The sequence below is a fragment of the Panonychus citri genome, unplaced genomic scaffold (assembly GCF_014898815.1).
Source record: "Panonychus citri isolate SS breed McGregor unplaced genomic scaffold, ASM1489881v1 Contig00134, whole genome shotgun sequence".
In the NCBI taxonomy this organism is placed as follows: domain Eukaryota; kingdom Metazoa; phylum Arthropoda; class Arachnida; order Trombidiformes; family Tetranychidae; genus Panonychus; species Panonychus citri.
In genome coordinates, this window is record NW_026515539.1 from 1,746 (window position 1) to 73,543 (window position 71,798).

The 71,798-nt window shown below is 32.1% G+C and overlaps 9 protein-coding genes across 11 annotated transcripts; 4 read left to right on the forward strand and 5 right to left on the reverse strand.

Moving 5' to 3' along the window:
- The first annotated feature begins 3,647 nt into the window (after window positions 1-3,647).
- LOC128391072 (uncharacterized protein DDB_G0283357-like) lies at window positions 3,648-8,380 on the forward strand. Its single transcript, XM_053350915.1, is given in 2 exon segments — window positions 3,648-5,458; window positions 5,461-8,380. Coding segments are annotated over 2 exon segments (2,706 nt in total). The 5' UTR covers window positions 3,648-4,516; the 3' UTR covers window positions 7,225-8,380.
- Window positions 8,381-22,221: 13,841 nt separating this feature from the next.
- Window positions 22,222-23,618, forward strand: LOC128391300 (replication termination factor 2-like). Of its 2 annotated transcripts, none has more exons than XM_053351157.1 (2): window positions 22,222-22,385; window positions 22,541-23,618. In XM_053351157.1, the coding sequence occupies exon 2, from the start codon at window positions 22,543-22,545 to the stop codon at window positions 23,404-23,406; it is 864 nt and encodes a 287-aa protein (XP_053207132.1). In that variant the 5' UTR covers window positions 22,222-22,385; window positions 22,541-22,542; the 3' UTR covers window positions 23,407-23,618. The 2 variants fall into 2 exon arrangements, with proteins under 2 accessions (XP_053207132.1, XP_053207131.1); XM_053351156.1 differs by having other exon boundaries at window positions 22,223-22,385; window positions 22,538-23,618.
- LOC128391299 (CYFIP-related Rac1 interactor B-like) lies at window positions 23,465-28,293 on the reverse strand. Its single transcript, XM_053351155.1, has 6 exons — window positions 27,392-28,293; window positions 26,611-26,732; window positions 25,992-26,097; window positions 25,083-25,521; window positions 24,630-24,827; window positions 23,465-24,458 (listed from the first exon to the last, which is right to left on the reverse strand). Exons 1-6 carry the CDS (start codon window positions 27,459-27,461, stop codon window positions 24,395-24,397), a joined length of 999 nt encoding a protein of 332 aa, XP_053207130.1. The 5' UTR covers window positions 27,462-28,293; the 3' UTR covers window positions 23,465-24,394.
- Window positions 28,294-29,199: 906 nt separating this feature from the next.
- Window positions 29,200-32,049, reverse strand: LOC128391298 (protein transport protein Sec23A-like). The gene has a single exon (XM_053351154.1). The coding sequence runs from the start codon at window positions 31,844-31,846 to the stop codon at window positions 29,501-29,503; it is 2,346 nt and encodes a 781-aa protein (XP_053207129.1). The 5' UTR covers window positions 31,847-32,049; the 3' UTR covers window positions 29,200-29,500.
- A 111-nt stretch (window positions 32,050-32,160) lies between these two features.
- LOC128391301 (B9 domain-containing protein 1-like) lies at window positions 32,161-35,123 on the reverse strand. Of its 2 annotated transcripts, none has more exons than XM_053351158.1 (3): window positions 33,880-34,305; window positions 33,666-33,711; window positions 32,161-32,996 (listed from the first exon to the last, which is right to left on the reverse strand). In XM_053351158.1, the coding sequence occupies exon 3, from the start codon at window positions 32,951-32,953 to the stop codon at window positions 32,276-32,278; it is 678 nt and encodes a 225-aa protein (XP_053207133.1). In that variant the 5' UTR covers window positions 32,954-32,996; window positions 33,666-33,711; window positions 33,880-34,305; the 3' UTR covers window positions 32,161-32,275. The 2 variants fall into 2 exon arrangements, with proteins under 2 accessions (XP_053207133.1, XP_053207135.1); XM_053351160.1 differs by having other exon boundaries at window positions 32,858-32,996; window positions 33,533-33,711; window positions 33,880-35,123.
- Window positions 35,124-35,257: 134 nt separating this feature from the next.
- Window positions 35,258-41,267, reverse strand: LOC128391297 (vitellogenin-5-like). The gene is made up of 4 exons (XM_053351153.1): window positions 41,108-41,267; window positions 37,445-40,996; window positions 36,461-37,366; window positions 35,258-36,396 (listed from the first exon to the last, which is right to left on the reverse strand). The coding sequence occupies exons 1-4, from the start codon at window positions 41,181-41,183 to the stop codon at window positions 35,375-35,377; spliced, it is 5,556 nt and encodes a 1,851-aa protein (XP_053207128.1). The 5' UTR covers window positions 41,184-41,267; the 3' UTR covers window positions 35,258-35,374.
- Window positions 41,268-42,095: 828 nt separating this feature from the next.
- LOC128391111 (uncharacterized) lies at window positions 42,096-44,135 on the reverse strand. Its single transcript, XM_053350958.1, has 2 exons — window positions 44,083-44,135; window positions 42,096-43,412 (listed from the first exon to the last, which is right to left on the reverse strand). The coding sequence occupies exons 1-2, from the start codon at window positions 44,133-44,135 to the stop codon at window positions 42,692-42,694; spliced, it is 774 nt and encodes a 257-aa protein (XP_053206933.1). The 3' UTR covers window positions 42,096-42,691.
- Window positions 44,136-44,810: 675 nt separating this feature from the next.
- LOC128391302 (protein phosphatase inhibitor 2-like) lies at window positions 44,811-46,429 on the forward strand. Its single transcript, XM_053351161.1, has 2 exons — window positions 44,811-45,023; window positions 45,239-46,429. Exons 1-2 carry the CDS (start codon window positions 44,938-44,940, stop codon window positions 45,789-45,791), a joined length of 639 nt encoding a protein of 212 aa, XP_053207136.1. The 5' UTR covers window positions 44,811-44,937; the 3' UTR covers window positions 45,792-46,429.
- An 87-nt stretch (window positions 46,430-46,516) lies between these two features.
- Window positions 46,517-52,960, forward strand: LOC128391303 (uncharacterized). The gene is made up of 3 exons (XM_053351162.1): window positions 46,517-47,130; window positions 52,446-52,578; window positions 52,673-52,960. The coding sequence occupies exons 1-3, from the start codon at window positions 46,840-46,842 to the stop codon at window positions 52,798-52,800; spliced, it is 552 nt and encodes a 183-aa protein (XP_053207137.1). The 5' UTR covers window positions 46,517-46,839; the 3' UTR covers window positions 52,801-52,960.
- Window positions 52,961-71,798: the final 18,838 nt, after the last annotated feature.

Sequence of the window (71,798 nt, forward strand, 5' to 3'; positions counted from 1 at the left end):
GAGAAGAAGACAAATTGATGAAAGGTAATCAACTTGATGATCAAAGTGAAAGAGTTAATTATTTTATTCCTTGTGAGTTTGGAACGAAAAAAAAGAGTTAATCTTAATCTCTATCCAGAGATTACTTTCTCCCTTTCTTATCCCCGTCATCATTATCATCTTTATCCTCATCTTTATCCTCATCTTTATCCTCATCCTTATCTTCATCTTGATCATGTTATGTTATATTGTCTCTTGGCTAATTGTCTATGTTTCTAATTAAAGAAACTTATTCTTTTTTTTTCTTGTGGTAACAATATAAGAATATCTTCCTCATCCTTTTATCATCATTCTAAGCTAATCAATCTCCCCCTGATCTTCATTTATTTTCCAAAAATCATCTTCTCCCAATCTTCACCTCTCTCCCTCTCCTTTCATGTAAATACAAGAATTCAAAGAATCCATTGAAACAATTTAGATGCTAAACTAATAGTACTTGAAGAGTACAAGAATATAAGAGAAAAAAAAACAAATAATTCAGATAAATTAGCAACAATTAAGCCACCAGATTAACAAGAAGATTAACTTTAATCAACTTTTCGATTGTACAATTTAAAACAATCAATGAGTTATCATCATTACAACATTATAACTGTAAAAAAAATGTTTCCAATCCAATAATCTAATAAGATGGTGATGATAATTACTAAATTGTCCATGATTAAATTGAGAATATTTTTATCATCAGCAGTTAATTACAAGTCAATTAGAGTCGTTAGCATTGATGATTGATGAGGGGTTAACTATGTTGATGGTTATTAAGATCCAATGAGGAGGAAATTGTAACAATCAACTAACAACTAGATTGTAAATCCTTTCAAGCATTTTGATTGTTGTTACACTGACAATAATTAAACGTCTTCCTAATAAACTAATTGCTCCTAAATATGATTAAGATTAAAGAGAGAGAGAGAGAGAGAAGCTAAAACTGATGATGAAGACAATAATGATGACAAAGATGAAGATGAAGACAAAAAGTGAGAAAATTACTTGAATATGTAACTAGTATTACATAGGAAATTGATTGATTGCTCTGATATGTATGAGGATCATTGAGCAAGAAAAAAAATTACCAAAGGAAACCTTAAATATTATCAGCTTATTGTATTCATTGTCTTTCACCATGAATACCCTCCTATTTTATCATCATCATCATCGAGTAAAATAATGTTTAATCTATCAAATCAATTTCCAATAACAATTAACCTATAGAAATGATTAATTATCCAAATTTAGGAATATCAGAGAAAACAATCAATTCTTAGCCAGTTCGATGTTTTCATTCATATCATTTCATGATAATTTCATTGAAACGTTGAAATTTGACTTGGATTTGAAAGTTGAGGTTAACTCACTCATTCATTTGGAACTCTGGAACCTTGAATTCAAGATGAAAGACTATCAAAGTAAAAGTTCAGAAGCTAAAGGTTATCATCATGATGGTTAACATTGAATTTGCTTTTTTCAGTTTATCCATGAAATCCGTGAGATAAACCTAACAAGCCAATAAAGTGGTTGAATGATAATACATAAAGATAAAAAATAATACACAGGTTTCCCTCTCTCTCTCTCAGCTATGGGCAATCAAATTGCCTTGAGGGCATTTTAATATTACAACAATATGAACAACAACGTGACCTTAACATTACGATGAATTGATTATTATCATATGCATATGATATATATTATATTGTATTTATTGATATATATTAGTACATATATATATGTGCTTGATCCACCTCCTCATAACCCACCGGTGGGTTAAATATCAACCATTGACTTTAAATACCTACAAGATTGATGTAATATCATAGATCAACAGAAAACAACATGAACATTCAATTGGAATTCAATATTTCCATTGGAAATGTTATTTTATTATTCTCTTGATAAATTCTGAGATAAAAAAGGAAACTCATATATTCAAATATTGACAATGAAAAAATTGATTTAAACTTTGGTTCAATGTTATTAAAACTAATCCAGCAAAGTTGAAAAGGGATTAGCCAATGGTCAACCCATTTGCAAACCTTTGCTTGATTGTTAACAGTTTTATTTAATCAAATAAACTAACTGATCATTAATCATGTTACACAATTTGAGGAAATGAATGTTGATTTATCTTTACGAATCATTTGCCTTTTCATCAGAACTTTTTTTTAAATCTCAGAATAAAATCTTAATCTAATACTTGAGGAAATATTTTAAGTGTTGGTGGTTAAGGTAAATCAAAGATTATCATGAAGAGAGAGAGAGAAATAAATATCACCATGGTGGTGAATGAATAGAAAAGTGAACAAGTTCAATTCTCGAATGAAAAAAAAAGAAAAAGTGAAATAAAAGAGAGAAAAAAGTTGAACATTTAGAACATTTTTCTTCGACTTTTCCACCCAAAGGAAATCGTTTCACTTCCACCTTCATCTCTCTCACTCTCACCTTTCAGATTTCACCTCAATCTCCCCCTCTTTCTCCCTCGTCTGAAACCTCCTTGAGATCAAATATCATGCAAACTGAAGGAAAACCATTCAGAATTTATCCAAAATGAGCATCAATGAATCATCACCATGAATCATGATAATCATGAATTGACCTGACAAGGTTAAAGTACATGTAATATTATTCAATTGAATTTTCAGCTTTTCCACCAATTGAGATTCATGATAAATTTATCAATCAACAGCTGAGTGAGATTTTCAAGAGAAAAGGAATCATGAAAATTGATTCGATTTTGGTGGAAAAAGTTCAAACAAAGTTTAATTCAAAAACGAGAATAAAAAATTGGAAAGTTCGAACTTGAAAATTTTTCGAAATGTTTATTTCGACTCAAAGTGCCTAAAATCATGTTACTAATTAAATCAGGTAATTAATCAACGTGATTAAAATGTTATGTAATTTAAGTTCAATTCCGTTTTAGTTTCGTCTTCATGGAAATGAAACTCTTACCATGAGCATTTCAAATTCATTTGAATTCATCTCTGTCACTTTACTTTGATGAGTTGATTCTGGAAAAAGTCACATTTTGATATGAATGGAAATGTATTTTAATTAATTGTGATACAGAAAAAAAAATTGTAACAATTAAACAACAACAATCAAAATCTGATCAAAATCTTGACACGAAAGGATAAACAAAAAATTGTATTGAAAATTGAAGATTAACTTTTACAGTTAATCCTTTAGACACTCACAACAACTCATTGCCAATTTCATCTCCCTCTAGCCTCTTATCATCATCATCATCATCATTATCATCTTCACTTTGATCGTAATCGAGGAGAGAGAAAAGAAAGAAAAAGAAACATTCATCTTTCTCTCTTTCTTTTCACCTGTCGAACTCAACAGTTTCTTCTCTGTCTACAAAAACTTTTCTTTTCTTTTCATCCTCATCTAATCTTCATCTTCTTTCCTCTTTGTCTCTCCTCTCTCTCTCTCTCTTCCCACTCCCTCCCAATGTCTATGGCCCCTCATAATCTTCTCCCTCTCCCGCTGCTTCTCTCTCTCTCTCTCTCTCTCTCTCTCTCTCTCTCTCTCTTCTCTTTCCATCCTCATTCTTGTTTCTCTTTCTTTCCTCTTCCCACTTTCTTTTCGCTCTCATTTCTCTCTTTCTCTACCATCCCTATGGCAGTAATTTTTTCATCTTTCTTTTCCTCTTTCTCTTCTCATCATCATCATCTACTCCTCCTTCTCTCAGCTCCCACCCTCTCCCACTCTCTCACTCTCACTCTCACTATGATCTTTCCATGGGTTAAACATATTCCATCGTCTTCTCGTTTCAGATCAACTTTGGCTTTAGAAAAAAAAAGTTTCCATTCACTTTTTCCTCTTGTTACCAAAAAAAAATCTCTTGCAATGTATTTAAGTTAACCTATAATATAATCTAACCTTAAATTCAAAACTAAATTAATTTTAATTGTAAACAATTAAAAAACCATGATAATCACCATTAAAACAACCAATCAATTAAAACAAAAAGTGACCTCAAACTTGTCAATTGCTGTGCAATAAACAAACTAAATACATTAAACAAAAACCTTCAACTTTCATTTGAAATTAATTGTTTAATCATCATCATCATTACTTGTCAACTATTAATTACTTTACTATCTCAACAATTAACGACAATTAAAAAAAAAACCTCTTCAACTAATCAACTAATCAAAAAAAAAAGTGAAACTAAAAAAAAACAAAGTTTTCTCATCTCTAGTCATCTTATTAAGTGTGTGTGTTTGTTTGTGTTAATCAACTTAATCAGTTAATTTAATTGTGTGTGTGTGTAAGTCTAATTGTCTTATTGTAATCAACTTAATCTTAGTGATTTACTAATTGTCAAAAAATTATTGTAGTTTTTACAGTTGCGAAACTTTTTGTTGTCAATTTTTTTTTCTCGCTTTCGCAAATTTTAATTTAACAAGAAAAACGTAATTAGTGTTTGATTGTAGACAATTTAAAAAGTTAATTGTATTTGTTGATTGTGGAAATGGACTCAGATCAAGGAGCAATGTCATCCGAGGATTATGTTAGCGATTTGTTTGATCATCAAATTCAATTCGATCTCGTTAAACAGGAAATGATTGTCGGAAGTCGAGCCAATGGGACAGGAGGAGGAGGAGGAGGCGGTGGAAGTGGTAACAGTGTCAGTGGCAGTGGAGGAGGAGGAGGAGGTGGTAATGGTAATAGCAATAGTAATAATAATAATAATCCTGATAATAGTTCAAATAATAACAGTGGTAATAATGAAAATGCAAATTCAAATGCAAATGCAAGTAACGGGACTGTTGGGGGTGGCGGTGGTAATAACAGTGGTGGTGGTGGAGGAGGAGGTGGTGGTGGTTCATCAAAGCATGGATCATTAAGTGGCTTAAGTACCCTTGGTGTAAACATTGTGACAACTGATTCAAGTACAACGGTAACTTCATCATCAACAAGCTCATCCAGAAACTCAGAATCTACTAATGGTGGTGGTGAAATAGGAAGTGGGTCAAATAATAATAATAATAATAATAGTGCTAATAGTGTTACTCATCATTCACATTCTCACCATCATCCTAATCATCATCATCCCAATCATCCTCATCATCATGCTCAGGCTCATGTTGTTCATCCTCATATTCATCACCATCATCCACATTTAATGAATTCCAGTTCATCTGTTTCATCACCTTCCGCCTCCTCAACCTCATCAACCTCTTCATCAACAGCACCACCACCACCACCACCACCACCTTCATCATCATCATCATCATCCTTACCAATAACTAATCATCATCATGGTAATCTATTAATTGGTTTAAATACACCTCGAAAATTAATTCATCCAAGTCAACTGACCACTCCAGGTACTCCTCCTGATACACCTCCCGGTAATAGTCATTCACTTTCATCGCCTCCAATTTTACCACCCTGCCCATCTCAAATTGCCCTGTGATCTCAACAAGTGATGTGGTGATTGGTATCGGCGGTGGTGGAGGCGGTGGACTCAATAATAATATGCTGGAATCACATAAGACAATTTTCCTTGATGATCCAATTTCATGGGCACCAACAATGCCGAGTCCACTTCGTTATCAAGGGACGATACCCAATGGTGGGATGAATATCGGAGGAGGTGCAAGTTTAAATGGTCTAAGTGTGGTCAATGGAACCAATCAAGAGGGTCCACTTGACCTGAGGGGACAAAATGGTAATGAATATGATAATCCTTGGTTGACAAGTCGTCGAGGTGATTTTATTGATCTTGGCTCAAATGGTATGAGTCCAACACACTGTTTACTTCCGGGTGGTTTTATGACACGACTTTCAAACGGATCACTTTTACCTTCATCACCAACTTCCAACGGCAATGCTAACAATATGCAACAACAACAACAACAACAACAACAACAACAACAGCAACAGCAACAAGGTAACAATCAAAACACCAATAATAATAATATGCATCCGTCCGCTGCTATGGTTACTACTGGTCTTCCTCATCAGTTAACATCCTCTGGACCAACTCATGGTCAACCTCAAGTTCATCACCATGGTCATCACCATTCCCAACTTTCTCAACTTACCAATGTGCGAAACCCTAGTGCCAATAATCATAATCTAAATACCGTTAATCTCCCTTTACACAGTCACCTTCAAGGGAACACCAATCCCAACACAATCACCACAACCACTGGTATCATTAATGGAGTAGGAGGTGGTAACGGTGGTGGTGGTGTTTATACACCATCAAGTGTCCATAACAATGGTAACATTTTAAGTGGAAGTGGATCAACTTCCGGTCGAACTGGTGGAAGTGGTCATCATCACAATAGTCATCATCATCATCATCATCCTCATCGATCACCATCAATCTCATCCTCAAGTAGTCAAAATCATCCACAAAACAATCCATACATCCATTCCAATGGATCCTCAAGTTCACCTGAGATCGGGCTTAATTTGAACGATGAACAGTTGATTCGTTTATCGGTTCGTGAATTGAATAAAAGGCTTCATGGTTTCTCACGTGAAGATATTCAAAGATTAAAACAGAAACGTCGAACCCTCAAGAATCGAGGTTATGCTCAAAATTGTCGAACCAAAAGGCTTCGACATAAGCAAGACCTTGAAGTCCGAAATCGAAGATTTGAAACGGAAGTAGAACGATTTCAATCTGAAATTAATGATCTTCGAAGTCAATTGGCTCGAGCAAGTCACGAGCGAGATTATTTTCGTGAACAATATCTACTAATAAGTCGAGCAACTGGTCAGCAAGGGTCAACACTTTCAATTGTATCAACATCGAGTGCCAATAATAATCCTAGTCAAGATGCTAAATCTAATCAAGAGCAACAACAACTTCAACTTCAACACCAACAACAACAACAGCATCATCACCATCACCAACTCCAACAACAGCAACAGCAACAACAACAACAACACCCAATGGGACTTGGTAATGAGACAAATTGTTTAACAAATGGTTCATCCATCGTCGGGGTTAAAGGTTTAGGTCAAAACAACGGGTTAATAAATCACACGGCCAATGGATTAACAACAACACCAACAACCAATGGTCACAATCACCACAATCATCATAATCACCATCAACCTCAACACCAACACCATGTAGGTGATTCAATGTCATCAACTGGATCAAGTGATTCAAGTGTAGGTGCCAGTAATCCAAGTTCACCGGAATATTATATGTGATCTGAAATAATCCAAATCCCATTGACCCAATTAAAATCTTATTCCAAATCCCCTTCAATCCTAATCCACGAAATAAACAAACAAACAAACAATCAACATGATAATCAAATTACAAATTGAAATGACCAACAATAACAAAATCAAACCACTCAAATGATAATAAGACAGTAACAATTTTTAATCATCACTCTTAAAGTAATAACAAAATGGTAACAATTAATTTCACCAGCAATTAACTTCATCATCTCATAACAATCAAAGATCATCACCTTGATTTACAATCACCACCACCAACGGCAAGAAAACTTGAAAGCAAATCAACCTGACACCCTTAAGAATAAATGATTTCCCTTTAGATTTTGTTTCCACTTCCTCCTCCTCCTATTCCCACTCTCATAATAATCCACCACTCTGACAAAAACCCACCACGAAAACGAGGTAAACATTTATCATCCCGATGATAAGGAAGACAAATCAAAACAACATGAAAATAACTTTTTTTTTGCCCAAAAAAAAACAACAACAACAAAAACAACATTTTCTTGGCATCAGAAAAACATAAACAATCAACAATCAATTGATCATCATCATCATCATCATGAAATATTATCAATTTCAATTCTGAAATGAAAATAAATATAAAAATTGTTTGAATTATCATCATGATGATAATGATGATTGGAGATGTTGATCTTTATAAATTACTTTCCGTTTTTGCCAAATCATTTCAATTGAATACAATTAATTGATTTTACAACAATTGATTGTTAATCACGATAAACAATCATTTATGATGATAATTATTCACCCACTTTTTTGTTTCAAGCCAACAATCAAAACTAATTCATCTAGATGATCAAATTAATTTCATTTAAATTGTTTCCCTTTTTGTTTTATCATCATTACATTTATGATATAATCCGTTAGGGGGCTAGTCTTTTAATCATCAATATGATTTACTAATTGTGGTCAGTTAAATCATTTAAACCAATTACTTTGTAACCTTGATTGTTGATTGATTAATTAACTGATACAATTTTATGTTTCTCTCTCTCTCTCACTCTTGTTACCTTTTAATTTGCTAAATCATCATCATCAAAATCATTGATTTCTGGTGAGAAAAAAAAATTAACAATTAAATTGATTTTCATTCTGATTCCCGTTGTTCTCATGGTTAATTTAATCATGTTAATTTGATACTTGATTGTTTGAGTAGTTAACCAATTGAGATTGTTAATTGTAACAATTATAAATAACAGGTCATTCTTTTAATCATTTTACAACAAATAAACAATCAAACAATTATGTAATAATCATCGTAAGTGATTAATCATTAATTCAATTTAATATCTACTAATTGTATCTTAAATTTGATTAACTCACTGATTCAATTAATTGTAATTGTCACCCAATCGCGAAAACAAAAACTTTCATCACCAATTTAATCATATAATTATATAGCTTTTAAATTGTAAATTAATTATCATTCAATTATAATTAATCATTACTCTTATTGATTAACCATTTCAATTGGTAAATCATAAATTTCATCATCATCATCATCAACTTCCGTTTTGTTGACATCGATTTCGGATGTAACCTTTCAATGGATTATGAAAATTAATCACAATCAACTAATTACAAACAATTAATGTTGATAAAGTTTTCCTTGTCACCGGCATTAAATTAACTTTCATCTTGTAAAATTGTTCAACAGAAATCAGTTAATTATTTAGCTCAATCAACCAACAAATCAAAATAACGACAATTAATACCATGAATGGTTTGTAAATTTGTCAGAAAAAAAACAATTAACTAATTGTTATCAAGTCTTTATTTAAATGGGTGCGGAGAGAGAGAGAGCGGGAAAATACAAAACAATGAGCCCAATGGAGAGAGACAATCAATCAAAACTAAATTACACTTAGAACTAGTTTACAATTAACTGTGACAATCAAATTTAAACATGAATAGGAAAAAAAAGAAATCAAATATCAATAACAATCAACAATAAAGGCGATAAACAGGTTTGACATTTTTATGACCTTCAAACAGGTAAATGGTCAAGAGAGGGAAAGTGATGGACAAAGATGATAGTGGACAAGAAGCAAAAACAACAACAACAAACAGAAGCCAAATGTAGTTTAAGGCCTGAGGCCATTTTATCCTAGGCTTTTGATGGTTGATCGGTTGATCGTCCATCTAAACCAATAGACAAAAAGTAACCATTAACGTGACCACTAACTGACCATAAGTTTAAACGGATGGAAACGTAGGATAGGCTGGAAAAGTGATCTTATTGTTACTATTGATCCTATGGAAACTTGTTAATCTCTGTTACTACTTCGAACCTATAATAGAACAGACAAAAAAAAAGATCGTCTTCCTTTTCATCTTCATCTTTATCATCTTCATTTTCCTCTTTCTTTCTTCTTCCTTCTCTTTCTTCATCTCTTGTTCTCGAAATTCGATTCAATGTCTATTATTCCATCATCATAATGTTAACAGTTTCATCCGATATTCAAATGTATTCTTATATCTTCATGTTCATTTCGATTCGATGGAAAAAAAACTTTTCCCTCGAATTTCAATTTTCTTTCTCGTTCTAATATTCGAATACCTTTGATATTTTGTTTACACCTTAAGTGTTGATATTCTCTATTATTTCTCATATATATTCATTGGTGATGAAATGGAATTCATGAGTTTCAGTCAGAATTTTGTTTTCCATTCACTTTGTTGTTTTAATCTCTACATTAAGTAAAAAGTGTTGATAATTAAGATGATCAATTGAATGATTTGAACATGAATATCGAACACAAAACATCATGAAATTTAATCAGCCCCTTGAGATTATGATTATCCACTTAATCCTGATTATTGATATATTATTATTATTATTATATAAATAGCGAGACATAAACTCACTAATCAAGTCAAGGTGAAAGCAGAAAATAAAAATCAAATGATTTATATCATTTTTTCCCCAAAGTTCTGATAGTTGGAAACACACAATTCTGAATATGAGTTATTTATCTGTTTCTCTCTCTCTCTCTCTCTCATATAATTATCATCATGATAATCATACATCAATCCTGAAGATGCTGATTTGCAAGCTATTAACTTTAACAAGATACAAAGGGTAGATAATGTAGTAATATTAACACAAGAAGATACGAATTAAAGAAAAAGAAAAAGATTAAAAGAAAACACAGAGCAACAGATTAGAAAATGAATGCGACAGATAAACAGAACTTTGAATTACACCCAAAAGATGGTGAAAAAGATGATGATGAAAATTAGTTTATTCTCTTTCGAAATTTACAAGATAAAGAGAGAGAGAGAGAGAGAGAGTATATGTCTCGAATTAACGTAAATTGTGGTTCTAAATGTTGTTCAGTAAATCATGAAATCGAAGAGGATTTTACAAGCTTGTCTGGCTTCCAAATATTTTCATACGTCTCATTGCTCCAGTAAAAAGGATCTCACTCAATCAGACTTGTCTCATGACGATGATGATGATGATAATGAAGACAAACTAACTCCCCAGAGAGAGAGAGAGAGAGAGAGAGAGAGAGAGAGAGAGAGACAAAGGGATAATCTTAATGGGATAAAGAGAGGTGGAGGTGGGAGAGAGGGTAATCATCCCTGTGTGTAAATTATTATGATGATTAACTCATAAGAAGAAGAGTAAATTGTTTAAGGTTAACGTTGCTTGAGGACATTTATCCTCATCCTCATCATCATCTCTGAGTATCATTATCAGAATGGTAAATTTAATCAATGCTTGATTCATAAAAGTCGTAGTAACTATTATTTGCATCTTTTGATTAAATTTAATTGTCAACAATTTACAAGAAGAAAAAAAACTCAATGAATTCTGCAATTCCAACAATAACGTTGTCGTTTTTTTTATACTTGAAATGATATAAAATAAATGATTAACTAAATAGCATCAAGAATTCAATGAATTTATTATTATTTTTTCGGCAAAAATTTTCCTCTTTTCTTATTATTAATACAATAAAGTAGCTTTGTCTTTTTGCATATCCATCCACTAATCCGAATCCTCATCATTGTCGTCATCTTAATCACCTAATGTAATAATATACAAGTCTGAGTATTTAAAACTCATTCAGTTGTTGGTTATTTTTTCATTCAAGTAAAAAAAAAGTTCAACTTGACAGCTTAAAATAACCGACATGATGATGAGGTTGATTTTCAATACCACTTTTGGGCGATATCGCCTTTGAAGATCAGTAAAAAGCGTGTGTTTTTATCCCTCTTCTGTCATGATAATCTTCAGATTATCCCCGATGTATGAACTTCAGGGTGATGTTTTCTTTTCCTGTTTTCATGCCTTGAAAATTCAGTGTCCACACCCATTGAAACTTTCCATGGATTGATAATCAATGTGACACCACACACACACTTAACTCCGATAGTTCAATCGGTTTGTATCATGATCAGTATCGTATATTTATTTTCATCTTGTCAGAATCAGAATCTCATCAGAACTTATTAGCAAAAAAAGTTCATGTTCTGAGCCAAAGTTATTGAAACTTTTTTCCCAACCCAATATTAATAACTTTTAAATCATTAACATGGACTCAAATGATTAATTGATTCAGTTTCAGATCTTTCAGTGTTTCAAATATAATATAACAATCAACAAATGATCAAGCATTAATCAGTTATTCAGATTTCAATCTCAATATCATGATTATTGTTAATCATTACATGATTGTGATTAAAATGTAACTGAGAAAAATTAATTCTTATACAAAATCAGTTCAATTTTTAATTGTATCATTAAAAGTGATACAAAAAAAAAACTCACATTTGAATTATTATATTAATCGTGATGTTGATCAGATTATCATTTGTTTAACTAATAAATGTCCAAGTCGATTGTCAGAAATATAATCAAAAATTGACTTTTCAAGTTCGAAACTTTTCAATTAAAAGGTAATAAACAATTTCGATAAAAATCAACAGCAATTAGTAAAATAATACTCTTGAGAGAGATGGAAAATAATGAGAGATTAGAAAAAGAAATAATTTTTCCCGCATCATAAATGTTCATCAATTGAGAAGATAAGATTTGTTCCTCTTGTCGTCATATTCATATTTGAAGATTTGATGAAAAGTGTTCATCATCATGTTCATCATGATGATGAGATATCGATAGAGAAAGAAAGAAGAAAAAAGAAAGAGAAATTCTCGAGTGGAACTAAGCTGATCTAAGCATCTATCGATCGTAGATTCTTGTTCATTCATAATAATAATATAGAGATGATATTATTACATTAAATGATGAAGGGAGATGAATAAAGAGAGAGAGAGAGAGAAACAAAAGAGAGGAGAGAGAGAAAGAGAGATGATGATGAACAGATGAAATAAGAAAGATACAAGATGATGATAAATGTACGTAAAAGGAAACGGAAAACTCAGTTGACTGGATACTTCAAGTGAAAGGCATAAGTAGGAGGCGGTGTGGGTGTAGGGGATAAGCTTGTTGATTGAGTTTCGATTCATATCATTGTCATTGGAAAAGAGAGTCGATAATAATATTATCTCTCTCTCTCTCTCTCTCTCTCTCTCTCTCTCTCTCTCTTCATATCTTCATCTCCGATTTTTTTCTTTATCATCTTTTTCCGTGTAGATCAGATTTTTCTGAATAAAATTATCTTTTTCTCATATTGTCCATTCTAAAGATGAGAATGACCATTGACGATGAATGAGAACATGAAAAGACAATTTTTATCTCAATGGAAATGAGGATAATCATTTTGAAATTATTATCGAAATGAGAATGTAAGAGATGAGAAGATGATCTTCCTCTTGTCTCTCATCATTTTCATATTCATCTTCCCTTGTTTCCTTTGGAAGAGAAGTTTTTTTTTTCTTGTTTTTTTTTTTGTTCATTTTACAAGTAACTTGTTATTTCATCTTCATCTTTGGCCAAAGTCCAATGAATTAAGAGACTCATCTTCATGATGATTATCATCATCATCATCATCATGATTATGGTTCTTACTATGATGCTAAAATGATTAGCATTTTGTTACATCAATTACTGTGTAAGATGTAAAAACCTTGTAGCAAAATTATCTTGATTGCAATTTAAATCATCATCATTATCATGTTTGCATATATATATTTATACACTTAAACAATTATACAATTTAAATTTCAACTCAATTGGATTAAATTTGCACAAAAATAGTGTCAACTTGATTTACTATGCATTGTTTTTCATTAACGATCATTAACCTGCACGTGGAAACGATTGTTAATTGTAATTTGATTACCAATTTAACCACAATCCCAATGATAATAATCATACAATAGGGATGAAGATTAAGGATTAAGATGAAATTAATATATTAATAAGAGGCCAACAAAAGGTTATTATTATCAACTATCTAACTGTTTAAATGTGTATCACTTTTCATCCCCATCATCATTATTATATAATTATCTTCATCATTATCATGATGATCATGACGATGAACATTTTAATACTTATATTGACTTTCAGATGATTCTCTTTGTATATTGATTATCGGATTATCTGGTTAAGGATTAGGGTGATCAACGGGAGTGGTAGGATGTTGAGATGATGATCAAGATGATATTTGAAGGTAATAAATATTATCATAGACAATAGATTATGTTTTGTAAAAAAAAGTAAAGACACAATGATGATGAGGATGATGAAGATGATGAAGATAAAGATGAAATAAATTTTTCACATTAAAGGTAAGTGTGTGTGTGTAAAAAAATTTTGTCATCAACTGTAGTTATCATCAAGGATCTTGTCACGAAGACAATGTTTATATGTTACATTATGGTTTCCATGTGATCAGAAATTTTAATCACAATCAGTTGATAATAATACTCACTACGAATTATCAAATAGATGATGAAGATGAAGATGATGATGATGATAAGAAAGAGAAACCTTCATATTATTATCATCCATTTGAAAGTGTATCAAATGGCCCAGAGTATAATGTTTGGTATGATGAAGACAATTGTCTTAATTGACCAATAGTAATACTGAAGGACATGATAACTGAAATGGTCAATTGTCACTATTAGGTTATCATTATCATCATGATCATTAATATTATCAAACATTGATACACCTTATCAATGGTCAGTTTGTGTTGTTGTTGTTTTGTCCTGTTGATTTTTTTTTCTTGTTTTGTTTGATACTTGCAAGAGGGATGATGATTAAGGTGATGGTGATGGTGATGAGGATAAAGATAAAGATAAGGATGCGGATGAGAGGGAAATGTGATCAGAATTGTTTATTATCTCAAGTGATGAAGAGGAATGAAACTAATCTATCAATTAGTGGCAACATGAAAACAACAACAGTGTGGCAACAACAACTTAGAATCTTTATCATCTTCATCATCATCATCATCATCATGTTTGATCCCTGAGAGCATCTTACACTTTCTTTATTTTCTTTCTTTTAATTTATCTTGTTTGTTTTTTTGTCGAAATTTTTTCTCTCTCTCTCTAACTGTATCCTCTTCCTTTCCTTCATTGAGACAAAGATGCGGATGATGGTGATGAGGGAAAGTGATGAAGATGAAAGGCAAAGTCAATCCCTTTCCAACATAAACATCATCTTCATCTTCATCTTCAACGTCATCCCCACTCATTCAACCTTATCATCCGCATCTTTTAGTTTCATATTTCTCTCTCTCTCACTCTCTCATTCTCTCTCACTCACTCACTTTATCCTCATCATTTCAGCTTAACTTTTTTCTTCACCAATCTTTCTCCATGTGATGATGTCTTTTCTCATCATCTTTTCAAATTCATTTAAAATCAAGATGATTATCTTCATCATAATAATCACCATCTTCTTGTGTAAAAGTTACAATCAAATCAACAAACATTATTTTGAAACATCAAACCAAAACAAAGATGGCGATGTAAAAACAAAACAAAATTATCACCATGACGATTTTCAGGAAACATGAAAATTATGATACAAATGTTCAGTTTCAATTTTGATTGTCTCATATTACCTGTTGTCTGAATTTATAATATCAATCGAGACCAAATTTCAATCTGAATTCAGAATGAACTTTTTTTATTTATATTTTCTTGATATTCATGACCAACAATATTCAATACCCTTTACCACAATCATGGTAAAGTTAATCTGATAATCAGAGTATCCAAAATCAAGATAGCATGATATTCAATTATACATATAAATATATATTTCCCCTTTCAGGTTAATCAACTAACTGTAGTTAATAAATTAGTCTGCAAACAATCAAAGGATATTTAATGGTAAAAGATACAGATAATAAAATTAGAGGTTAAATGATGAGGAAGAAGAAGAAGAAAAAAAAAAGATGATATGAAAAACTCAGAATTCCGATAAATCCTTTACGCCGGGTAACTTTATCTTCCTCCTCCCCGTTCATCATCAATTTCACCATCAACTCATCATATTCATTCATCTTCATTCAACTATTATCATCCTTAAAACCCCCTGCAGGTAATAAGGTACAAGAAGTAACAAAAACTGAGCCAGAAAAATATGGTTACACCAATAATCAGATAATTGAGTTATCATAACCTAATCAAAGATGAAGATGAAGGATAAGGATGAGGATGAAAAGGGTTACCAAAGATAACGGTACAAATAATGTTGAAAATTCAATGATTGGTTTCGCATCATTTATATGTTAAACTAACCCTTAACTATTGCAATTAAAAGCTAATACAATTTACCAACAGAATCATCGTAATAATAATAATCAAATATAAGCAAAGAGAGATAAAAGTTTTATCATGAAAATGATCATGAAAATTTGAATATTTTTCTTAAAATTGAAACAAAGTTTTTCTCTTGCTATTTGTTTATTTGGACAATCGTTGATTATTCAATATTGTTTTCCATAAGTTAACAAACAATATGATTTGTTTATCATCATATATCATCATTCTCATCATTCTCATGAACATCAGGAACAATATTAGATATATTATCAGTTTGTTCAGTCTCCATCCTGTTAATTGAATCGATTTCATGTTAAATCTTGCTCATCCAATGTGCTTTTTTCCTGTTTTTCTTGCAAAGGTTTGCAAAAATTTTCGAAATTTGTTTCAAACTCTTCACCGATTTCAACTTCACTTCTCTCAAGAATCAACAACAACATAGACTGTTAGGTTAATAGGGAAGAAGATGAAGATGAAGATGAGGATGAGGATGATGATGAGAGAGATGAAAAGATCATCTCATGATTCTCTCTTTCTCTTCTCTGTCTTTTCTTTCTTCTTTTTTTCCTCCTCCTTTTCACTAGCATCGATCGATTAGATTATCGATTATCATACTTGTAGTTTTTTTCTCTCTCTTTTCTGATCAGTCTTTTCTTCAGCATTTTCCCCCCAATCAACACATCGCAGTTAACAGCAATTAATTTACGAAACAATCAGTGTGTTCGTGTTGATTGTTGTAATGATTAGAACCATCGAAAGACAATCAGTTAAATTGTAACTTGAAAGATTGTAAATCTATCGAAACTTGGAGATCTCATTTAATTATATTAACTTTTGCTGCGAGAAAATCAGTTAATCATTTGTATATATAATTCTGATAATACTTATCATTGATTAGAATTAGAATTTTTTTTTTCAATCTTAATTGTAACAATTAAAATTTTCTCCTTTTCTTTGGTTTATATTAATACACATGTCGATCTGATGGAAAGGTTTTTAATTGAATTGGTTAAAGATTATTATTTATTGTAAGTAATTAAAGTAATCAACACAATCTAATCAGTAGTTAGTTAATTTTCAATAGTTGATTAAGTTATACTAATTAATTAGGTTAATTGTGCTTTGGTCAGCAAAGCAAAGGGAAAAAATCTTGAGGAAAAAGAGACAAAGATTAAAATAAAAATCAATTGATTATCTTTTCGTGATTCTATTAATACAATTTACTTAATTATCATGATTAAAATGATTAATATTAAACCTGATTAACACCTTGTATCATTTAGATTAAAATAAATTGATGATGTTAAAAAAGTTTACAGTTAATTGTTCAAGTATAATCACAATTAAGGAAGGTTAATCAAGGTTAATCAAAGGAGAAATCAAATTGTTTTTCTCAATTGAATCTTCAACCTCTTCAACAATCAAATCAAATCTAATTAAATGATTAATCTCGTTCATGTGAACATCATCTTCATCTTAATCATTAAACTGGTACTGTAATTGTGATCTTAATTGTAGTTAAATTGTAATAACAATTAAATCAAATAAATATGAACCAAAACTCAATCTATATGAATAAAAAACTTTTCAACCCATTGGAAGTCAATCTATTAATTGTTAACAATTAACTATTAGTAGAGAGCAAGAAAGTATTTCTATAGATTAAATTGTCGTTAATTGTTGACAATTAACTATGTACAATTAAATAGACAAAATAACGATGATAAATTTTGAGGTGACAATTTTCAGAAGTTTGAAAAATCAAATTGTTTCACAAATCGGTTGATAAAATTTGATTGTAACTTTACAATTAAAACTGATTAATTAATCTTCACATGATTAAACTAAATCAGAAATGACCAAACTAATCAAATTAATTGTTCCCCATGAATATAAATCATTTTTTCTGCTTCTTTTCATCAATATGAATACAAACCTTTCCCTCAATGGATTATAATCATTTTCATGTTGACTCGATTGTCCAATCAGTCAATTCATAAATTAATTGGTTAACAATGATAATAAATAAATTGACTGACCCATTGATGACCATCGTTGTTGATGAGGATGAATGAATGAAAAAGGAAGGAAACAGAACAGAGGAAAATAGACTTAAAGTCTTATACTGACCATAGTTAATTTCATCTTTACTGATGGTCAAGCCTTCGTTATCCTCATTACTAAAGCTCATCCCTTATCCCCTTATCCTCTTTGTGTCCAGTTCTTGACCACACACACAACCTACAACAGCGAAAAACTTTTTCATCCTCATCTCTTTTTTTTGTGGTCAACCTCAAACATTATCATCATCATCATCATCATCATGAGATTAACATTGTCAATAGGTCAAGATATGAAAGCAACAAGATATTAACTATCACAATAAATGATACTGACCAATAGACTGACCCTTTTTATGAATTATGATTTAAGGTTTGCTTATGAAAAGGAAACAAAATTAACTAAATTGCTGTTGCTTTTTTGTTGGTGATCACAATTTGTCAGTTATCTTCTTGTAATCATCAATTTCTGTTATCTATCAATATTTTATTTCCAATCTCCTATTAACTTGATTACTTAATTGTTGATGATATTTAGTTAATGATCAAAGAGAAATACATCTATCGGATTAATCGTCTTCTTATTTATCATCTTTCCACTATGAAGATTAGTCTTAAACTGGACTGGTCAAGTCTCTCTCTCTCTCTCTCTCTCTCTCTCTCTCTCTCTTTCATCTTATAATTTTCTTACAACGGATTAACTCAATTTCATGTCAAGTTAATCACCTGGATAACCTTGTAAACCTTTTTAAATTATATCTCATCTTGTGTCCAGCCTTAGCTCGTAGTGGTCAAGAATATAAGTAATACGCTGAGAATTGATATTCTGAAGTCTGATTAATAATATGAACATGATTTGTGTGCCCATGGAAGAGTCAAGATTATTTATTTGTGTTGCGAGAAAAAAAGTTCCGAAATGAAATGAAGAGATAATTCTGATTTCATGAAGATTAAAATGTTTACTCTTATGAAGATGATGAAGATGAGCATGAAAGTAAGGGTATTGTGGGAGGAGAAGGTGGCACTTTAATAGTGAAAGGCTTAAGAGTGGGAGTGGGAAAAGGAGGAAACGTTAATATCTCTTGGCATTGGGGAAAAAAATATCAAAGAGTTTGAGCAATAACAAGTTAACGAAATTATCGTTATCAAATATTTATGAACAAACAATTAATCCTCCAAAAGGGTTGATCATCATCATCATAACTGTACATTGATGACCAACTTAATCCCACCTTCATCACTAGATTAATATTCAACTAACTATAAATATCATTTACTATGAATCCTTATAATAGCTTAGGTGGGCTGGCCCATTGGTTTTCATTGGTATCTTTAGATGAATAAGAGATATTTTATCTTCTCTTTCTTTATCTTCATCATCTTCCAGGTCATCAAGTGATAAAACCTTTAATATTTTTCTTTTCATCCTCATCTTCATCTTCATCTTCTTCATCTTCTCTCCTCTTTTTCATTATGATGACGATTTAAATTCATCAGAGGAATTCATTGTTTTCTATGAATGGAAATGTCATCATGATGATTAACTATTCTCAATTGAGCTTATCCTTTGATTATCTCTGACATTTTGTAATCTAATCTTAATTAATAATAAGCTCTTTTGTCTTAATCATCTTGTTGTTTTGTTTTAATCAACAAAATTACAATTATAATCATCGAAACAGAATCGAGATAGTTTACTAATCATAATCAAAGGGCTTCTTGTGTTAATTTAAATTGTTTCGCATTTCCAATTAACATCACTGATACACTTATCAAATGATCAATAATCAACAACAATCAATTTAACAACAAAATGATCAAGTAAATTGTTTCTCTTAGTGTAAAGAGATGATCATGATTATCCATGAATAAATTAGATTAGTGATAATCCTAATGATTAACTGATTGTCCATGGGAATTGTTAGTAAAAAAATATATATATAAGATCAAAGATCGTGTCAATATACTGAATGTAAGATAATAGCTGGACAATCAATCTTAATGGTCAACTTGATGATGACCATTGAATCAATATATTTATACAATTGATATACTGGTTTCATTTTTATCAATTACCAGGATTAACTTTCACTAATTTCAACAGCAATCAATAGTAACACAATCAACAATTAGATGGTAACACAATACAAACAATTATTGTTATTATTTTACTTTATTATCATCACATATATACACATACACACACAATTTAATTTGATTGTTACAATTAAATCAGGGACCTAAATAAAAAAAACAATAACAAACAAATAGATAATTATATTAATGATAATCAAAAAGCAAACTTTAATATGAAACAATCAAGGATAAACAATTTAATTGAGTTAAATATTAATGTTCAATAAAATCAATAGACACAATCAAAAAAAAATGTAATAAAAAAAACAATCAATCCTAATTGTTATCAAGGTATTATTTAGTTAATCAATTAAGTTTTTGATTGTTGATTTAAACATAACTTTATGATTACATATGTAATCAGTGGATGATGATTTAAGTTAATCAATTGTTAGTGTTAATTGTGACTTGTTGTTGGTGTGTTAACTCAAATGTGAACATAATTAACTAATCATTTGAATGTTTATTTTTCTCTCAATCTTAATTGTTTGCTTTTAAAGTAAATTGTTGGCTTGGCAATTAATGATGTCGATGATGATGATCATGATGAGGGAGATGATGATAGTTGAAGTGTGACAATTTAAATATGATGAAAAATGGGAGGAGGAGGAGGAAAGGGCGGAGGAGTGAGAGTTGATATATAATGTTGATTGAATGATAATGATGTGGTTTTTGTTGTGATGATGATAATGATGATAATAATGAGCATAATGATGATGATGATGATGGGAGGAAGTGGAAAAAAAATCCTCATCTTTTAAGGTGTAAAAAGTTGATGACAAGATATCATCACTTGGCTTCATTTTCCTGTTTTTCATGATCTACCTTAAAAAATCAAGTTAATCTGGAATCCGAGTTTAATTGTGACAACTTTTTGTCACAATTTAAACTTGGATGATTGTATTGAGTGTAAATGTGTATGTGTGTGTGTGTGTTGCATGGGAATGAAGATGATGAGGATGAGCGGATGAAGATGAAGATGAAGATTAGAAGTGAGAAGAAAAAGTTTTTTTCGTCTTTTTTTTTGTTTCGACTTCGTTTCTTATTGAATGTTGTGTCCCTTGGATACATGAAGATTTTTAGTTAATTATTTGTAATGCCATTCAGATGATGATGATGATGATAAACAAGAAGATTAGATGTGAGTGAGAGAGAGGTGAAGATGTGGCAAGGTGATTAAATGAGAAGGCGGGGATGATGAGGATGAAAGTGATAAGAATAATTGAGAAACATGGTGATGAACACTGACAGGGAGAAAAAAAGAAAAAGGAACAAGATGAGGAAAAGAAGATGAAAATGAAGATGAGGATGATGATGAGAATTGATGTTGATGACAAAAATCAACGTAACCCTGTTAACGGGCCAGATAATTAGTTGGTATATTTACAGAATTGGATGAAAATGTTTTCGCTTTGATATCAATCTATACACAGAATCTCATTTGAATGTTTAAATATATTGTCTCCGAGAAAGAGAAAGATAAATGATGATGAGAAAGATGAAACAGATTAAGGTGATGATCTATACTTTTACTGTTAATGGTTAAGATGAAGATTAACATGATAGAAAGAGAGATAATTTAATCACAATTGAAATTGTGGAGAGAAAATGATAAGGTCGTTGTTCGAGGTAAGGTTCTAATCTCGAATTTGTATCTGGATGGTGATATTTTTATTCTTTCCTTTTAATTGTTGGTCCAAAAAAATATTTTTCTCTCTTAATTGCTCAGACATATTCTCATTTGGTTATTAATAACTCTTTTTTTCTTCTGATTGTTGGTGATAATTGTTAATGATGATTAACTAAAATTAAATGATTCCATTTTCGTCCATCATCTTGTACATTTACTTTTCATCATCCATTTGCAATTCCAAGTTTTTATATGATTGTTTTACTTTGATTTACATTTTTATCATCAACCAACCAATATTATTAATATTTGACCTTTTAATTGTTGACTTGATTGTTTCGATTAATTGGAAAATTTTGATTAGTCTTTTTAGTTGAACAATTGAACAATAGATGGCGCTTTTTTTGGGCCAGCTGATTTTCTAAAGAAAATGTTTTCATTGTTTGTTTATAATTTTCATTGAATTTGTTAATTGTAATCAATTTTTAATCGTTATTGATTGGTGCTTGTTTTAATACAATCTAGAGATAATCTTTGTGCAACTATTGGTGATTGGGCTTGACCGTTATAATCAAGTAAGTTTCTGTTATTCGTTTTGTAAAAAGCTGATAATTTACCGATTGGATGTTTTTGTTGTGTATTTGGTTATCTTTTTGATTAGATTGATTGTTTTTTAATTTTCTCTTCTTCTTTTTTCTTTGCTGATTTGCGTGGATTTAATTGATAGTAGCCATGGGATGTGATGGAGGAACTATTCCAAAACGGGATGAGTTGGTTAAAAAGAAACAAAAACCAGAAGAGAAGGATAAACAAGCCGACACTGCGGCAAAGTGGAATTACTGTACAATCAGTTGTCAACAATTACGAAAGCCGATTGTCTCGTGTCCTTTAGGATTTCTTTATAATAAAGAAGCGATAATTCGTTATCTTCTTGATAAAGAGACAAAAAATGAAACAGTTTCTCATATTCGTGGTCTCAAGGATGTTAAAGAATTAAATCTTACCGAAAAACCAGGTTTCGTTGAAAAGGCCGTTGAAAGTGGACTTTATATCCAAGAATCACAATACATTTGCCCTGTTACTACATTAGAAATGAATGGAAAATATAAATTCTGTTACCTTCAAGCTTGTGGATGTGTCATTTCCGAAAGAGCCTTGAAAGAGGTAAAATCAGAGACATGTCACAAATGTGGAAAACCTTTCACCGAGGAAGATATAATTATCATCAATGGTACCGATGCCGAAATTGCGTCAGCTCGAATCAAAATGGAAGAGAAAAGATTAAAAGAAAAATCGGAGAAAAAAGGAAAGAAAAGAAAAGCGGTCGCTATCGAAGAAGAAGGTGAAAGTTCAAAGTTCTCCGTGGAAAAGTCAATAGCCGATGGTCAAGCAAGTGGTGCAGGAGTGAAAAGTATCAAATCGAAACCGGATATGACCAAAACTAAACCATCAACATCCGCAATTCTGTCAGGAAAAATCAAAGATGATTATTCAGTTGCTAAAGATGAGACTGCAAGTGAAGCTTACAAATCATTATTCACTTCACATCCATCGGCTAAAAATAAGCCAAAAATCCCGATGTACAATTGTAGTTAATTCAATTAATTGAATTTACTATTAAATGTAAATAATCAAAAATTGTACACACAAAATATTGACACTTGCTGATTGAATATCTTTTAATTAACTTGCAAATTGATAATTGTGACTCTTTTTCTCTCTAATCAAACCTGTATCATTTCAAACGTAATCACAAATTGTAATATAAAACTAATCTAATAACAAAAGTCAATAATTACAATTATCAATGACACATGGTAATCAAATCTACAATTAAGGCAAAAAAAACATACAAACAGAAATGATTGCAGATCAATTAATTCTGACATTTCCCTCCAAAGGTCCAAAAAGTAATTCAAGTTAATTGTTATCAAGAAAAAGCGAATAGTATTTCAATTAGAAATCCAATGTTTGAATAATTAAGTAATTCCAATTTTGTTTGTTCCATCAACGTAAAAATCAGCCCACAATCCAAATTGATGTAAATTGTTGAACGTTTCATGTTGATAACTTTATGGATTCCACTTTGGTTTAAAGGATCAACATGAGTGATAAAATATTTTTATATTTATAATTAAAGCTAAATATATCAACAGGCAAATATATATCGATGAGTATAAATTGTTAATCAAAGTGAAATTTAACTTTGACAAGTCAATCAGTTAAGGAGTTTAGAATATTATATCATTTAAAACATATGACAAATCTAAAATGAAAAATAACAATTTAACTGATTCCTTTTGAAATAAGTAAAACGATTACGATGATGAATAATTAGATTGAGGAGAAAACGAAACCCCGAAGGTTTTTTGTTACACTCATGCCATTAATCATTATCATTAATATATATAAATATGAATCTTTTTTTTTGCCTTGGAAAACAGGTTGGCACATTTTCTCTGGGCGGTTGGACAAGCCAAAATGGAGGAGAGGGTGGATTTAGCATTCACATGGTGTGACAGATGAAAATGATATATCCCTTTTGACTTGATCTTTTCTGGGCCCAAAGTAATTAGCATGTAAATTAAACCAGTAGAGCTTTAATTTGCTTGGGAGTATTTTCATCGTTCAGATGCTTCGTGGTGTACCTGTTGTTGAACATTGGAAAAAGGAAAACATTATTAACAATTAGATTAATTAACAGATTAACTGATTAAAAAGGTAAAACTAAAGTACATAAAACTTTTTGTTTTCTGACTCTCTTTTTCTCATCATGTGATTAATTGTTGATGACAATTGACTCTCTTTTTGTTTTGTACCTTAAGGCGTTTAGTAAACCTTCAACTACATTTGATGGTTGATCTCGTAACACTTTGATGGTTCCTTTAATATCAATGGGTGAAGATTTTGAGAAAGCACCAGACGGATGAACATGATCGTAAAGTATTATCACTCCAACCATAACTCGTAATACGAATAGGATTGTATCGCCATTTTGGAAACGTGAGCAAAATTCACTGGGAAAGAGAGAGGAAAGTTGAAGAGAAATAAAAATAGAATTAAGTAAATTGATATTATAAAGTATTAGACAGAAGAGTTAGCGTGAGTATATTATATTTTGTTTCAAGTAAATGATGAAAATTTGCGGAAGAGATTAAGTGATTCTTAGTTTTTTTTTAAATAGGCTTAAGAGAGATAATTTAAATTGTCATTTCAACTTTTCTCACTTTGGTAGTAGAAAAAAAAAGTTTACCTGGAGACATTCAACTTACGGATTTTCAATCATTCGTTGGCAAACTTTAGCCATGGTACTAAGGGTTTCCGTTGTATTGTCCATGGGAACATTTTTATTACTAATAACGTAATTTGAGGTGACATCGGAAAGTACTTTTAACATCGGTGTTGCATTAGCGTAAAAGAGAGACATTCGATTGGCCAATTCTTTTGATAGATCATGGTGATATTGTCGATAGGTTAAAGTGCCCGGTGTAAGGTTACAATCCATTGGTAAACTTATACGGGAAGTGGTTCGACGATAATAACTGAAATCATTTTGTATCGATGGATTGGACATTTTAAGATCGTCAAATTTTAGGACAAAATCAAGAATTTCGGCAAATTGTTTAACCAGCGCTTGTTGAGTTTCCAAATGATGTTGAGGTGTCATTGGTCCACTAGTTAAGGCTCTCAATAGTTTAGGAATGACCGATTCTAAGAAGCAAAAAAGAAAACAAATAAATCATAATTAATATTCGTATCCAATATGTTAAATATTCAACAATCAAATAAATTTAAATCATAGAAGCAGAAAAAAAATAAGAGACCAATTTTTTAGTAAATTTTTGGTGCATTTTTAACCGGAAGGTAAAACTTTCTGTTCCCGGAAACCACAAGCAAACACACACTGGAAAGTATTCATCTTGCCGGATGTGCAATCACATTGAATGTAAATTAATGTTTAAAATAGTTAAATTTTTGGTCCAATTTAAAATTAATAAATCAAATTGAAAAATCATCGAAATTGTTGTATAATTAATCTTTTAAAAGTAAAGAGGATCAACAAGAATTAATGATTCGAATAGTTGATTTGTAATAATCTTTGCATGATTAACTTAATGAGAAGATAAATTGAGTAGAAAATTTTATCGATTTTCGTGCAAAAGGGATTAAATTGTTTTTACCTAAATGGACTGAGAAAAGGTAGAAATCTTTCAGCTTATCGACCAATGGAGTTACCGTTTGCCAAGCTTTCATTTGGATTAAGTCGTTCTGTGGATTAGCAATAGCCTAAGAATTTATATATTAATACATAAGTGGAAAGAAAAAGAAGAGATAAAAAAGAGAGAAAAAAGTAATCGAGATTAATGATAATTTTTAAAGAGAGTAAAATTAATAGTAGAGAAAGAGAGAGAAAAACAAAGAGATATATTTATATATTTCTATTAGTAAATGATGATAATCTTTATGAGAAGGAAATAGGAAGACAAGATTCAGGATGACATATTCCCGGTTTTGTGGTTATTCAGTTAAAAAAAACACCAACAAAAAATTTTGAGGCACTGATACCATGAGAAGGGCAAGAACACAGTCAATCAATGTGACAGTGTGAAGGCGAGGATAAAGTAGCGCACTTTTTTTCTTCTTCATGATAATGATGATGTTTTTTTTCTGGTTGAAATGAATATTCAAAAGAATCTTTTTCTTCAATTCCTAACATGAGATTAATTGAGCTGGTGGGTTATTATTGTTGCTTTTGGTTGGTGGTAGTGTTCAGGGTGAGAAAGAAACTAATCATGTTACCTCTCTGATCTCGTTACTGGCGCCTTTATATGTTTGAAGTTGATGAAGTAAATCGGATGCTTTGATTAAGACCATTTCAACTTCTTGGAAAATCTGTTTCTCCGATTCACTTGGTTGAGCATCTGTTTAATGGAAGAGAGAATTTTAAGAAAAGAGAATAGAATTAAAGGTTATGTAGGAATGATGAGAAAAGGAAGATGAAGAAATAAATACAGAATAAGGTGAATTTAGGAGATAATGAAACAAGTAAATTCTGTGTTACTCTTGTTTAGGAAGTAAATAAAATTACAACTAATGGGAAAACACTTAAAAACATTGTCGATAAGTAGAGTTGATTTTATGGTCATCAGTGGACAAGAAGAGAGAGAGAGAGAGAGAGGTTGAAATTGAGAGTCCATAAAAAATTGACCGGAAAGATAAGCAACCAGGTCTAAGTATTGGAAATGTTGATGTGATACATCAATGACAGAGACGATTGACAAGACAATTAAGACTTTATTACTTGTGTGTTCTTAAGATTATATATCAGCTTTTTAGTTTATTGTGTTGTGTGAGTTGAGATGATGATGGTAATAAGGGAAACACGAGACATACATTGTGTTGGTGGGTTAATGAGATATATTTATGGGGGTGAATGAGAAAAAGAAGATGATACAGAAGGGAATATTTAAAAGAATGGAAAGGAATCACGCAAAGAGAGAGAGAGAGAGAGAAAGAAAAGAGAATAGAATAGAATAGAAAAATGGAAATAAAATGAGAGAGAAAAAGACAGAGAACTTACTTTCAAAGTCAACAAATACATCATATTTTGGAGGTTCATCTCTTGATAATAATCTCAATAGATTACCCATGATGATGATGATAGAAAATGATTCAGTTAATAGTAGCAGAAAGAGAGCTTTTGTAATTGAACAGCACACACAAGGATAATGTTGATTTAGAGATGAATTTTTTTTCCAAAAGTAAAATGTTTCAAGTGATGAAAATGAAGTTACAAGCAAACGAGAATAGAATTTAGTTTGGTAGAAAAGAATAGAAAAACATTGTAAACACTGGAAATCAAAACACCCAACGGAGAAATAAACACTTCTAATAAACGATTAAAGAAGAAATTAGAAACCAAAACAATCAGCTCTTTAATCAAACAAACTGATTTAGAAATTACATTGATTGTAGAGAGAGAGAGAGAGAAAAAAACAAGAAGAGATTAACAAGTGAATTAAACAACAAGAGAAGAACAAAATTAACAGTAAAAAAAAAGATTTTCAACCAAATCGTTGCCGATGGAAAATCAGTTAAGAACAAGAATAGAATGTAAATTAATTGACACAATTAAATAGAGAATCAGTAATGATTAATGTTGACAATTAACGTTTAGAATCAATAATTAAGTCAACATGTTGGAACAAAAGGAAACACTTGATTGTGAGAGAGAAAAAGAGAAATAAATTGTTCATCTTTTTTTTTCTTCTAATGGATTAGCTCCGCCTTCGAGGTGTCGCCAGTTTCACTCAACAGATGAAAAAGTAAAAACATTTGTAACATTTTCTCATTGTGATTGTAATTAATTAATTTAGTTATCTAACAATTAGTGATTCTATATTATAATTGTGTCTTTTAAAGGAGATGTTGTTTACTCACTGCAAGTTTACATGATGATGATTGTCTTTCACTTTTATTAATCAACAAACGAATGAAAATGTAAGACAAATGGAGAAGAGAACAAAAATTTATTCTATTCTATTTTTTGATACAAATGGTTAACTTGATGTTCTTTCCGTTTTTTTCTTTTAATTGTTTTGTTCATCAATTTTGTTTATAATTAGAGTTTAATTTGTTTAGAAAAAAAAATTCTATTCTTATTTTCTTGATTTGATTCTACTTTTTGTATTTTCTTTTAATTGTGTTTTCTTTTTTTTTCTCTTTTACCTTTTTTTTTCTCCTTTAGATAAAATACTTTCCTTTGTTGCTATGGGTCAAGTGTGATTGGTTCTCCTCCATTTAATTGTGATGGTCACTTAATTGTTGTTTGTGTCCGATTTTTTTTTCTTTTGGGTTTTCTTTTCTTAAATTCTTTTCATTACATTTCATCTGAAATTTGCAACTAGCAACATGTGAATATCTAAACAAATGTATAAATGGATCATCATCATCAGGAATTATGTTAACCTTGTTGATTGTTTACATATATTAATATATAATTTCCTGAATGAATCACAATTGATTTAATTTGGTGTTATTACAATTTAGATTAGTGATATGAGTTTATTCACATTAGCAAAAAAAAAATATTAACTCAACTACGTTCATGTTGCAACAAAACATCAAGATGATCAATAACCATGGAGATTGATGAGATTAGTTTGATTATCCTGTTAATCAAATTATGCTTCTTACTGTTAACATGTATTCATATCAGGTGATGATTAACCAACTTGCTATTTGTGATCTGATTGTTATTTTGTGAAGTGATTACCAGAAAATCTGATTACAGGAATAGTCACACACTCAATTCCAATTTTTCTCCGAAGAGAGAAAGAAAATGATATTAATACCGATTAATTAATAATCAGAAAAAAAAGTCAACAATTCTGATGGCGAAAAAAGAATTTCCATTTTAATTGTTTTCTTCATAAATTTTAAACCAAGATAACTTAATTTACTTTTATAATCTTTCCGTTGATAATGAATATATAATTAAAGAGAAATTGATTGAAATATATTGATTTTGAATTCGTTTCATACGATTTTTCTTATAATCTCTTTTCTCTCTCTCTCTCTCTCATTTTCCTCTCTCTCTCTTTCCTTTCTCTCTCTCACTGGATATTTGTTTTCACTTCTTTTTCTGTAATAATAAATTCTAAAATTGATCTAGAAAATTAGTTAATTATTATGTTGCACTTGAGCTTACAGCCAATTTCTTCAAGTGATCCATAAATGTTTGCAAGGAAACATCATCAGTTAAAACGGGAGCGGTGGTCGACTGGTCACCATAATAGCCGATGGTTGTATTATGGGTTAATGATGGATTAACTTTGGATAAAAGGAAACGAGCCTGAGATGAATTTTGATCACAGGGGATGTAACGTGGTAAAGGAAATCGGTTTAACATTAATTCATTAGCATCATTTACTGGAGCCTCAAGAAGCATTTTAAACGATTCATAACCAGCCTGTTCTTGGTAACCGGCTTTCCTCCATTCGGCTATCGATTGACCTCGGAAGATGACAATATGAAAGAAAGTGTCCATCAAGAGTATCCGGTCAGGTTGGATGGAGCTTGTGTCCAATAAGACGGCATGAGGAGGCTCATAAAATGAATAAGATACCAGGGTGGGTTGGATCATGATTAGTGAGTTGATACAATCTTCACGGAGAAGAGCGTGCCGATAGAAGGAAGTTTCATCGGGAGAATTGTTGAAAACTTGAATAAACTGTGATCGACGAAGGTGAAACATAAACTGAGGGAACATGCTGAAGTTGGGTGCAAGTTGGAATGATTCGGGAGCATCTTTCCTAAAATCACCGAAACGCTGACAGAGTCTAATTAAATTACGATCTAACCAGCGTAACACATCGGGACCATTTGATTCGGCTTCGGCTCGGTGACAGGCAAGACGAGCAAGTAAAACACAAGCAGATTCTTGATCAAAGGCATAATCTTGAGAGCTCAAATTACGGGAAACGGTAGTGACACGGACATGTTGAAATCCATCGGAACCCTGATATTGAGTAATGAATTGAATGTAACCCCGTTGAGAGGTTTGAGCGGCTGTGGCTTGGTTTTGTGAGACAATATCAAAATAGAAGGCAGTTGACACGGTTGGTGTTAGCGAACAAAATTTCCATTGAGCTGTACCACCAATACCAATTTCGGTATCACTTACGTATTGATTACGAATACCGCTTGATATACATGGACCAATTGCACCGGAAACCTTTAATTCCCTTGAAGTTTTAACCTCAAGAACAGCGTTAAAGGCCATCTTTAGATTTTGATTGCTATCCTTGTTGAAAATTCTTTGGAAGGAAGTTTTAAAAAGACTCGAATCAAATGAATCACCTAGAATTATATGACCTCCTGTCATATTAGAACAATGTTTCATTTCATGGATTCCCGTTTGATCGAGGGCACAAGCATGAATATCAATTGTATGTCCATTATTTGCACTTCGAGTTGCTAAGCCTTGATAATGTTTAATCGCTTTCTTCATGAATTTAGCTCGATCACTTTCAATATCATGATGAGATCTAATTGTATTCTTGTGATCATCATCGATTATCATACCAGGACCAATGGTACAAGGACCATTGATGAATAACATTATCCGTGCACCACAATTAGGATATGTAACCTCCAATAGGCTAACAGCTATTGAAAGAGCCGATCCAGTGGCTCTTAATGGCCGTTTACCTTGAGGTGTGGGCCAAGGATCTTTGTTCAATTGATCTAGGATATCGGTTAATATGGCTCCACACTCGGAGATTGGTTGTAAAAATTTTGACGTATTATTTTTGGGTAAAGCTGCAGCATGATGAGGATTCCCATGATGACCCATCGCTCCAGCTTGTGGTTGACCAGTTGGACCAGTTGGCCGATTGGCAGCCGAGATACCAAGCCATTCTTGAATCTGTTTAGCGGTGTAATCCTTACCACCTTGGAAGACAAATGATTTAGCGCAAGATGAATTGAGCTCCCAAAGACTGATTATCCTTCCGAAAGTGATTAGACCAACCAAAGCATTTTGAGGTAACAGAGAGAAAGATGTTTGAATACTTGATTTAAGTGAATAAAGCTCTTCCTCATCAAGACAAGTATCAACCACAAATAAGAAAATGGGACCGGTACCAATTGGACCTCTTGTAATCGTATAATCTATTGTACTAAACTGAGTTTCAGCAAGTTGAGTCAAATCTTGAATATTATTATAAGAGGTTGGAAAAGGATTTCGATTAAAACAGAAACCACAAATCCAAATTCTCGCTCGATTATCGACTTGACAGTGAGGATTAAGGATGGCACGACAATTTTGCCGGGTACATAAAACAGGCTCATAGGTTATTGGTGGTATGGGTCGGGTGGTCGACTCTTTTAACGGGGTAAACAGGCAACCCAATGGTAGAACAATTTTGGTCGCTTCAACCTTTGATTGTGGCCAAAGGTTCCAATTAAAGCGAACACCATCAACATCCTCCGCTGATTCAATAAACTCTTGAAATCCATTTGGATTTGCCATAATTTCTTAGCCGATTAAAGAAACAAGCCAACACCTAAAACCGGAACAATTAACTAGATAAACAATCAATTTCTATTAAGGTTAACACATCCAAATAGAAATCAAAGACCAAACGATTAAACCAAACAATCAACAAATTTCATCAACAATCAAACAATTTGCTGTAAATTCAATTGCTGAGTTGTCAATTGAACAACAAGGTGATCGCAAGGGACCATCTCCAAATTACAATGAATTCTGTTGCTATTGGCAACCGAAAGTTGATCATTTTTTTATTGATTAACTTTTTTTTTATTATTGTTGGTTCTTAATCAATCTGATTGATAGTGAAAATTGTTATATTAATAGGACGATGATTTTGTAGAGTTTTTCTTTTACAAAATATAAGATTTTGAAATAGGTTGGGAGAAAATCTCTATGTTGTGAGTGTTAATTACAATCGAAGATGAAACTTTGAAATTGTCCTTTTTTTACTGAAGATCCATTCTTGAAATTAGCATAAGGTTCAATTCTTGCTCTTGGATTTTTTATCTTCCAATTAACTGATTGTCTTGTATCTCCAATAGGAACATTAATTGAGCCACAACCATTGATTCCTGAGATTACAGTTAGCTCTTTAGCATGAGTTCGCCAATTGTTGTGTCTTAAGATCATGATCAAGGAATAGCGAATACGAGGTAATAAATGGATACATGATGAGAGAATAATTTGATAAATTGATTGATCACAAAGTGAACCATGGATAAGACGACGAGTTATTGAGAAGATCCTTTCTCCACCAGCGACATGCCAAAGTTGAAGGTTAATTATTGTCTTTCCAATAGATAAATGTTGAAAATTTGGAGTGAAAATACCAACACCAATTAGTCTAACCTTTGTATCGACAATCAGATCAATTTGATGAATTTCTTGAGGACATGAAGTAACCATAATCATTTTAGAAGATTTGAATCTTTCTAAACTAAATCCCAAAGATGCCCGAGGATTAATTGGAAAAGGAATTGATGGTTTTGGATTATCTAAGAGCCAACTAAGTATCAACTCGTATTCGCTTTGTAAAAGGGCGAGTCCACTTCGATTTATGGTCACCAATTCGGGTACTTTCATCAAGGTAAATCGAATCAACTTGAAAACGGGTCCAAGAAGTAACCTAAAAGAGTACATACAAAGAAGAGTATTAGTTGATTGACATTTTTCATTGACCCATTGAAAGAGAGCAGTAAATAAAGTCCATTCAGTGATTCTTAAAGTGTCACGAGAAACAATCCAACTTAAAAGACGAGAGTCACACTTATAAAGAGAAGGTTTTAAAATTGCTGAGATACCAAATTGATCGATAGTTGATAAACAATGTTCGCGAACAATATAAAGTTGAGGAAATGAATCAATATCTGAGTCGCTAATTTTAACAAATTGAGTTAAATAGTCAAGAGCAGTTCTAAATTGTATCCGAAAAATAATAAAACGATAAGTAACATCAGCTAAACCTGTGAGTCCCCATCGAGCTGATAACATTAGTGTCTCAATACAATGATCAGATTTAATATCCAATCGACCTTGATAAAAGTATCTCAATAAAGTGACCACTGTCTCTCTATGAAATGGACCAATGTGAAAGATTGAAGATGATGATGGTTGATTTGGAGACAGAATATTAGCAAAATAAGGTGATCGTGACATTAATACCTCTCGGTGACAAATGAATCCAAGTAAAGATGAAGATTGTGGTCCCTCTATTGTTAGTACTTGATTGAAATTTATACCTCAGTAAATGTAATTTCAATTGATGGAAGGTCAATAAATGAAGAATCAAAATTACCCGGTAAAGTAAAATCCATTTGGAGGAAAAGAGAAAACCAATTTTTCTGTCATAAAACAACAAAAAAAGAACAAATAAATAAACAAATCAAGAATTTTATAAGATGAACAACTTCTAGATTAGATTATCAACAATTAGAATGAAAGTTAATTGTTAACAATTAACCATCGAATCTTATCTTTCATTTCTAAACAACATTCTCAAAACTGTTTACCTTTTTGTTGACAACATTAATCAAGTAACAAGACCAAACAGAAATGGAACATAATTGACATAATTCATTCTAATCAATTTTTCATCTCTCATGTAACACAAAGACAATGAACAAACGAACATAATTAAAATCAATTTAATTCCAAAATTAATCACCAATGAAGATAAATAATCAAATTAATTGAAAAGATGAATGAAAATTTCACTAGAAGCAAATCATTTGTTACAAATGAATGGAACTTGAATGAAAAGGAAAATAATTTTTTTTTTTTTCGCGCGAATCTTAAAGAAAAGATTTTGACAAAAAATCGTCAACATAATCGAGCGAAGTGAAAAACAAAGATCGTCCAGTGTATTTCTAATCTTTATAGGAAATTGTAACAGTGGATTAATTGTGATCAGAGTGATTGTTACAATTAACTTAATCACTTGTATCGGTAACCATATTTTTGAAAATCTTTGCAAATGACATCAAATTCAATTTTAATTACTCCTTTGGTGTTCACTTTAATTACTCCTCGATCCTCTGATTGTCCAACGATTTTACTATCGATAAATTCTGATTGTTTACCAAATATCCAAGAAGAGAATGAATTGAATAACGATGACGATTGAGGAACGAAAGCTGGAATTTCTCGTTGATGATGACCTGGAATCGGTGGTATATGAATCGATCCATAACCAAGAACAACATCATTTCCAAATGAATCATATCCATAAACTGATAAAACGATCAACGGCCATTTAAATGGATTCGATGATCTAAAGGTAACATCAATCGATAAATTCCAAATGGACATTGATCGTGAATCTCGAGTTTTGATCGACACTTGAGAACAACTCTCTTCATTACCATTGATTATCATCCAATCTTCACCATAAAGGAAACAATATTTACAATAAATGTTATCTTTTCCAGGGAAATGACCACTGACCACTTGTCCTTTCACCGAAATCAGAAAGTTAGCTGAGGTCATTTCCATCGCTTCTCGAGCCAAGTCTCTTTTTGATTCCTTTTTCACTTTATCTCCAGTTTCCTCCATGATTAACAATCAACAATCTGAATAAATTGTCTCAATAAATCAACCGATCAAATCTACTAAAGAAACAATCTAATCACTATAACTTGAATTCTCTTTGATTATTTTCTGTTTTCTTTTCCAAAATTCGGTTACCAAGGTGAAAATAAATTCTAAAAGTAAACAGATAAATCGAATCACCATCGAAACAATCACGAAGTTAAAAGTTTATTAGATCAATCGAATAGTTCAAACTCGATGAACTATTGTCCGGTCGCTATTGGTGATCTATCAGAATTGAGAAAATGGTTTTGTTCAAAAATCGTTGTCCTAATCGAGCGAATTGATTGTGAGAGAGAATTTTTTTTTCTTTATGTGAATTTAATTGTTTTGTGTATATTATTATACTCGAAAATTACATTATTGTGATTTAGCAAAGAAAATTAGAGAGAATTAGAGAAAAGAGGGAGAGATGATTTAAATGCCTCGGATTGAAGAATCTCTTCTGTAACAAACGATTGGTGCCTTGTAAGACCAGGTTGAGGTTGATTGGTATTGAGCGACCTCGTCGATAACTCGTTCTTCAGAATCTACGACCCATTGGTGGAAGACTGGGTGCATTTGTGGGAAACATACAAGTGGAACGGTAATTTCGTGAGTGGCCTCAGCATCCTCACCATTCAAACAGGTTGGAACAACGTATTTAGAGAAACAGTTTTCTCCATTTTGTTTAACAATAAGGGTTTTTCGAATGGGTAAATAGAAATCACCATTTCGAGTATCGAAATCGAGATGACCGATCTTTGATTCGAGAGTTTCTCGTTCAAGTCTCATGTTGTTGTTTGAGAAAATAGTGTCACTGTTGTAAACTCGTCGTTGGTTCTTGTATTGTTCTGGGTTGTTTTTTCGTGAGGTAACAGTTGGAACAAGATTGCAGGTTGGTGGGACAGTTGGTGGAGTATTGTGACATTCACCGAGTGAGTATGAGTTTTGGAAATCTTCGATAACTTCGTAGATACAGTTTTGGGGTCCTTGGAGCTCCATGTGTGCTTCTTGGTCTTGGTTACCGCAGAGACCACAAGTCTTACCCATGTAAAGTGGTGAGGTGACAACCTTGACCAATTGACCATCGGTAACAACTCGAACGTGTTCTTGTGGAAGTTCAACAACGAGGTAAGCATTTTGGACGAAGATTCGAACAGCCAAAATTTCAAGTTGTCGGTTAAGAATGTGTGATTGTCCTGGCTTAACGGTCTTTTGTTCACCGTTAATTTCAATGATAGCTTGGTATTTGTCGATTGATTTAACAAGGATAACTTGTTTTCCAACGATAACCTTAACTAATCGGTTCTTTGGTTCAATTTCTTGAACGGTAACAGCGAATCGTCGAGCGGGTGAACAGTCCATTGACAAAAGGTATTCACACTTGGTTGATGGCTTTTCGAAGGTGACATTGTCAAAGGTTCGAATGTGGTTAACCATTAAACCGCAAGTTTGATCTAAAGGGAAGAGAATCAAGATTAGAATTTATATTCGAAACCTCGTTCTGATTGATCTATTTACCTTTTGGAAGAACTGAAGCCTTTTGGAAGAAAATTGGGTGGAATCCAGCGAATCGTTGGATTGGGTAGAAAAGTTTGTACCAAATGGAAGTTTCATGTGGAGTTCGGATATCAAAGTTGACAACAGGTCGACCGTTGAAAGCGTTTGAGTGTTTGAGCTCGAAGGTGATCTTTCCGTCAACATTTTTCTCAGCGTATGAGGCAATGGTTGACCAGGGTCGCCAGTATGAGTTAAGGTGAAGCTTAGCTACTTGGTAGAAAAGGTTGGTTGAGTTGACCAATTTTTCGTTAAGGTTTGACTTGAATTCAACGGTACCAGTGACCTTGTTGAAGTATGATTGCTCGTGAGCGACAAGTTGGCAAGCGTAGCTCATGAAAGTCTTTTGCTTGATATCCTTTGAACATTGTTCGTGATACCATGATTTGGCCTTCATTTGTTCACCGACAACTTGGTCGTCAACAGTTCGGTGTAAGAAACCATTGATGAAGATGGTTCGGTCTTCGTGGGCAAGAGTTTCGAAAGATTCACCCCAGGTAAGGTTAGCGATGTACTTTCCGATGAATTTGTTCAATTGGGGAACTTCCCATTTGAGTTCAGTTGGGAGAGCAGGTCGAGCGATGTTAGCTTCGATTTGGAAAACTCGTGGTAAACCATAATAAGAGCCTTCAGGTCGCTCAAGGGTTGAAACGTATTTGACCCAGTAGGTTTGGTAGTCGAGGGATTGGATGAGGTAAAGAGTAGCGTTGTAGTGGGTACCGTCTTCTTGGGAAAGAGTTCGGAATGACCAGTTAATGGCTCGGGTAAGAGTTGGAGTCTTTCGGTTAAGCAAAACACCAGGGTAGTTGTAGACCATTTCTTCGGCGATCTTTCGGATCTCCTCCTTGGTGATTCGGAGTGATCGAGTTTCTGGTAATTTGAAAAGAAAAAGAATTAAATTGTTGTTAAATTTTTCTCTCTCTCTTTCTTGCTTTGATATTCTCTTACCTTGTCGGCCGAGTTTCTTGAGCATTGATCGTTCGTGGACCATGTGGTGGTTTTCAGAGTGTTTAAGTTCCTTGTAATCACCGGCGAAAGCGAAGTTGTAGTCGAATGAACCGGCAACTCCAGCTGATGGGTTTTGTTTGTTGGCTCGGAGAGTTAAAGCGGCATCGAAGTTGAATTCGTTCATCTCAGCGTATTTCTCGAGGATCCAGGTTGGGAAGCCCTTGGTTGGGATCTTCTCAACGTTAAGGAACCAGGGTCGTTCAGTTCGGAAAGAAAGTTCAATGTCCATGCCCAATTCTCGTGATGGGAGTCGTGGGTTGGTCTTGAAGGCTGGGACATGTGATTCGATGAGAACCTTCTTGGTGATTGGACTTTCGTTGGCGGGGAGACCAATGTAGTTACCAGCAAGGAAAGCTCGGTTAGTGTTGGAAGTGTGCAAGACTTTAGTGTCAAGGGTTGGCTCAACTGAGTAGGTCAAAACTCGGGTAGCGGCCTCGAAGTTGAATGAAACCTTAACGGGAACGTGGACATTGAACTTCTTGAGTGAGTAAGCACCAAAGTTTTTCTTGATTCCTTGTTGGAAAGCAGAGACGGACATTGATGAAGTGTAGTAAAGTTGGGGAACAAGAGTAGCTTCAACTGAGACTGACTTCAAGGTTGGAGTATCGGGTTTGATGGTGGCCTCTTCGAGTCGAAGAGCAACAATGTTTGGTCGTTGTTTTGAGACGACAATGGGTAAACCGAGGTCACTTGGGACAACATGAACGTAGCCTGATGGCATGGTGAATCGAACCCAATTGTATTCAGTTCGGGCGTTAACTTGACCGACGAAGTTTCGAACAACATGGTTGAATTGTTTGTAAGCAGCTTCGATGGTGTGTTTGTCCAAAGTGAAGAGGGAAGTTTGTTCGAACAATTTGAAGAAAAGTTTAACCTTAGCTTCTTCTTCAGCTCGCTCGGTGATACCAAGAGTCTTGAAGATTTCATCGATTGGTTTTTCACCTTGAACCTTACCGGACTTTGAGAGAGTGGCCATGAACCATTCAGGGCTGAAGATTTGTTCAATCTTGGCGAGGAGAAGGGGTTCAAGTCCCTTTTGTTGGTAAGCGATGGTCAACCATGAGTTGGTCAATGATTTCCAGTGGGAACCGAGTGAAAGGTAACCGTGTCGTGGGATGAATGACATGTTGTTGGCGACATATTGTCCGTTCAAGAAGAAACCAGTTGATTTTTCTTCACTGTACCATTCGTTGTATGAAGCTCGTGAGTAAACACCGTCGAAGTTGTAAACTGGGAGGGTTGGGATGATTTCTCGAGCAGCAGCGGCAAGAGGAAGGTGACAAGCTTGGGTAAGGTTGGCAGTCTCCTCAAGGACTGATCGGACCATTGAGATGACTTGTCGGTTGGTCTCATCTCGAGTGACTTCAGCAACAGCGTGAAGTTCATGGGGCTTTGGACCAGCGGCCATGAAGACGGTGAAAGCAGCAAGTCGAAGCTCGTATGATTCATACTTGTTTTGGAAAACTGGAAGGACAATTGATCGTAAAAGTTTTGGTGAAACGGGAACCATGTGGTGGAGAGAGTAGATGATTGATGATCGGAGGAAGATACAATCGGAAGCGGATGAACCGTTAACGTATTGGATACATTCAGTATTTTTGATGGCACCAGTGATGTATGGGGTGAGTTCCTTAAGAGCCAAGTATTGACCTGAGTGGGCAAGAGCTTGAGCTAAGGCAACTTTTCCTTTAACATCTTCAACTTGTTGGAGTTGGTTGACAAGTTCTCGAATGTATTGGTCGGCATCTTGTTTGGTACATTTCTCTTCGGCTTCTGGGTAATCGATTTGTGAGTCTGAGCCAAGATTTCGTGAGGAAACCTTTTGGTTGGCCTTAACGTATCGGGTCTCAAGTGATTCATCGATCTCGTTTGATTCAGTGTTAACCTCAAATTGACAAGCCTTTGAGATGAGTTTACCGTAGGTAACAGCGAAAGCTGAAAGTTTGTCGTAATCTTTGTTTTCGACGGCCTTTGAGATTTGCTCTTTCATGATGGCAAGAAGAGTTCGTGATGGAGCGTATGTGTTTCGTGGGATGGTTTCAACGAATCGTCGTTCTTCATAGGCTGAGAGTGACTTTTCAGCGAGAACCATTTGGAACCATTCAGCGGTAGCCTTGGTACCAACGTGAGCCAAAGCGTCGAGTAAAAGTTGTCGGACAACTGAGTGTTCGGTGTTGGTGAATCGTTCCTTGTCTTCAATTCGGGCTTCGTCATCGTAAATTTGTTTGATGTCTCGGGCTGAAAGGTGAGCCAAGTTTTGGACAACTTGAACCATGTACCAGGCGGCCTTGGATTGAGCTTCGTTTGAGGCACCTTCCATAACAGTCTTGGCAACTTGGTTTAAGAGATCGACAGTTGGACCAACAAGGTTTTCAGATGATTTTGGGACCAAAATGTTGTAAACTGGGATAACGTGGCTTGGGTAAACTTGAGCATCCATACCCTTGTATGGGAAAAGAGTGAAGGTCAACTCGTTAACTCGGATAACGGATTCCTCTGGGATGAGGGGAATGTTTCGTTGGATTTGCTCAGAGACAAATACGATTGAGTGTTGAGTGTAGACAACGAACTTGGTACCATGGTTGTCAACGATGATCTTACCCTTACCTAAGGCTTCAGAAATGATTGGGCTTTCAGAGTCTAAGGTAACGTTGTATCGGATGGTTGAGTATTGGTCAACTGGTTGAGTTTCCTTTGGATCACATGAACATGAGGTTTCAGTTTCATCGGGAATTGGAAGATGTTTGTTCAAATCGTCCATCTTAATGTGGGTTGAAGCAGCAAATCGTTTGCAGTATTCAACGCAACCATTTCGATCCCAATTGTGTGAAGCGAATGATGGTTCATAGACACAGTTGTCAAAGTTTCGGGTCTTGATGACGGTAAAGTGGAATTTATCAGCACCAGGAAGAGCATCTCGAACTTTGGTTGGATCAGCGGCTTGAACGATTTGGTAGTTGGTTTCACATTCACCCTTGATGGTTGATTCATGGACACCGAAACTGGTTAAACCATTAGAAAGTTGCATATCCTTGAGAAGACCAGATTGATCGACATCATTGGCACTTCGTCGAGCGTTTTTACCAACAATGTTCAATTGGAGCAAATCAATGATTGACTTCTTGATGTTAACTGACCAAGGGGCATCAGATTTTTGTACCTCAATCCATTCAAAGGATTCGGTATCCTCATTGAAAGTAAATTGAACGGGAAGAGCTAAAACATCACGAACTTTTTGTTTAAGATCGTCTTTGATGAAAGTTGCCTTCTCGACAGCGTTTACCTCCTCGAGTAAATGACCCAAGACAATGTTGGTCAATTCCATCTTGATGATGGTCTTTCCATTGTCACCTGATCGTGAGGATTTGATGATGGACAATTCAACAGTTGAGTTCAATTGATGACCAGAGTAAAGGCTTGAGCCTGATTCAGGTAATCCGGTTAAAACGTGGCCACTGTAATCATATTTGTAAATTTGATCAACTTTAAATCCTATGGAAAAGGAAGAGAGAGAAAAAAAGAGAAAATCGAATTAGAACTTTTTCATTTTCGAATTGAATTTCATTCAATAATATTCACTAGTATATTGATCATGATACTTACGAATTGGTTGAGGTTGAATTTCACCAGCGAAAGCTGAGACTACGAAGAGTCCGAGAACAAAAAGAGCGATCTTCATGTTCGATATTTTTTTTTCTCTCCGATGTAATCGTTTCGATCCAAGGAGAAGACTGATTTTGATGGAACTCAATCAATCAGTTTATATACATTTTCTTTCCTCTAATCTAATTAACTGATCGATAATCTTAATTGCTGTAATGATCGGTATTTGATTGTATTGTACAAGTTCAAGTTGATTCTAGTTAATTAGTTGGTCAGCAATTTTTTCATTTCTTTTCATTATCTCTCATCTTTAATTCCCAATCCATTGCAAACTAATCAATTTTTGATGATTTCATTTCAATCTCATCGATTGATAATCAAAATCATCATACTATTAATACATGATCACCTCACTCACACAATTAACTAATCAGTTAAATCAAATGTTAAATCTTAATATGTTTTTTTTTGCAACCAAATCAAATCAAATCGTTTCAAGTGAATTGTAATAGTTTAAGTATCTTACTCTTCCTTAGTAACTAATTAACTACAATTTAATTGATTAATTCAGTTTTTATCAACGAAAAATTTGATTCTAATCAATTTAAAATTAAAACTAAAATCTAAATTCATCGTAAGTTAATCAACAATCAATTGTAAGGTTTAAGGTAAAGTTAATCCTCGAAAACGACAAATTTGTTATTTTGTTCAAAGTTTTGCTTTTTTTAATTGTGACAATTAAAACCTCCGATAATTAAGTTTAATACTAATTGTTATAGTTTGATAATTGTCCACTTTTAAATTAGTTTCAATTAATTTTGGTCTTTGACCCTTTGGAAAACTATTTTTTCATCTTGATTGTTAAGCTGACAAATGCTGTTGAACAGAAACTAATTGTAATTAAGCTTAATCAGCAAGGTGATTAACGAGATTAATTTGATTAATCTGCAAATCGAATTAATGAAAAAATTTTCTCGTTTATCGTTTATAACTTTTAATATCAGGTGATGATTAAACTGTTAATATGGTGATCTAATTGTTTTATCTGTGTGATTAGGATGAAATCAATCAGATCGGATTTGGTTAAGGGAACAATTAGTTGATTTGGATCGCAATAATTTAATTTAACAGAATTAAAATATTTGTTGGTGAGTAAAAAATCTTAAATCTTGAAATAGAAACTGAAATAATAAACATTTCGGTTTAAGACAAGGATTATAATTAAGAAGAAAGTGTTTGAATTGGATCCGATTGTTCAACTTGGAGACATAATTGTGGTTCCAATAACAATTTACCAAAATCGAGCATCGTTAACATTTGTGTGTATTCATAATATGAATTTCGATTGATTTCGTTTGAATCTTCAACTTCAATCAACTGGAATCGATAGTGTAGTGAATTGGATCATTTGATTTGGATTCTGATTGACATTTTCTTAGCATTACAAAAGTAACTGACTATTTTAAAAGTAAAGTGAATCTTGAAATTTGTTCACTTTAAAAAGATGAATTCATGTCAATTTAAATGTTAAGATTATCATCAGCAAAAAGAATCGATTGGCTTTTGTCCAATTAATGATATGAATTAATTACAATCGAAGATGAAACTTTGAAATTGTCCTTTTTTGACTGAAGATCCATTCTTGAAATTAGCATAAGGTTCAATTCTTGCTCTTGGATTTTTTATCTTCCAATTAACTGATTGTCTTGTATCTCCAATAGGAACATTAATTGAGCCACAACCATTGATTCCTGAGATTACAGTTAGCTCTTTAGCATGAGTTCGCCAATTGTTGTGTCTTAAGATCATGATCAAGGAATAACGAATACGAGGTAATAAATGGATACATGATGAGAGAATAATTTGATAAATTGATTGATCACAAAGTGAACCATGGATAAGACGACGAGTTATTGAGAAGATCCTTTCTCCACCAGCGACATGCCAAAGTTGAAGGTTAATTATTGTCTTTCCAATAGATAAATGTTGAAAATTTGGAGTGAAAATACCAACACCAATTAGTCTAACCTTTGTATCGACAATCAGATCAATTTGATGAATTTCTTGTGGACATGAAGTAACCATAATCATTTTAGAAGATTTGAATCTTTCTAAACTAAATCCCAAAGATGCCCGAGGATTAATTGGAAAAGGAATCGATGGTTTTGGATTATCTAAGAGCCAACTAAGTATCAACTCATATTCGCTTTGTAAAAGGGCCAGTCCACTTCTATTTATGGTCACTAATTCGGGTACTTTCATTAAAGTGAATCGAATCAACTTGAAAACGGGTCCAAGAAGTAACCTAAAAGAGTACATACAAAGAAGAGTATTAGTTGATTGACATTTTTCATTGACCCATTGAAAGAGAGCAGTAAATAAAGTCCATTCAGTGATTCTTAAAGTGTCACGAGAAACAATCCAACTTAAAAGACGAGAGTCACACTTATAAAGAGAAGGTTTTAAAATTGCTGAGATACCAAATTGATCGATAGTTGATAAACAATGTTCGCGAACAATATAAAGTTGAGGAAATGAATCAATATCTGTGTCGCTAATTTTAACAAATTGAGTTAAATAGTCGAGAGCAGTTCTAAATTGTATCCGAAAAATAATAAAACGATAAGTAACATCAGCTAAACCTGTAAGTCCCCATCGAGCTGATAACATTAGTGTCTCAATACAATGATCAGATTTAATATCCAATCGACCTTGATAAAAGTATCTCAATAAAGTGACCACTGTCTCTCTATGAAATGGACCAATGTGAAAGATTGAAGATGATGATGGTTGATTTGGAGACAGAATATTAGCAAAATAAGGTGATCGTGACATTAATACCTCTCGGTGACAAATGAATCCAAGTAAAGATGAAGATTGTGGTCCCTCTATTGTTAGTACTTGATTGAAATTTATACCTCGAGTAAATGTAATTTCAATTGATGGAAGGTCAATAAATGAAGAATCAAAATTACCCGGTAAAGTAAAATCCATTTGGAGGAAAAGAGAAAACCAATTTTTCTGTCATAAAACAACAAAAAAAGAACAAATAAATAAACAAATCAAGAATTTTATAAGATGAACAACTTCTAGATTAGATTATCAACAATTAGAATGAAAGTTAATTGTTAACAATTAACCATCGAATCTTATCTTCCATTTCTAAACAACATTCTCAAAACTGTTTACCTTTTTGTTGACAACATTAATCAAGTAACAAGACCAAACAGAAATGGAACATAATTGACATAATTCATTCTAATCAATTTTTCATCTCTCATATAACACAAAGACAATGAACAAACGAACATAATTTAACCCAACAGTAACACAAATAGAAAATTAAATTAATTGAAAGTCTAAAAGGTGAATAAATTAAATTTTCAATAGAAACAAAAGATTGGAAATTGAAAAGAAAAAATTTTCTTTTTTCCCGCGAATTTCAAAAAAGAGATTTTAACAAAAAATCGTCAACATAATCGAGCAAAGCGAAAAACAAAGATCATCCAGTGTATTTCTTTTCTTTAAGAGACTGAAAATGTTTCATTCGATTTTATCTCTTTCATGATTTGGTTCAATTCTCTTGAAATTCCATACGTTCAACATTTAGATAAGTTTATTTTATCATTTCGTTAGTGTTTCTCTCCAACAGGGATAGATGGCGGTAGTTGCGTTTTCTTTTTTTTCTGTTTATTTTGGTTCATCTGTTTACTTATTCCTTACATATCGAAAGTCATTTATTGCATTCAAATCGTGATTTTAATCTTTTAATTGTTTGAAACTCGTTAACTCGTTGATAATGTTTGAATTTTGTTAGAAAACAACATAAAATGGAAAATATTACCAAGAAACCAAGAAAAGGAATTTTAAAATCAGGCTCAAGCTTTGAACAACATGACTGTCAATCTAAATCAAGGTTAGTTACATTCTTGTTTAAATTACGTTTAAATTTTTCTTCTCTAATCACTTTGATTTCCTACCTAATCCTGTGTTTTATTTTGGTTATATTAATTAGTTTAGAATCTTTAGTTTTTCATTTGTTTACCTTTGTGGTTGTTATGATTCATTGTATTAGAAATTTGGATTCTCATTAATCTGTTGTTATTTTTTTTTCTTTTCATTTATTTGCAGTATCGAGTTGATTAAATGGGATGAGATGAACATTTTACAAACTTTGCATCCACCGGATAAAGATTATGGTTTGATGAAGATTGAAGAACCCAAGACTCCTTTCACTTATTATAAGGATAATGTTGATGGTGAACCAGTTTCAGATGATGAACGAGCTTCAGCTTCATCAACAGCAACTTCCTCGGGACCTCCAATATTTGATATGGAAAAAATTAAGGAAAAGGTTAAATCAAAGCCCAGGGTAATGTTAACCTCAGAAAGTTCACTTGAAGAGGAGGACAATGATAAAGATTGGGATGAATTAACGGAAGAGGAGAAGAAGAAAAGAAAAGAATTCGATGTGAAAAGAAAAATGCATTATAATGAATATCATGCAATCAAATTGGCTCGTAAATTGTTGGAAGAAGAGCAAGATGAAGATTCGATTCATCCAGACGATTCAATGGTGACAAATGAAAATCGAAAACCAACCAATAGTGAAAAAGATGGAGGCGATAATAATAATAACGATTATGATGGAAACGATGAAAGTAATCAAATGGAATCAGATTAAATTAAGTCTTCTTCATTTGATTCCAATCGATTAATTCCAAAATTGGCCTCGAGTATATTAGAAATCCTCAACTATATTAGGCTAACTGATGAGTTTTTCGTTCAAACCATTGATTAGCAGTTGATAATCATCATCATCATCACAATTTAATCGTCATTAACAAAAAAACAATTGAAACACAATTTAAATCACCAACGAGCTAACACCCTTGATATCACCTTAAATTGAACATATCAACATAATCACTATCACAAGTAGTCATCAAACACACAAGAAAATCATTAGAAAAGCAAAAAAATGATCACCAATCTCACGTAAACCAATTACTTAATCATTATAAGTATTTAATCAAATCAAAACAAATGGAAAGTACCTAAACAATCAAATTGAGATACAATCTCTTTATTGATTGTTGATCAACTGATCAAAAAGACTTAAACATAATGAAAGTAACAAAAACAAAATGATCGACAAAAATTTCACCAAACCAAACATGACCTTTAATTAACACCAAGCACAAAGTGGTCATTTTAATTGAAAGAAATTAATTATCTACATTTAAATGTATTCTTATTATAAATACAATTTAATTGTTATATTTGGTATTTGATTTAAAATTAAACAAAATGAAATGATTACATTTGAAAAGTTTTACCTTTAAACCTGATAGATGGCGGAAAAGTTTCCAATGAATTCTGATCGATAACATGAATCAACAATGATGATCGCATGTTCCTGGAAAGAGAGAAAGAAAGAGAAGAAGAAGATAGAACTTCGAACAAAATGTTAGAACTGTTTTCGAAACAGTTCGAGGCTGAGGTTCAGTCGAAAGTGTCAAAAAGTTGATCCGAGGCAACAGAAAAGAACCAAAAGAAAATCAAAAATTGGATGTAAAAAAGTTTCAATCTACCAAATGACGAATGTAATTAACAAACAATTTACTTTAAAAAAATTATTATCAGTTAATCATCTTCACCATCAACCCTTTAAATAACAATCAACAATTAGCCAGAAAACTTTTTCCTCTCCTTTTTCTTAATTGTTAATTATGTTTCCATTGGAAAATTATCACTTGTCAACATTAATGTTTTTATTACTCTTGATATCGTTGTTATTAAGTGAATTAATTGTAACAATTGATTGTATCAAATTAGTTAAAGTTAAAGTTCCCGATCAAGTGACCAAAGGTTCGGACGTTGAACTAAAGTGTATCTATGACCTGGAAGGGAATCCGTTATATGCACTCCAATGGTTTTTCGAAAAGGGGGAATTTTACCGATATGCACCCAATTCGAATCCAAATGTAATAACTTTCAATGTTACCGGAGAAAAAGTCAATGTAAGTTTCGAGCGAAGTGGAAAATTAGTTCGAAAAACAACTTCGAACTCTTAGAAAACCCAAACAATTACAACTTTTTTCTTCTCTCTCTCCAAATGTTCAGTGAATTACTACGAAAATTGTGATCTGTTTATATGTTCAATTCTGTGACCTAATTGATATCGAATTCGTAATTTTGAATTCATATGATGTCACCCTGACATATGAACTTTTTTTCTCTCTCTCTCTCTTGATGATAATATCATTTACAGAGTATCAGAAAACTGAGTTATCATCATTATTATTAATGGAATCTCCATGTAAAAAAGTTTCTCATCATGATGATGATAATATGTTAATCATATTAAGTTTCAACTAATTAGCTTTCACCAATCATCGAGTTCCCATTCAACTGAACTCATGTTTCCATGAATATTATTTTCCCTCTCATTTTGTTTCATTATCATGAAAGTTAATTTGATTAGAAAAGTTAGTGATTAAAAACAACAAATTAATTCTCAAATTGTTAATAATTAGCAAAACAAACAATTAAAATTAATAATCAACTAATAATATAATAAGATAATTACCCGACTTATATTAATATTTGATAACCAAATTGAAATTACTATTAATAATATTAAGTTATCATGTTAATTGTGATTAGTAATGGTCAAGAGGATGATGATAATGACCATTAAGGTGTGTTAATTGTTGATGATTAATGTCACAGTAATTTACTTTTAAGTTCAAACTGAATGTGATTCTTATAATAAATGATCAATTTAAATCTTTCCAGCTAATCAAGTAAATTGTTGTTCTAAATTTAAATTTGTTTCCACTTAATTACTTTTACTTTTCTCTATACAATTAGTTAATTTCTTCCCTTATCCACTCAATCATTTAGACACACATACACACAATTGATCAAATGAATTATCATTTTCACCTTTAATTGTTAGATAACCTTGTCAACACATTTCCTAATCATTAATGATAATGATTAGGAAATTAATTGATTACCATGTAATTATGATTATGATTATTACTCATTAACGCCCATGGTAAAAAAACTCATATTCACATTTCCTTAAATTCATACATAATATTTATCTATTATCTTGACCATTCACTTGACCATTTGAAGGAGTAAAATTTAAATGTAATAATAACTTTAACTCAAGAGTTAGATGATTAATATGATTAAAATTGTATATTATAAATTAGAAAAACTAAATTACTCATAAAGAGGCAAATATGCACTTCAATTGTTGATAACAATTAACTTTTTAAATGAATTAAAAGTTGATTATATTATCTGAATTGTGATCAGTAAAGTTATTCAGTTTCTATTATTACTATTATCATATTATCATTATTATTATTGTTGTTATCATGAAATGAATCAAGTGATGATGAATTGGGAATGAAAAAAAAAACTTTTACCTCTATAATCATAATGATAATCATGATCATGATTGTTATTATCATGATAATGATAATGATAATCAAGAGACATTCAGTTTTAACAGTTGCAAATATTATTATTATCATGAATCGCCTTTCATGATAAGTTGCCCTCTTGGGATAAGTTGTGTCCCTCTCTCATCATCATCATCATCACAATGTCCACTCACTCATGAGATGGTCAAACATCTGAATTGATGATAATCTCAATGGTCAGTTTCAAAAGTATTTCAAACTTTTTAACCTTTTCCTCTTCCTCCTCATCCTAAACTTTATCTTTCCATAATTATGATTAACAATTAATTTAATGAGTTTATTATCATCATGATGATGAACACACAAAAAAAACATCCATGTGAATGTCCATCCATTTGTCAGAGAGACAAAAAAGAGAGAGAAAAAAATTTATTATTATTATTATTCTTCAGAATTTCCAATTTTCTTTTTCAGAACTTTTTTCTTCCCTTCTTTTCACATCATCATTTCCCCTCTCATGGGAATCATCATGAACATTGAATAACTAATTAGTTTGATTGTTTTTTTCTCTTTCTCCATCTAATCAATATTCAAATTGACCAAGAGAAAACTTTAATCACCAATTAAATGATGATGATGATGATTATTATCGTTAACAATTTTCTCTGTCAAAAGTAAAACAACCGCTTGACCAATACACTGACCACAGTGAACATTATTATCTAAACTAAGTTAATCTATTATAAAGTTAAATTAATCTCAAGATAATGATTGATCATTTATATTATCAGTCTAATGAAAAGTTAATTGTTATATTAGTATTGAAATGCTAATAATAAGCTGAACAGTTTATTATTGTTAACATGATTTAAATTGTTAAACTAAATTAACAGGGTAAATAAATTATCTCATTTTCCGTTTATAGTTTCAGAAAACAGGAAGTGGTTCATTTATTATGATCAATCAAACTATTTCCGACTCATATTAATGATGAATAATAATTAACAGCAATCATAATCCATATATAAATTAATCAGCTACAACAATTAAGCTTTAATCAACAGGTTATGTAACATATTGAGCAATTAATTGTTAATTGCAAGGGCTAATTGACGATGAACCTTTTTGATTGTAAATTTTTCTGGTTAATTGGTTCATTTAATTTACCATTTTTTTTGCTCATACATTTTAATAGTTAACATCATGATAACAATTAACGCCTTGTTGATCTGGTTAATTAGTTAATTAACCATCCAAAAGGAAGATCTCAACAATCACGAGCAAAGTTAATCATAGATTTTAACAACAATCTCAATGGCGACAATTAACAACTTTAGTTAATTTGTTTTCGAGCTGAACAAAAAAAAAGATAATCAAGATAATTACATGAGGATTGAGAAATTGTCTTGATTGTTGCAGTCAACTAATTGCCTCGAGCAGTTGAATATAAAAAAGTTCATCTCAATGGAAGATGAAAAAAGTTGATGTCTCAATGATGACAAGAGTTTCATCTTCCATCACCCAATTTATTTTCCCTCCTTCTATCATGAGTGTGTACCTCCCTGTGTGTGGATGATGGTCAGTTGCAAGGGAAGAGGGATAGAGATGAGTATATTTCTCATCTTCTTTACATAAGATTTACAATGGAAATGAATCATTAGGAATATTCCTTGATTTCCAAAGTTATATTAATACTATTGGAGGAAAGATGATGATGAAAGATGAAAGAAGGATGAAGGATGAAGAAAGAGGAAGAGAGTGGACATTGAAGTGAATGGACCTCATGTGGTTTTGTAATACACAAGATTTGAGTATCAAAAGAGGTTATATTAAAACTGGACAGGAGGAAAAATACTAATATAATATAGCAAAGGGAGCAAAAAAAGTTTCGATATTAACTTAATCATTTGGACACAAGAAATCTAAATGTATATACGATTTTATTATCTCTTATTTTTTCAATCTTCATCTTCCTCATCTTATGGGTCAATTTTTGTGCTATTTTTATAAACACACAGTTTATCTTCCTCTTCTTCTTCTTCCTCATCCGATCTTGCATCCAATGGTGTGATTTATATAGAGAGAGTGGCTGGGGGTGGATGAAAGATGCTCCAAAGAAAGATTGACTCTGATGGTGGTACCCTAAGGAGAGGAAGATAAAGATGGAGATAGAGGTAGAAGACGAAGAGAGAGAGAGAGAGAGAGAGTAAATAAGGTTTTCCTTAATCTAGACTTGACTTTGGACTTACTCAAGTCGTTTAGGATTGAGATGATGAAACAGCAGATAAGAGTTATGAAGATGATGAGAATAAGTGAGATTGGGAGAGAGCAATAGAGAGAGAGAGCCATCACTGTTTCATCATTATACGAGGATATTTCTCTCTCTCTCTCCACCAAAGTTTATTGAAAAAATAGTGACCACTTACAATGTTAATATTATTATATCACGATGATTATTATTACAGGAACAACATAATATGCATTATGTTTATCTTCGTTATCATTATTATCTTCATAATCATGACAATTGTTCATTTTGCATCCAAGTCTCATACTGAGTTTGCAAATGAACAAAGCATCCGAATGTAATAAGAGAAAAGTTGATAAAACTTTTAGTTAGAACTTTCTTTTTATTGTTTTTTGTTTTCATCGTGAAAACCAATAATATGAATAACAAAAAGTTATCGAATTGAATTGAAATGATTTTAATTTCATTGATCGTTAATTTCTTTCCATTAATGAATCAAAGCTCATTTATCTTTCCAACTCTATCATTTTCTTTTACAACACCAACCAAATTCAGTCAAGTTCTTGATTCTTAACAACTTGAGGATCAGGAACAGTTTCTGACAGAATTCATGGTGAAATCAAGAGCTTAATCTCAACATCAAATCTTTACAAACTTTTTTTCAGTGTTGCAAAAAAAAAAGCATTTCAAAATCACGATATCGCAATCAACTAATCAATTGCAATTGTAATCAACTGAAACTTTAATCACAACTCAATCAAATGGATTGAAACTCATCACTCACAAAAATCAGTTTAAAACTTTAAAATCCTCATGAGGATGAAGAGGAGGATAAACTATTAACATGGTAATCAAATGGGAAACAATATGAAGGAAACAATTAACATTGTAAACAAAATGAATTAAATTTAATGAGTAATTAAAATTGTTCACAGGTAGAGACAACAAAATGGAGCAGGTAAATTGCCAATGACAGGAGACAAGTTGAATTAACCTGATGATGATGATGGATTAACTGTAACCTAGACAACGAATTGAGTTTTGAACATTTTGAACTTGAGTCGCAAGAAATAATCATCTTCATGGAAACGGAATAACAAAAAGTTCATTAAATTGATGTAATCATTAGGGTTAGAAATTGAAATTGTGTATTAAGCTGAGAAGCTAAAAGAAAACATGAAAAATCAAATTCAATCTCTGAAGGTAAAGTGGAAATAAACAAGAGAATCAATTTTGTGGAATCACAATTTACCATTAAATGATGAACAAAATTCTGATAATAACATGAAGCCCGAAAGATAAAATAATGAATTCAGATTTATTTTTATTCTTATTTGTCTATTTGAATTTCCATTACCAATCATGATAATAATCATGTTGTTTATTGGTAATACATTAAACTCTCAATGGAGTTGCAGGCAAATCAGTTGATTGTAAATGTTTACGTAATTGTTTCTGTTTAGATTGAGTTCATTACCATGATTTATCATTCATGGTGGTTCTATCCAATTATTCACCATGGTGAAAATGAGTTGATGCAACAGATGAAAAATTCATATGAACTTTGAGAATTGAAGAAGAGAGAAAAAAAATAAACAGCTGAATAATTTGATTTTCCTCTCTCAATCTTTGTCCCACCTTCTAGAAAAAAAAATCCCACCAAGGGAACATCGTCCTGAGTAATGTTGGAGTAAATTCAACGGGTCGTTATAAGTGTGAAATAACAGCCGCGATCACTTACCAGACCGATCGAGCCGAACATTTTATGCGAGTAAGTGGTAAGTAAATATATTAGAACTTTTTTACCTTTCGAATATCAATCAATCGAGGAAAAGAATAAACTTTTTTTTCTTTCCTTTTATTTTCCTACAGCCAATTCTGCAAGCTCCCTATGGGCTTTACCTCTATCATCTTCACCATTTTCATCTTCATCTTGGCTTACCATTGGCTCGTTTCTGTTGATGCTCATGAAATTTTTCCCACTGCCACCATCGCCTTGACATCACAATTACTGTAACATAGGTATCATCAATATCATTGTAATACAAACTCACATTCACTTTGCCTCTCTCTCTCTCTCATATATCTAACCCAGAAATGGGAGCGGAAGTTAAATGAAAATAAAAGAAAAAGTAAACAATCATGAGCGTAATTAACTTAATCAGTTTACGATGATGTTTAAAAAAAGATCCTCAAGTTTTTGTACTAAAAAAACTCTCTTTAGTTGTTGCTGATTGCATATTGATAAGTGTCATGATGATCATCATATCGTCATCTTCAGCATCATCACCATGATGATCATTATATTGTTCAAGTTTATCATTTTGAATGATGATGTTGAAATAACAACACCAACTAAGAAGATGAGAAAGTTTTTATTACTTTCACTCCTCTAGTCCAAAGTATCTAATATGATTTTCCACCTTCAACTATTTCTACCGCCATCACCTTAAACTCTGAAACTCTGTTTAGGATTCACCAGGATATTTCATCTCAACTTTTTTTTCCTTCATGATGATTATCATTATTATTATTGTTATACAGTAAATGCTCATCCAACCAGCTAACACATTTATGCTTTAGCATCACTCTTATCATTTCCCAAATGAATCCGATGAATCTCACTCCTCAAAGGAGCAATCATCATTCTTCCTCTTCATCATCTTTATCATCATGAAGATAATTTACCCCTTATTCACCCTCAGTGGTGATATTTTTTGTCTCCCTCCTCCCGGTGATTATTGTCTTTATATCTATTTCCTCCTTACATACTCTAGTTATGATTGAGGTTTCCTCGAACTTTCAACTTTCAGAACTCTCTCTCTCTCTCTCTCTCTCTTCCTTTATCTTCTTAACTTTATCTTCATGTTGTATGATGACAATTTTCTCTTCTTATTTGTTTTCTTATTTATCTTCTTACATCATCTTCCCATTTTATACTTATCATCATTTTCCCTATGCTCACTTTCCCCTTATATTTGATACGTTTTCCAATTTTTTATCATCTTCCTGTTATGATACGATGATAACTTTGATATTTTTATATCTATTACTGATGACAATGATGATAACATGATAGTCTTCAAGTGTAGTTGATTGGGAATGGTGTGAAAGTTGAATCAAATTGGGAATCAAATTTTACGAAAACATGATCGGAATCAAATGGATTACAATCTTGAGTTGAATACATACCCAATCAACAGAAGAGAGTCAAAAAAGAGTCAAAAAGTAGGTTCTTTTGGCCATTTTGACTCAATTTTGAGTCAAAATTTTTGATTTAAATTGAGTCAATTTTGACTGCGATTGAGTCAAAAATGAAAAGTTTTAGACATGCAAATTGCTCAAAAAAGAGTCACAATTGATTCAAAGGTTTGTCAAAATCGATCAATTTTGACTAATTTTCATTCAACTGTAAGCAAAGAAACAAATGATTCTTGATCTTACTAAGAGATTGGTCTAAATTCTGGACTCTCAAAATCATATTTCATTTTTTTATTGTTATCTAAGAATTAATGAGGAAATTGGATAATAGATTTTAATTTTAGTTTTATTCTAGATTTTATTCTAGTAATCAGAAATTATTTCATCGAATTTATACAATCAAATATTTTAGTAATTCAAGAATCAATTATTTTATTAGTAGATTGATCATTTATTTCAGAATCATAAGTCTTTCATGGATTCTTGTTACACAAGATCATCGAAACATTCAATATCGAATATACTTGAATCAGTCGGTTCTTCAGTTTCATTTAAGCTATGCGAATCTGCATTTTCCCAAGGATCGTCTTGTGTATGATCTTCTTCTTCTGATCTTTTTCTTTTCTGAGATAAACGATTCAATGAACATAACTCTTTCATAACCCTTCTTCGAACTTTTTTCTCAGCATCCTTGGAATATGAAAAGATATTCGATTTTCGAAATGTATGATCTGTGAAGAAACATTTAAATCAATTAGTATTGTTGAAAAAATGATCCATATTACAATTAATTATAAGTAAGATAACTTACTGAAAAAAGCTCTCAATCTTTCATGACCGATTTTTACATCGAATGATCCTTGCATTCTAGATCCATACGGATCTGGAAAGCTCCATATGAAAGACAAAGGATATTTAGCAATACATGACAATTTATGAGCTCTTTCAAATTCATCAAAATCTTTCTTATCGTAAATTTTTTTTCCAAGAACCACATCATCAATATAAGATCGAGGAAAACTGAATTTCACCAACGCATAAGCAAATGATTCTGGATTGGATGACTTCGCTTGTTTAATTGCAGCCTCGTAAAGGTCCAAATCTAACTGAATCAAACCTTCGATGAAGATCTGATTCTAATTTAATAGAAAGAAGAAGATACTCGGAGATTAATTTTCGTGTTTCAAGCCAAAAGCTGCAAAGGTTCACCTTAACACTTAATTTGTATGTAGAATCAATTTCAGGAACAGAATATGAAAGTTCCTTTTCATTCTCTTTCTTAAGATCGATTATCTTTCGGAAATTATCGAGAACATTAATGATTGAAATCAGAATAGATCCTGTGGTGTCAAGGTTTGAAAGGACAGATGATCTTTCACTCAGTTCTTGAACTTGGTTGTTTATCTTTTCCATCGTAGTTTCAATAAATGATTGATCAAGATTACTTTCAGATCTCTTCTTGACAATTGTTGATTCACGGACGATGTTTCTTTTGTCATTCACTTTTATCGGAGATTTTTGAGATCTTTGATCTTTAATTACGGACTTCGAGTTGATGATAGAGTTCTCATCATTAGCACTTCTTTCGTTCGGTTCCAGTGAGCTTTGAGCGGATTCGATGATTGAAAGATCACATATGAACATTTTTTCATACTCAGACGCTGACAAAACTCGAAAAGGGGGAACATCTGAAACATCATCCAGTGGAACATGAGAGAATTGAATAACTTGATTCCGTATTTTTTTCATCTTTGGTAACCCTTTCCATGAACTGTTTTCATTTATATTCTTTTGTAAACAGATTTTAAGAGCCAACGGAGTTTCTGAATATCAAAAATTCAATGTTATTTTTGAAAAGAACAACAAATTATGTTAGTACTAACCTCCTAGAGCAATGAATGATCCACGAAAAAGTAAATTGTTTACATCAAATTTGAAACAGTTGACTTTAGAATCGAGAAAACTTGAAAATGGAAGATCAATTTTAGATTCAGTGAAATTTTTAGTATCGACTTTCATCAAGATCGGCTGCTTCTGTTTAATTTCGTCACAAATAATGAAAGGAAGAACAATGGCGTAAATAAGATCGAGCTCAAGTTGTTTTGTCAGATTAACAGATCTTTTAACACTTAGACCTTTTCTTCCAGGATCTGAGAAATTTGAGTCGTAAGAGTTGAGTTTATCGTTGATCCCAAAGTTAGTGGTGGATCCAAGACTTTTTGTTGATCTGTTGATCTTTGATGGCGCTTGAAATTCCCAAACACTTTCACTTGTTGTTTGTTTTTAGGTAAACCAACGGCTATTTTTGACTTTTTCATAGTTGAAAGACTTTTTCTTTGAGATTGAATTTCACTGGTTATTATCATCGAAATAGAAACACTTTGATCACAAATTGTAGAAAGATTGACTCAAATAACAAGTATCATTGTATTTATATCAAAAACTTGATTGCGAAAATGAATGGAATTTTAATCTGATTGGGTTTGATTGCGGTTAGATTGAGGTACATATTTTTGAAGAAAAAAGAAAATAGTTCGAGGGGAAAAAACTTTTGGATCTAATTTTTGGACCAATGAAAAATTGAAAAGAAAAAAGATCCTCTATGTTGAACATTGGATACAAATTAGTCTAATTAAATCAGAAAAATTTGAGGAAATTGAACAACCAATAGAGGATCATTTAGGTAGTTTTCTACCTATCAAAAATTTAGAAAATTGAAAAAAGATGTTTGAAAAAATTGAAAAATTGAAAATAGAAATTTGATTAAATTGAGGTATGTAAAAATAGAAATACCGAATTGTTGATCAGATTTGTTGATTTTTCTGAGCAGCAACAATTTGCGCAAGAATTTCCGCGTTCGCTGGATCGGTCAAGAAAGCCAATGTTCGAGGATCAATGATTTTTTTAGCGCTACCAGTCGAAGAAGATGATTTGGTTGAACAATTTGATTCTTCATCACCAGCACTTTGTATTTCAGATTGAGGACAAGACTTGAGCTTTTTCAATTCCGGTTGAGTGGTATTTGATACTTTTCGCTTGCTTGAAGAAGTAGGAATGGATTGAGTCATTGGTAGAAGACCAGCTTGAGATTCCGAAGCAACACTAGTGTGAATACTAGAATTAGTTTCAATTCCAGACTCAGATGATTCATCGAATGATCTAAGATTCTCGTTAGCTGATTTATTCACATCTTTATCCTTGATGATTGTTGGTGTTTGGATCGGAGTACTTGTTCTAAAAGGTTCTGGCATTTGTTGATTTCCGTAGCCTTCTTTGATTTCATGAGAAGATTGATTCATATTCTTGTCGGAATCTTGATCAACACTAGAACTAAACAATTGATTTGGAGGAGATGATTCCAAGTAGTTGATCTCTTCACCATTTTTATCTTCACCCTGAATATCACTAAGAATATCGTCATCATCGTCAAATTCAAAGTTATCATCATCAATTGATTTTTGATCATTTTTAGGTGAAGATGGTTGTGAGTCCATGTTAGGTATTTCCGCTTTCTCAGGCTCCACAATTTCTTGGTTATCATTTTCAACTGCGTTTTTAGATCTTTGCGAAGAAGAAAGACATTCAGACTTTTCATTTCCAGCATCTTTTTCATTGTCAGAACCTTTACCATCACCTGAATGTTGATCCTGGATCTCTGATGACTTTTCTTGATGTTGATCTATTGCATTTTGATCATAAGAGTCGATTCCCTGCACGATTTGATCCTCTTTTGGCAATGGTGATCCTACAGTCATAGTAACAACAGGCATAATGATCCCTGATCTTCTTGTTACTCTGGATGTTTGAGAAACTGGACTTTTCGTGACTCTAGATCTTCGATTCTTTGGTGGAAGAATGATAGGATCATCATCAGAATCTTTTTCACTTTCATAATGATCAAACTCATCGTCGGATGAGTCATTCTCAATATTATCCCAGCCTCTTGATGCATAAATCTTGGTTCTTTTGTAATGAATCGCTTTTGATAAGACTGTACTTAGATGCTTTTCAGTTCCAATATCGTACGATTTTTTCCCACATTTTCTCAATGTGTGATCAATGAAAGCTTGATATCGTGAATGGCCAAGTTGTTTATCCACAGATTTTTGTGATTCATTTGAGTTTACACTCAAAGGATCTTGTCTACTCCAGATTTCCAATAAAGATGTTCTTCCACCGGATCCTTTAATAGTCACTCCCGTGATCCAATGATCTGGAAAGCATATCTTTGCCAGAGCTGTGATCACTTGTGAAGGTTCACGTTCATGGAACTCACTTAGTAAAGAAGCTATGGCTTTCTTGTACTTTGATGTTTTCACAGGTAGAATACCTTCAATAAAGGTAACATTTTCTTTAACTTCAGTCTTGTCATCTTCACTGATGATTCTAAGATCACAAGAGATTGAATCTCCAACATTTTCAACAGCTTTCGAAAAAGATCTTTCAATATTTTCTATGATCTCAATTAATTGATTCTGTATTTGAGCCAATTCATTGAAAAGATTTTTTAGTGGATTATTGATTGGAACAGTCTTAGCTGTTTCAGAATATTTTCTAATATTTTCTTTCGCTCTATCTATCAATTCTTTGATAGAATCTTGATCTTGGCTTGAATGAATCTGTTGATCCTTAGAGCTGAACACCTTTGAAGATCCTGGATTTTCTTTGGTGATCGAAGTACTTGGAATATTACAAGCTGATGAACTATCATCGGAAATTGTCAACACTTCGGACGTTTGTGGTGTAACTTTAGACTCAAGTTTGCTCATTGTTTCAACGTGATCGATAAAGCTTTGAAATTCTTTCGATGAAATTGGTTTGAAATTAGATTTTGAAACACGAGTCACTGTGATATTTGGAATCGAGAACCAATGAACTATTTTATTAGCCAGATTAGGTAGCTTTTTTTCCTTGACACGGAAGCAAAAGGCTTTATAAAGAGCTAAAAGATCTTTAGAATCATCTGTTGAAGAAAAATAAATGATTCAATAACTAGATATCAAAGATTCGAATAATTTACTTACCACCGATACAGACGATCATTGATGTTATTGGTTTACTACCAAAAACTTGTACCTGGACAATATTGTTAGTATGAATTCTATCTGGTTTAATATCAATCGGAATCTTGTTTCGATGAACCTTGAATCCCAGAGGAATAGTTTGTTCTGCGTCACTTTTATTCTGGATTCGCACCAAAGCGACCACAACCTTTTCATTCTTCATCAGATTACACAAAGATCCCACCAAAGTGGTTTGATTAAAAATAAATCTCGGATTTTTTTTCGATTGACGAGCTGAAATTCTGAGATTGTAGCACTTTCTCTGATTAGCAATGTCCATAAAATTTAACAGAAAAAAGAACGATTTTTCACTAGCACTTTAAGATGTTGTTGGTACTAAAACACTTATAAAAATGTGGTTAAATTGTAACAATTAAAAAACGTTTTTAAAATGATTAAAAAACCACTTCCTAAATTGATTAGATCAAAAGATTTAATTTGTTCCGCTTTCTTGTGATAAGCTAATCAAGCTCTGTTTCCATAGTAACAAAGATAAAAGAATTTAAATTGTTCTATTCTAAATTTAGAATAGAACATGTGTTTGTCTGGAAAACAACGTGTTGCTTTAATTTTCTATTTGTATTTAATTAAGAAGTTAATTCAAATTTAATTATTTGTGTAAATGTTTGATTTGAGTTGATCCTTAAAATTTGTTCTTTAATTGTTTTTATCTTATATCTAATTTCCACAAAATGAATTCATTAAATTTATCTAAAAGAAGTGTAAATAGAAAGAAACGTTTCTTTCACCTCTGTCAGCAAAGTGATTATCTCGCTTCTTTGCCAGATTTTGAAGATTCTCGCGTATCAATTGAGACCGATTCTGACAATCAATCTCAACATGATCAGGATATTAGATCAATTTATGATAGTGATCGCTCTTCAAGTGATACTGAGATTCTAGATTCTCAAAATCAAAGTGCTGACCCACGGCTCAAGAAAAAAGATTATTGTGAATTGGTGATATCAGCACTATTCAGTCGCTGTAAATTAACTTTGACTGCTACTGAATTAGTGATAAACATTTTCAATGATCTCAATATTCGTTTTTCAAATGACCCTGTTATTCTACAAAGTCCAAGATACTTATGGGATAAAAGAGCCCAAAAAAATCCAGTGGAAGTTTATGTTCTTTGTTCAAGTAACCACAGTCATGGTCCATTCACGGGTGAGCCCTCAAAATATGGTTCATATGAGTGTGATAACGTCGAAATACAAGCAGAATTAAAGCCCGAGAATTATTTTCTTCGAATCAAACTTAAAGATCAGCTAGAAAATTTTCTACCTACAATTCCCGATTCACAATTTGTAAGGTTCTATGATCATGAATCAATTGATGATATTAGTTGTTCACAAATTGCTAGAGAGATTAAATCAAAGACTCCAAATGAGTTCAGATTAACACTTTCAATACATTCAGATGAAGTGCAAGTTGGTAATAGTTCCAGTATAAAAATTTTTCCGGTCTTTATTTCATTGAACGAGTTAAAACCTGAATTTCGACGGAAGCACTTTTTACTTGTTGGTCTCTTTGTTGGTCGATCAAAGCCAGATGTCACGTGTTATTTAGGACCGATTTGTGAAGAGTTGAAAGCTCTAGAAAAAGATCCAATATCATGGCGGAATCAAATTGGGACTACATTCAAGGCCACGTTTCATCTCATCGCTCTAGTTGCAGACGCTCCTATGAGAGCTTATTTACGTGGATCTCGTCAATATAATCACACGTATGGGTGTGATTGGTGCTTGGTAAAAGCGAGTTCATCATCAAGAGGTGCAAGAATCTACCCGAATCTCGAGGAAATCAACTTAGACGAGTTAAGAAGATCTAAGAATGACTTCGATTCATTCGAAAGATGTGAAAACAATGTTCTCGATCAAATTTCTCAGGATCCGTCTTCTCGATACCATGGAATTATTGGTGGATCACCTTTATTACAGTTATCAAGTTTCGATATTGTCAGAAGTACTGCAGTTGAGCATATGCACTGCATGATTCTTGGTGTCTTAAGAAGTCTGATCTTACGTGGCTGGTTAGGAGAAACGGTGACAAATATCTTTGAGCAAAGAGTCGATAGAACATTTTTCAGAAAAGAAATTTCTAACAGGATTTCCAAGATCTGTGTTCATTCTGATATCACAAGACCACCAAGGACTTTCGATCTCATAAAATATTGGAAAAGTTCGGAATACGATTCATTCATTGTATATTATTTTCCAGGAATCGTGAAAGGGTTGTTAAAGCAGAAAGTAATCAATCATTTACTGTGCTTCATTCGAATCTTTCAACTTTCTCACTGTGGCCCAGTTACTCAGGAACTAATATCTGAACTGAAAAATTTGATTCGTGAATTCCAGTATGGAGTAAATGAGATCTATGGACCAACATTTATGACTTATAACTTACACATATTAAGTCATTTACCGGAATCTGTTAAAGATCTTGGACCCTCTAAAAACATCTCATCTTATCCATTAGAAAATTATATGGGAATACTAAAAGACAAGGTTCGAAGATCTTCAAATATTGCACCATCTTTAGTAAGAATCTTTATGAATGATTTCAAGTACTTTGAATTTCTTAATAAGGTGTCTGATTGGCCTCTCAGTGAAAGAGAAATCAAGAATTTTGGTTTAGAGAGTAACTTTCATGAAATTGTGGATCCAAAAATCATTACCATTCGAGAAGATGAACCAACAGATTCAATGGAATATTTAGATTTCATTTGTTCGGAGATCGGTTCAATGAGTGATGATCATTTGGCTCTGAAAGTGAAATTTCTAAAGACGGTATCATTTGATGGCAAGCGATTCTCAACCGAGAAATATTCAAGTGACAAATTAAGACGAGATTCAATCATTAAAACTAGTGATTCAAAGTATATGAATATTGTTTCCATTTTCCAACTAGGATCGAATATACAAGCTTTGTGTCAACAAATTGATGTGTTGGATTTTAAAGTGAATTTCAAAGGATCTACTGGAAATTTTTTGTTTCCACTTTCTCATATTTTCGAGATTAAAAAATTCTCAGATATAAGAACATTGATCAATTTATCCCCAAGTATCAAAAAGTGTTTCATCATAAAGAGTACAAGCTTCCACTACAAATACCACAAAGATTTTCTGGTTGAGCCGTTTCTCATCAATTACTAGTTTAATTTGGCTTTAATTTTTCCAAAAGTGACATCGAATTTTTTTCTTGTTGGTTTCTTTTTTCTATTTTCTGTGATTATTCTTCTTTTTTATATGAATTAGTTTCTAATTCGTATATTGAACGTTTCTTCACCTAAACAACAAAGAAAAAAGATTCTAAATTCGATATTTTTCGCAAATTCTTCAAATCAAAATTTTCTCTAGAAAAGTGAAGTGAAATTAGCTTTTTTTCATCCATTCACTTTTATTCTATTCTATTTTCTGTCCATTTCATTCATTTTATTTTTTCATTCCGTTCAATTTCTTGTTCTAATTTCTTCAATTATTGTGATTTAAGTCATTTTCATTGTGAATTATCATCATATTTGTGTTCATCGAAATAATAAGCAAAAAAATCATAGAAAAATGGCCAAATGTAAGTATTGATCCATGTGAAAAAAAGCTTTTGTTTACATCCAGTTTCGATTCATTTTTCAATTTCAATTTTCCTTTTTCTTTTTTTTCTTTTTTTATGCTAATTTACTAACGATCAAAGATTCCAAACCTCAACAATACGAAGAAAGCTCTTCCAAAAAGGTTTCTCCTGGCTCGATTAAGAAAAGGATCAAGCGAAAAATCGTAATCAAAGAAAATCAATTTAAAGAAAATATCATGAGCTATTTCAATGTTGTTGAAAAAAAGCCAAAAGTCAAAGAAATTGTACCAACCATCAACAATTGTCTTTACGAAAAATTTAAGAAAATGGAAAACATTGATCAAGAAGAAAATGATTCTGAGATCATGGATTTTTCACAAGAAGTTAAACCTATGGAAACCTGTTGATTCTTTTTTGTTTTTTATTCTTGCTTACAAAGATCTTATATTCATCTTATACCTATGATCTTATATCTATTTATTTCATGTTCAAATTTTTTTCAATTTCAATTTATTTCTTGTTACCAAATATCTTTTATACTCTTACTTTTGTCAGAATCTCAGAATCATGAATTCCATCAATCCAATTATACCAAATTATATCAAAAGTCAATTTTGAATCAAAATTAAAACAATCATATTTATTCCTAGAAATTGAAATCAGCGCTTCAAAAATCTAATTTCTTCGAAATTTTCAGTCCGCGAAAATCAAAAAACTCAAGAAAAATGATCTTTTCCTGAGATTTGAGTCTTTTTTGAGTCCAATAATTTTCAATTGCAATCAAAAAAATTTTGATTAATTTTTGACTCAAATTTTGACTCAAAAGTGAGTCAAAAAACATTCATTTTCGTTCAAAAAAAATCAATATGTTGATGGGGTAAAGATAGAAATATACATTGAATTGGATGAATTAATTCTCATTAAAATGCAAACACAATCAGAGTCAACAATCAATTCGCAATTATCTTTAGTAAGGTCTCGAAATGCAAAACATTCAGTTCTCCATCAGAACTTTTTTATTCTATTGTTTTCCATTCCAATTTCAATTGAACAGTGACATTTTTTCACAGCCAATTCAGAACTGAATACATTGAGTCTCACCTAAACTCATGGAAGTAAAAAATTCCTTCCATTTGAGTTAGAATTTGAAACTATGGGAGATTTTTCATCCATATTGAACTCGTATTTCTTGTGGTGTTGGTGAGTGAGGGAGAAAAATCAATTCTCATTTTATGTTAAAACATTTTGTAAGAATAAAAAGATCGAATTGAAAGTTTTCTTACCATGAAGTTGGTCTCAACTTCATCATTCTTATCATCATCATCCAGCACTTCATCTTCATCATCATGGTGTAAAATGTGATGGTGAGAATTATTTTCTCACAAATAACCAGCCTCAAGGTGTATATCATGTAAACCCATGAACTGCATCCAGTCAAGTTGATGGATATCTTTGGAAGCGATTTAACAGATTGCTGTGGAAAAAAAGTTCCAAAAGAGAGAGAGAGAGAGAGAATCTTCTAAAGGTAAGCTGTAAAAAAGAATGAGATTGTCACCAGGAACTACAGAATAGCATGAGCTGAGAGGGTGGAGATGGAAAAAGCTCAGTGAAGGAGGAAGAAGAAGCAACAACAAGAACATCATGTTCCTCGCTTTCTCTACATCCAATGAATTTTTCACTTTCCACTGAATTTCTTGTTCGTTTTTCATTCTGCTTTTCTCGATCTACTTTTTTCTATCTTCATATTCTTTCTCCAAGACCGATTTTCAATTATCTTGACATTGAATTTCAAGGTTTATACCTCAAGAATACCCACCATGTGTATTTGGTGGTGCGTATTGCTCAATGGAGTAGATCACAGACTTTCAAACTGAAAAGGTAAAAACTCATTCCCTGAGTATTTACAATGTTTCTGTTGATAAATTTTTGACATTGCTTTTCACACAGGAAAGATTTTCAAATCTACATCAAAACCTCTCTGTATTATTTTCCAATGATTAGTATTTATGATTAAAAGTGATGATTTGTCTAAAAATAAAACCAATTTCCCATGTAAAACAGCACAAAAACTACCAGGTAACATGAACTTATTGATACAACTTGATAGCTGCTAAGTTCAATATCTTAAATTCAGCATATCACGAACAGATAATCAGTAACAATTTACAAATTGTAAGGGCCCAAATGATTATTAAACGCAAATTATAAATTCAATGGCTATAACTAATTATTTTCTCGATCAGATTAACAAAGAAAATTATAATCACCATGATAAATATTGATTATAATTCCCACGCTATGATATCAAAAGGATTTGAAATTATTATCAATTTACTTTAACATTGAATTTGAAATTGATATTATCAGTGAATTGAATAAAGTCAATTACAGGTAATAAATTGATAATATTATCATCATCTATCATCTTTCCCTCCTCTGTAACCTTTACACCAAGACAATCATCTTATCCACCCCCAATTTTGGTTAGTTATCATTATTATTACCTAAGGAGCATCAAAACATAATGATAATAATAGTAAACTAATTTAATGGAAGTAAAATTTTTCGGAAATCATCTCATTCCCTAAGGAAATTCATAAATTAAATTATCAGTATCATTTCTCGATATGTGCCATGAAAAGTTTTCTGATACCATGAGGATATTTGTACAAGGCTATTCAGCTATTTTTTTCATTTCCTTTTTACTAAACATAACAATCGATTCAAGATTATGATCTAGAAATAAAATTTTCTGGACAATTATTAATATTATCATACAATTTGGGCAATTTGGCCCTTGATCAAGATCGATCTTGAAAATTTCGTGATTCAAAGTGATTCAAAGGTCCAAATTTATTCAGCATTTGGCATGACTTTGAACTTGATTGATTCAATGAAAAGAAAAGCTCATACAAAACTGTCTATCAAGAATCTCAATAATATTAACCAAGGAAAATGTTGAAATTTTTGTATGAATGCAAAAGTTTCAATTGTAAAACAAAAGTTCAATGTCATATTCAAAAACATCACCACAAGTGATACATATACACTTATGATTTTGATGCCATGGTTTATATTGCAAAGGAGGGTATGCATGAATTATTTTGTAGATTCTTAGCTGTACTTGTTGAATACCCTTCAAAAAAATATCCCGATAGTTTTGACATGTTTTTTTATCAGTCTACCTTTGATTTGGAGTAAAAAAACCAAATCAAAGATGAAAAAAAATCGACGAAAATGTTATTTTCTTGAATTCCAGTTAATCTACATGTGAATATTTCATGAATACCCTCAACCTCACAAACATGACAAGTTCCCTGGAAATGTCAGATTTTTTTCTAGTGAAAATCATAATCTCTATCATAATAGAGTTTATTGAAATTTCTATGTCGAAAATCAGTTTTAAAATCAAATGGGAATCAAATTTAGGAAAACAATTTTTTTCTTTTCTCTTTGGAAAATGTTAACAATCAGAATATTTCACAATTTAAATGACTACACATATCCATTGACGTTTAATTGCTTCCTTGGTGATGATTAATAATAAATCACCATAGGGTAATGTTAATTGTTGTTACATTGAAACTAATGATGTTTATTAATAAACAACAAACATTAGAACTCAAACTTTTTTTTTCTTTTTTCCCCAGGAGACATTTAATTTATTCCTTCATGATAAGTTGATTAAATTAACTATTATCCTTAAGAAATCAGTTCATGAGACTAACATGAAATGATTATCATCATGATTATTACTGAATAATGAGTTGAATGTCACTGTATCATTAGATGAAAATTTCGAAGACAAAAAAAAGTTCTAACATCACTAATGTTTTTCTTTTATCTTTTTTTTTCGAAAAACCAAAAGAGATGATAAGATGATGCTGATGATAATATTCATCTTCATTATCTTTCACTTTATCTTCTGTTGGATAATAAAAAAGAAAAGAAAAAGGAAAAAAAATTGTTATTCTAGTTGATATTCTGAATGCAATTGAACATTTCATCAATGAATCTCCTTTTCGATCAGTCTATTATCGGATCAATACCATGACCATCTAATTAAAAATGAGATTAATCATAAATTTAATCATTAACCCGGAAGTTATCATATGAATCATCTTGAAACTTTTGATGAAATTTCCGTTATTCTTGATATTGAATCAAGAATCTAATCTAAGGTGGCAGAGAAAGTTTCATAATGTTATTATATAATATTAATACGAATATATATTCCAAACCAAAAGGAAATAACATCTTGAATTCAATCAGAAATTCTGGTAAATGATCAAGTATTAACATGGATGATGAAAAATTTTCATAAATGAGATAATATTTGAATAGATTGAAAGAACTCAAAATGTTACAATTTTTCTGTAAATCTACTCAACAGAATCAGAGTATTATCATTATTATCATCACTGAGTAGATGACGATAGTAATCATCATCTTCATCTTATTACAATGTTGATCAAAATGTTTACTCATCCTCTTTATCCCCATCAAATCATGAATGAGTAACATTTGTGGGTGGTAAATGCTCAAAGGTTATTTCAGTTGATTCCATGGGAACAAACTTTGATAGATATTTATTATAATATCACTTGCAGGTTTATCCATTATTATGGCTTATCTTTTTGCTACTTTTACCCTCCGGTGACAAGACACAGGGATGAGTAAAAAAAACTCATCATCCATCACAATGTTAACAGAAATGATTAGGAAGACAAGGTAATCAAAGTGAGAATAGAAACAAACTCAACTTATCACAAAATTTTAAACTTTCTCATAGCTTTAAATTTATCAGGTTCGGCTATCAATCCAATAAAGTTTAGCTTGAAAAAATCAGAACTTTAGTCAGTTAAAATCTGCTTTCAACCAATACCATGGCTCGCATGGACTTTGATTCATTAGTAATTATTTCATCCAAATAATCATGGATCTCTCAAGAGATAAACTATCTATTAATAGAACGGAACAATTAACTTGGAAAGTAATAGTATTCAAAGTTATTTGCAAACGAATGAAAAAAAAACATTTTGTCGAACTTTTTTTACCTTCGCCGATTTTTTTTCGCTAATTCGAAGGCCTCTTGTTCCTCTTTTACATTTATTCTTCATCCAAGGGTCGTATTATTTTTGCCAAGGTTATCATAAAGTTACAGCAGTTATTATTAATTCAGTGATTACATGATAACTTTTACCGTGAAACTGGAAACAATTTGCTTCTCAGGTAATACTATTATCAACATTATCGTTTGATAATGTTTAGTGTTAAGTTGTCAGGATAAAAGACAATGTTGTTCGTTAATTCAAGTTACAAAATTCATGAGCCGTATCGATAACTGAACTCAGTAGATCCAAGTGAATCATGGAAACAGAGTTGATAATGGAAACAGAGGAAAGTTGGAAGAGTTTCCGATGTCTCCCAATTGAATTACCTTCAATTTCAGGTGTATATTATGTTACATTTGATTTTTATTGTTCACCATTTTGCTCCCATATTGGAATAGGATTCAATTGTTATCTCTTTGATGTTCAACTGATTTTTATCGTCATTCTTTTTTCTTTCAGTCTCATCAATTGTTGCTCCTCAAGTTGTTATTGTTCATGATGAGTGATAATATTTATCTTCACTTCATTGAACTCTAATATTCTAGTGAGTAAATCATTTCAAAACTTACCGTCGATATTATCTCCGAATTAAGCTCGGATATTTTCTTTCCTTGTTCTAAATTTGTACAAAAAATGTGAATCTCTCATAAAATCGACAGATGAACCATAAATTTACCAGTGAAACAAAAAACCCCTTTCTATTTATTTTAATATAAGAAATATAAACTGAAGCTTTGTACAAAATGTTTATGTTTGACAATAAATTTTACGTTCATTTATTCCTGTAAATGAATCTCGATCTAACAATTTGTGATTCAATTGACAATCATCTTCGTAACGTTTGTTAAAAGAAGATAGATACTTTCACGTGAAAGTTAACACGGGATGGAATAAACTGATCATAATTGACTTAATTACCGACAATCAATTATTCAATGCCAACTAATTTCTAAATGGAAAAGAAGATTAGTCTATCGAAAGTTTATTGTTAATTTCATTCATTCCTGTAAATGAATGTGAATCTAATAATTTGTGATTCAATTGACAATCATCTTCGAAACGATTGTTTTGTTTTTTGTTTTGTTGTTGAAGACGATAGATACTTTCAGGTGGAAGTTAACACAGGATGGAATAAACTGATCATAATTGACTTAATTATCGACAATAAACATAACCTATAGCTGAGATAAATTCAGATAAACATAAAAGCTGTTTGTCTTTAAACTTTTTACGAGTTGCAATGCTAATAATTATTTAAATAGTATATTAATGAGAATCGTGTAAAAAATGTAAAAAATTATCGTGACAGCTGTTTTGTTCAACCTCTTAAAAAATGTATTTTAATTTTAATAATTTTAATTGTTATTTGTGGATAAGATTTTAAAATTTTGAAAAACAGGAAACAGCATTCCATAAGGCTGCATTTTGTAAATCACAGTCAATCTAATCATTACTTATCGGAAAGCAGCGATTGAAAAAGAATTCGCATTTATTAATTGTCCTCATTATTATCCAAAAAGCGACATTTTAAAAACTTTTATTACAAAAAACGACCTGAATGCAAGCCTATATTATATTGTTATATATCACCGCAAGTTACTTCGTAGATTCTAGATATTTGGAAATATATATAAATTGCAAATTACAAATGTTTTTCAAATTATCAGGTATTTCTTACAGATGATTGTAGGAATTTTTATAAGAACGGGTCTTATATTTAAAATATAAAGAAGAAAGGAGCTCTATCCCGAGACTTTCGAAAGAGAGACTCTGAACGATAATACAACGTAAGGTTGAAACCGAAAGAGAAGAAGCTATCACCTTCACTTGATATTAAAATTCGATCTAGGATTTGAATCGTGTTAGATGTAACTAATTAACTGAATAAATGAACTTAAAGATGAAAGTCTTTCGACTTAACTGAGTTAACAAAGAGATTACAATTATTCATCAAGAATGAAACTGAATTTTTATTGTAATGAAAAGAGAACTTTAAAACATAGATGTTAATCTAATGAAAGTAAAAAGTTAACTAATCGTTAAGATTAAAGATTAATGATAATGGTAACTGTGGTTACCATGGTAACTGAACACAATGGTTCTTATCAAAAGAAAGATTAAATATTGACCATAAGATCATCTTAAAGATGTATCAAAGGTTTACAAAAGTAGCTTTTAGAAGCATAGATAACATGATTAATTAAATCAAATAAAGATAAATGAAGAAGGTTTACATAATTTTAAAGATTGAAAATCAAATGAAATTAATGAAAGTTAATTATTAAAAAAGAATAGATTGAAAATCTATTCGGGAGATATTCTTAAAGAATAGGCAGAGAAAAGCTGAGGAGTCAGAATTTCACCCTACATGTCTCCCAACTTTGACTAAGACACTTCAACAGATTTTCTTTGCTGATTCTTAGTATTGGTTTCCGATCCGGGGAATCTTCTCGGCCGGTGGTTTCTCTTTTCTTCTTGTTCGTCGGATTCGCCTGACGAATTTTCTTGATCCTCAGAATCACTTGACGAAGTCTCTTGATCTTCGGATTCACTGGACGAAAGTTCATGTTCACTCCCAACTTTATCTTGAGGTTCATCCTCATTTTCTTGTTGATCTTCCTTTTGAAGATATTCGTGATATTCTTGAAGAATAGAGCACTGAGGGGAGCACAATTCATTTCATCGAATTCAGGACTGGAACGATTCCAAAATGTCCATAATGGAGCCAATTTGATGGCCAACGGCTTTTCCTTTACAACTCTATCATTAAGAATGTAGAGCTGAAACACATTCGTTTCCACAGGTTATGACGGCATTTTATGGTGAATTCCATCTCCGATCATTTCGACTTTATTCTCGATTCCTTGCCAATCGACTAAGTATAGCTGTAAGGCTAATCGAGCGGGCACTGAAGGTGGATTAATCCTTCGAGGCAAAGTGTATCCTGTGAATACCAAGTAGCTAATTAAAGCTAAACTAGCAGCACTTTCCTAAGGGGAATAATATTGGGTAACTTCTCTGCACTTTGGGAGAAGTTGATTTATCTCTTGATCTTTCAGATCAAGGCCGGAATTGATTGACCAGACCAGCACCGATTATGGCTGGCCGTGATGAAGTACTTGAGTACTTGGTCTCGAGCGGTGTCAAGAGATTTTGCATATTTAATATGGTCATATACCAAACCATGAATTTTGGTATCCATATTTTCAATGTTCTTTGTTTAATGAAAGTTTCATAAACAATTTTTGATTTCCATCAATTAAAACAATCCAACAAGGTCGTAAGACCTGTTTACCACCATGACCACTTACTCGAACACAAGCCATGTTCAATGAGTAAATTCTTGACTTATCTGGATGCTCATTAGCATTAAGTTCAAGACATTTGACGAATTCAGGTCAAGGCACAACAGCTTTAGGTCGTTGTTCGAAAATCTTTTCAGAACTTTCTTTTAGATTCTCTTGAAATTTGATTACGGACACTAACACTGGTTTGTGGTGGATGTACATAATTGTCAAAGGGATCCATTACACTGGGAAAATGATCTGCAAGGATCTTTCTAAGTTCATTATGTTCCTTTTCTGGAACTCGTTGAAATGGATCAATTTTAAAAGAAACCAGTTAAAGAATCTGAACAAATACTAACAGTATCTGAATCCTTCTCATCATAGATTCTTCCTCTTTAACTTCAAGTTCCTTGGCATAAGTGAACCATTTTAAGGAAGAAGTTGTAAGGTAACGGAACTCGGTTCCATTTGATGGTTTCAGGACGTACGTAAGTACCAGGGATTTTCTTCCAATTGTTGGTTCAAAACCAAGATCCTGAAAAACTGTTCACCCTCATAAATGGGGAACGAAGAATCTTCGATCGATGATAATTGGTCCAAAATCCAAGGCTCAAATTCGTATGTTTACGAATTGCAACAGCTCCAAGTTGACGATCATCAGGATTTTGATCCTTTTGGTAGAGCAAACAAGCATAAAGAGTTGCATTTTTAAGCCAATATTCGTCATGGGTTTTTGGCAGCAACGGCTTATCCTTAAGATGAG

Coding starts and splice junctions, on each gene's coding strand:
- LOC128391300 (XM_053351157.1), top strand. CDS start 22,543: ATGGGATGTGATGGAGGAACTATTCCAAAACGGGATGAGTTGGTTAAA.
- LOC128391299 (XM_053351155.1), bottom strand. CDS start 27,461: ATGGGTAATCTATTGAGATTATTATCAAGAGATGAACCTCCAAAATAT. Junction 26,733..27,391: donor TGTATTTGTTGACTTTGAAA/GTAAGTTCTCTG, acceptor TCCATTAAACAG/ATGCTCAACCAAGTGAATCG. Junction 24,459..24,629: donor GGTTTACTAAACGCCTTAAG/GTACAAAACAAA, acceptor GTTCAACAACAG/GTACACCACGAAGCATCTGA.
- LOC128391298 (XM_053351154.1), bottom strand. CDS start 31,846: ATGGCAAATCCAAATGGATTTCAAGAGTTTATTGAATCAGCGGAGGAT.
- LOC128391301 (XM_053351158.1), bottom strand. CDS start 32,953: ATGAAAGTACCCGAATTGGTGACCATAAATCGAAGTGGACTCGCCCTT.
- LOC128391297 (XM_053351153.1), bottom strand. CDS start 41,183: ATGAAGATCGCTCTTTTTGTTCTCGGACTCTTCGTAGTCTCAGCTTTC. Junction 37,367..37,444: donor CAAGAAACTCGGCCGACAAG/GTAAGAGAATAT, acceptor TCAAATTACCAG/AAACTCGATCACTCCGAATC. Junction 36,397..36,460: donor GGCTTCAGTTCTTCCAAAAG/GTAAATAGATCA, acceptor TCTTCCCTTTAG/ATCAAACTTGCGGTTTAATG.
- LOC128391111 (XM_053350958.1), bottom strand. CDS start 44,135: ATGACAGAAAAATTGGTTTTCTCTTTTCCTCCAAATGGATTTTACTTT. Junction 43,413..44,082: donor AATGGATTTTACTTTACCGG/GTAATTTTGATT, acceptor GTACTCTTTTAG/GTTACTTCTTGGACCCGTTT.
- LOC128391302 (XM_053351161.1), top strand. CDS start 44,938: ATGGAAAATATTACCAAGAAACCAAGAAAAGGAATTTTAAAATCAGGC. Junction 45,024..45,238: donor GACTGTCAATCTAAATCAAG/GTTAGTTACATT, acceptor ATTTATTTGCAG/TATCGAGTTGATTAAATGGG.
- LOC128391303 (XM_053351162.1), top strand. CDS start 46,840: ATGTTTCCATTGGAAAATTATCACTTGTCAACATTAATGTTTTTATTA. Junction 47,131..52,445: donor TTACCGGAGAAAAAGTCAAT/GTAAGTTTCGAG, acceptor CCCACCTTCTAG/AAAAAAAAATCCCACCAAGG. Junction 52,579..52,672: donor ACATTTTATGCGAGTAAGTG/GTAAGTAAATAT, acceptor ATTTTCCTACAG/CCAATTCTGCAAGCTCCCTA.